Source organism: Carassius carassius, chromosome 11 (assembly GCF_963082965.1).
Source record: "Carassius carassius chromosome 11, fCarCar2.1, whole genome shotgun sequence".
In the NCBI taxonomy this organism is placed as follows: domain Eukaryota; kingdom Metazoa; phylum Chordata; class Actinopteri; order Cypriniformes; family Cyprinidae; genus Carassius; species Carassius carassius.
This window is the reverse complement of record NC_081765.1, coordinates 8,981,141-9,053,229: the sequence shown is the minus strand read 5'-3', so window position 1 is coordinate 9,053,229 and position 72,089 is coordinate 8,981,141. Positions and strand designations below refer to the sequence as shown.

The 72,089-nt window shown below is 39.8% G+C and overlaps 1 protein-coding gene across 1 annotated transcript; it reads right to left on the bottom strand.

The window, feature by feature from the left end:
• Positions 1-31,856: 31,856 nt before the first annotated feature.
• LOC132152389 (uncharacterized) lies at positions 31,857-33,404 on the bottom strand. Its single transcript, XM_059561162.1, has 5 exons — positions 33,301-33,404; positions 32,823-33,131; positions 32,586-32,697; positions 32,231-32,279; positions 31,857-32,124 (listed from the first exon to the last, which is right to left on the bottom strand). The coding sequence occupies exons 1-5, from the start codon at positions 33,368-33,370 to the stop codon at positions 32,041-32,043; spliced, it is 624 nt and encodes a 207-aa protein (XP_059417145.1). The 5' UTR covers positions 33,371-33,404; the 3' UTR covers positions 31,857-32,040.
• Positions 33,405-72,089: the final 38,685 nt, after the last annotated feature.

The window sequence follows — 72,089 nt, the reverse complement described above, 5'->3', positions numbered from 1 at the left end:
CATCATTTGCAACTGCTTTTTATCACTTAATTAGAAGCACCACAAATTAAATTGTCATCTTTATTAGGGACTATTGAAAAGACATTTAGAAGTTTATTTTAAAATGCAAAGTTGAAACTAACTTTGTCCTGTTAAGATCGACACACACTTGTTATCTTCATGCTCATTTAACATATTTGGACAGTACAACAGTTTAAGAAACAACAAATGCTTTGCAAATGATAACAGCAGGAATGTTTGATAAAAGGGACAAACTATCACAGACCAACCTGCCTCTGCAGCTTTCTGTCTTCTCCATTTCTGAAGGAATACCTCTCCACAAACACGACTGGGCTGACTGCTTCCTTTACATCTTTTCAGCTAAAAAATAAATAAAAGGGGAGAGAAAATAAAATAGAATTATATACAGAATGTTATCTATGAGCAAAATATAGCAAGATATAAATAATATGAATGAACTGCAAGATGGGAATTTTTTTTATTTTTTATTTACATTAAAAAGGTATTACAAGCATGGTACAGTAAATGTGATTACTGTGAAATATGTCATATAAAAGCACATTAAAACACTACCATTAAAATGGTACAACCACAGGTATTTTGGTGTTTATTGTGCTATTACTATACCAAAGTAAAACTACAGTTACTGTGGTAAAAAACATGGCAAATGTCCTGTTTACTGGGTTTTACCTATTATTGTACGTGTCATGGTTACCTTGATTTTACTACAATACAACTTCCATCTTTGAACCTGAAATGGATAGAAAACGGATCCCAAGTCTATGGCACGTCACGTGACAGATAGTTTAATCACCCCAGTTAGCAGCTCTGTTCATTAAGTTAAACGCAATGAAACTCAAAGACAGCCTCGGATGACCGATATAATACAGAGAGTAAACATTAATAAATAAAGACAGAATACATTTTATAACAGGCATTAAAAGAGCATATTTACTACTACTCACCCAATCTGTGGCTCTTGTAAACTGATGGCAAGTATCGCGATGTGTGCTGAATGAGACTTCTTGAACGTGATTTCATAGCGATAAACATCTCATGTCAGTGATGCTAGAGGCGCTTGACCACGCTTCAGTTTTTGACGCTTTGGGAGTGAGAAAGGGTTGACGCACAGCGCGTGATGCGCGTGGTGGGAGTGGCTGCGCTGTATATTAAGTATTATTATTATTTAGGTCTTTTTCGGTTATTATTTCGAAGCTGTGTTGATTTGCTGTTTATTGATATTTTTAAAACTATAACGCTACATCTATCAACATTTATTTAGATGTTATCATTGTATTCATTCATTTCTTTATTTTAATTATATTATTTCAGTCTTATTACCGGTGAAATCTTACAGTAAGCCAGAACACGGGCCGAGCGGGGCTCATTCTAAGCCCATTAGCCACAATCCAACGTGGACATTCATATCACAGAATCTGACAGCGATCAGCGGCTTATCAACGACAGTATAGGCTATCGCATTTTAAGCAGTCTTTACAATAACCTTAAAAAAAACTTTTAACTTTAGAGTCTAAAGTAAAAAAAAAAAAAAGTAGTTTTTTTATTTAAACTATATTGTTACTAAATGTGAAAATGTGTAAAAGTAATGTGTCAAGGACCTGATATTGAATTCTGTAATTTTAATATATATATAAATAATATATATAAATAATATATATATATAAATAAATATAAATAATCATTACACTAAAAAATACACTTTTACTATAATAAAACCATGGTCACTTTACGTCTGGGTAAAGCAAATTGTTTCAAGCTATTAGATTGAAATCTTGGTCTAATTATAACATACCTGTATTAGTCTAACACTAGTTTTTTAATTAAATGATTTTGTAAAAACAATGGTTCTGTCTTATAATGAAATATATATTTGTTTGTTTCAGTCAATCAAGTTATCGCTGAAATTTTCTAGGTAAGCGTGGCTATGATGAGCAGGACGATTACCTGGATTCAGTACCTATTTAGATGTCCAGGCAACAAATAAGCTCCTCCATGCCCCAGAGAATTACCGTTTGTTCAATCCAAACCTGCATGTCATCCTGGACTGTACAGAAATCTGCTGTGAAAGCCCTACATCACTGAAACTCCACTCTGAAGTTATAAGTGCACTACCACATTCAAAGGTCTGGTTGGGGTAGCTCTGTGTGGTGCAATGGAGATGTGGTAATGGCAGACAAGGGGTTCAGTATTGAATATATGCTCTCCAGTGTTGGTGTTAGACGGATCATTCCAACTTTCAAATGTGCCAAGCACTTCAGCAAACAGGACTGTGAAAAAACACAGGCCACTGCACGCCTCAAACTTCTGGTGGAAAGGGTGATTAGAAGGGTCAAGGAAATACACATCTGGGATTCTGTTGTGCTACTCACCTTGTCAGGAAGAATTAATCAGATCTGGCATAATTGATGTTTTATGGTTTATTATCAGGGACCAATGTTTCTTGAGCAGTGAATGTATATTAGTATATTAGATTTTTAAGAATGACTGTGATTATTACAATAGTAGTGTTACAGTGTTAACATTTGATAGTAGTTTTTTTTATTATTATTTTTTTTTTACCTTTTAAGTTAGTTGTAGTGCATACATTTAATACCTACCATCATTAAATGTGTTTTTACTTATTTTTTTATATTTTTTTTATTGTAATGTAAAAAAAATTATTTTGTATAATGAAATTATTTAAATAAAATGTCCCTGAAAATAATTTGACAGACACAATGAAATAGTTGACAATGAAAGTATTTTTATAATAACTCATGAAAAAATATTCTTTGTTATATCATACAATGTATCAAATGTAAATATACACAACTACTAAAAGAATATGCATATCATATACATTACAGAAGATTTAATACAAAAAGTATTCACCTTGGCATGTACATATTTCTAATTAATAGCAAGTACAATATATTTATTGTTATAATTTGTGATGAATCTAATATTTTACAAAAGATCTACTACAAAATATGCTACATTCTACTCAACTATATAAAGTATATATTTACTATGAATGTAAAAATAAATCTTAGGTTCATACTATAATATGAACAGAATCTGTCCATTCACACCAGTGAAAGATACACATCCAGGTAAACGTTATAATAGTACTTTCATTGATGCTATGAAGGCATCATCTCGCCAGATCATCTGTATTATGGAATCTGATTTTGTGTCAGTCACAAAGTCACACCAGTGTAGACCAGTGACTGCAGTCTGACCTTGTACCTGCCAGTAGTACTTATGGGTCTCTTTAAGTTAGGCTAGTCCTCTTTGAATTTTCATAAATGGAACCTGAGCAATGTTTTCAGCAGAGGTGCTTTTTACCTCCACTAGTCCAAACTGGAATGTTTCAGATGGATCATGCACTCGTCCGTCTGGACTATTTTAAAATTACAGCCAAACTGAAAACCAAGCACAGGTAGTGAGGGAAAATTAACATCAGGAACACCTGCAGCTATAGGGGGTTACATTGGTATGAAAGTGGACTGCCAAGAGGTACAACTCTACTTTTGACATGCCCTCAAGTATGTGTGCCAGCAAAGGCTTGGGATTAATCTGACTTAGTTTTGCACCAGAAGCCAAGACATCAGCATCTGGAAGGGGACCTAAAGAAATGAACACAAATTATGAGTCGTGAAGACATTAAGCTATAGCTGTGCACACACACACATAAACAGAGTTGTGAATTACTTGTGTAAGCCTTTTATGGGGTAGACTTGATTCCATTCTTCCCAATTGATTCTGGTTTCAGGACACAAAGTTCACTCACTGCCTATGGATGAACTTCCTTAATATAAAACGAATACAGTAATAGTTAAAGATCATTTACTGATCTTGGGTGGTTTTCATTTATATATGTGTTACTTAATCTGAACTCTTGTTCATTATTAGTCTATGATGTTTAAATGTTTACATATACTTTCTTTGAGTTAATAGTGTTCTTACCAATGCAGAAAAGAAAAATACATGCCTGTGCTCTTGGACGATGCCATCTCTGTGTTACGTTTGTGAACATTCTGTTTCCTTATTTGGTCTTCTTACTGTTCTAGTTTTGTTAATTGATTTATCCCCACCTTTCTCCAGTTCCCTCATTAACTCCTGTGTGTTTAAATACCCGGTCTGTTCAGTTCTTCCTCGTCTGTGATTGTAATGCTGTTACTGTTAACCTGATGTAGTATTGTGAAGTTATGATGTTAATGTGTTGTATATAGTCTGTAATCTACTTCGTTATCCAGTAAACTCCTCATTTGATCCAGATCCTCCTCAAGCTCTTTATTCTTTCGTTAGCATACACTCTACTTGTAACACTCTGTGGCTCACTTGATTTTATTCATCTTCTTAGATGCGTTTCACTGCAAGATAAAAGCATTAGATGCTGTTAACATTTTTTTTCATTTGTATAAGGATATTGTATAACATCAGTGAAGAAGTACATTATCGATTAAACTTAACGGTAACACTTCCTATGAAGCCTGTATTTAAAACAAATTATAAGAGTATTCTTATAGCATTATAATGAATGCATAATGTATTAGAAAAAAAACTTTGTAATATGTCAGAATCATCTCATGAGTAATCATAACAACAGTTTTAATGTGTTATAATGTTTACTTATTTGTGGTTATAGCATTTAAGATTATGATTTATAATACGCAATGAATATAATGCATCCACTTAACTTACAATAGAATGTTTCCCTTAGATATAATATAAGTCTCATATCTTGGCATTGTTGTTTTGTTACTTTACTCAAAGCAGGCAAATACAACTATAAATAACTACAACAATAATGAAAATAAAAATAAAATTTTTCCTTAAACAGCCATCATATCAAATATCTGATCAGATGAATGTGTAATATGGCACTTTTGATTTTAACTATATTTATTGTAATATCAATAAGATAGTAAGATCCACAAATAAGTAAGTTTTGTACGCATAATTGTTATGATTATTTATGAGATGAAACAACAAAGTTTTTCTATATATAATGCATTGTGGTTTTATTATAGTAAAAGTGTAGTAACACGTTTTTTTTCTATAATGATTAATTTACCATTTGTATAACCACAGTTGTACTACAAACACCATGGTTAAACTATGGTTAGTAGCAAAACCATGGTTAATCTGTGGATACCATGATTTAACTATATCGACCATTTGTTTTTGTTTTTTTGGGGGGAGGGGGGAGGGGTTGATAGTCAAACAATGGTTATTTTTCGCAAGGGTAATTTTACTGCTTGGCCAAAATAAAAGCTCGCTAGTTGCAATATGGCTAACTAACTTTTTAAACGTGCACACAAGGCTCTCGAAGAGCATGTTCTCTTCCCTATATAACTAAATTAGTGTAACATTTGAATAAAACTGTTAAAATATAAAATATCAGACGCTGCTTACCTCCTTTTTGCCATCAATCAACCATTATATACCACTTCCTGAGAACGGCGTGCGTGTGACGTCACATGGGGCGGGGCAACGCGATACTCCATCTGAGTCCGTTTCGTCTGATGACTTTTTGTCTGAGTCCGTTTCGTCTGATGACTTTTTGTCTGAGTCCATTTCGTCTGATGACTTTTTTTCCGAGTCCATTTCGTCTGATGCCTAACGTTAATTTTATGAGACCTGACACCTGACGTAGTTTTTCCTGAGACCTGAAGCTTTTCAGTCAGAGGCGCGATGCCGTTTTGTACGATGACTGAAGCCTTTTAGTCTGAGGCATGACGCCTTTTCATTTCATGACTGAGGTCTGAGGATGTCCTAAAATGTACACCGTACAAGAGTCATGGAAATGTGATCGCAAGGGCAGGTTTTTGTATAATATTCAGCAGCAAGTAAGAAATGGAAGAAATGTTTTTAGGAAAGTAGAAAAGAAGATACAATTATTTCACGCATCCGAATAGGGCATACTAGATTAAATCATTCTCTGTTTAAAATAGGAAACCATGAATCAGGTAAATGCATTATCATAATCAGCCAGAAACTATAGAACATGTATTAATAAAATGGAAAAAAAAGAAAGAAAAAGTAAGGTTAAATCTCATTAATGAAGTTAAAAACATGGGTGTTGAATCATTCGATTTTATAAGTGTCACGCTGTCTGCTCTCTGTTTCCCTGAGTCTCCACTAGTGGTCTCACTTCCCCATAGGCACCTCACCGTAGGCACTACAATTCCCACAAAGCCTTGTCCCTTCATCACAGTAATTGCACTCCTGTTAATTGCACTCAGGTGTCTTCACTTGATAGTCATTACCCTGCCTATATTAACCTGTCTTTTCTGTTTGTCTTTATGGAGTCCTTTCTTTCCATCACCCAGTTTCCTTGCCTTCTGAGTTCCTCGTCTTCTGAGTTCCTGTTCCTGTTCCCGTTCCCGTTCCTGTTCCTTTCCAGTTTGTTATTTGTTGGATTATGGTTTTGACCCCTGCTTGTTGATTTCTCTTTGGATTACCCATTAAAACCCATACTGCGATTGGATCTCTCGTCTCCTGCATTTCACTGCGTCTCCGTTAGTAACAGAAGGACTCCATCAATGTCAAGATCCAGCGGTGTGGGACGTCATACCCGTTCCCCAGCCAGTATGGTGGAACGAAGGGCACGCTACGTCAAATTGACCACCCTCCGCCAAGAGGGGATTGAGGTGGGTGCTATGGCACAAATGTTCTGGATCCTAGCTGAGGGTATGGGATATAATGATACGGCCCTAAAGGACACTTTCAACACCGGGCTGGATGACCCAGTTCCTCGAAATGAAATGGAGCAGTTGGATGCTTATAATTTCTGGGAGTTTGTATTCTATTTATGACATTGGTCTCCACTGCCTAAGATGGCCGCCGGCCCAGCGCCACTGCCCAAGATGGCCGCCGGTCCAGAGTCATGGCACAAGATGGCTGCTTGTCCAGTGCCTCTGCACAGGATGACAGCCACAGTTGACCCTCCAGAGTCGAGTCAGGCTCCCGTTGACCCTCAAGAGTCAAGTCAGGTTCCCGTTGACCCTCCAGAGTCGAGTCAGGTTCCCGTTGACCCTCCAGAGTCGAGTCAGGTTCCCATTGACCCTCCAGAGTTGAGTCAGGTCACCGTTGACCCTCCAGAGTTGACTCAGGTCACCGTTGACCCTCCAGAGTCAGGTCAGGTCACCGTTGACCCTCCAGAGTCAGGGCTAGTCACCGTTGACCCTCCAGAGTCAGGGCTAGTCACCGTCGACCCTCCAGAGTCAGGGCTAGTCACCGTTGACCTTCCAGAGTCAGAGCTAGTCACCGTTGACCTTCCAGAGTCAGGGCTAGTCTCCGTTGACACTCCAGAGTCAGGGCTAGTCACCGTTGACCCTCCAGAGTCAGGGCTAGTCACCGTTGACCCTCCAGAGTCAGGCCTAGTCACCGTTGACCTTCCAGAGTCAGGGCTAGTCACCGTTGACACTCCAGAGTCAGGGCTAGTCACCGTTGACACTTCAGAGTCAAGTCAAGTCACCTATGATCTTCATGAGCAGAGTCATGTCACCAATGATCTTCATGGGCAAAGGCAAGTCACCATTGATCTTCATGAACAAATGCAAGTCACCAATGATCTTAATGAGCAGAGTCAAGTCACCAATGATCTTCATGAGCAGAGTCAAGTCATCATTGATCTTCCTGAATCCAGTCTAAACACCACGGAATTATCAGAGTCTCTCCACGCCTCTGCGGAACTACCAGAGCCTCTCCACGTCTCTGCGGAACTACCAGAGCCTCTCCACGTCTCTGCGGAACTACCAGAGCCTCTCCATGCCTCTGCTGAACTACCAGAGCCTCTCCACGTCTCTGCTGAACTACTCGAGCCTCTCCACGTCTCGGCTGAACTACCAGAGCCTCTCCTCATCTCGGCTGAACTACCAGAGCCTCTCCTTATCTCGGCGGAACTTCCAGAGCCTCGTCACGTCTCAGCCGAACTCTCTGAGCGCTCGACTGATCCTGTCGTGGCCACGGAGGCCACACTTAACTTGTTCATGTTCTCTGTTTCAGACTTGCCTAACCAGACTTGCTCTCCGGTGTCATCGATCCCACTGTGGTGGTCTTCTGCGCCGCCCGGGTGGGCTTCTGTCCCGACCGCACGGATGTGGTGTTCTTTTGTGCCGCCCGGGTGGGCTTCTGTCCCGACCGCACGGATGTGGTGGTCTTCTGCGCCGCCCTGGTGGGCTTCTGTTTCGACCGCACGGATGTGGTTGTCTTCTGCGCTGCCCTGGTGGGCTTCTGTCTCGACCGCACGGAAGTGGCGGTCTCCTCTGCGCCGCCCTAGTGGGCTTCTGTCTTGACCGCACGGATGTGGTGGTCTTCTGCGCCGCCCTGGTGGGCTTCTGTCTCGACCGCACGGAAGTGGTGGTCTTATGCGCCTGCCTGGTGGGCTTCTGTCTTGACCGCACGGATATGGTGGTCTTCTGCGCCGCCCTGGTGGGCTTCTGTCTCAACCGCACGGATGCGGTGGTCTTCTGCGCCACCCTGGGGGGCTTCTCTCTCGACCTCATGGCTCCAATTCCACCTTGCTCCTCTCTGGATTCCTGCCCTGTCGGTTCAGCCCTGGGGACTGAACGTTATGTCCTTCCTGGACTTGTGTTTTGTTGTTGTTTTGTTTTTGTTTTTTGTTTTTGCTCCTCTTCTCTCTGTTTCCATCTATGGACTTGGCCCTCCGTCCCTCCCCCTGATCCTCTGCCGGTCCACCTCCCTCCTGGGCTCCTTGTTTTTCTTCTTCTCTCTGTTTCCCTCTATGGACCTGGCCCTCCGTCCCTCCCCCTGATCCTCCGCCGGTCCACCTCCCTCTTGGGCTCCTTGTTTTTGTTTTTTGCACTTCTTGTCTCTGTTTGCCCATTTTACCTCGCCCTCCATCCCTCCCCCTGGTCCTACGCCGCTCCACCTCCCTCCTGGTCTCTGTGTTCCTTGGTCTCTTCTTGGGTTCAGATGGAGCATCTGGTAGCTGCTCCGTGGAGGAGGGGGTAATGTCACGCTGTCTGGTCTCTGTTTCCCTGAGTCTCCACTAGTGGTCTCACTTCCCCATAGGCACCTCACCGTAGGCACTACAATTCCCACAAATCCTTGTCCCTTCATCACAATAATTGCACTCCTGTTAATGCACTCAGGTGTCTTCACTTGATAGTCATTACCCTGCCTATATTAACCAGTCTTTTCTGTTTGTCTGCATGGAGTCCTTTCTTTCCGTCACCCAGTTTCCTCGCCTTCCGAGTTCTTCGTCTTCCGAGTTCCTGTTCCCGTTCCTGTTCCTTTCCTGTTTGTTATTTGTTGGATGCATTTATGGTTTTGACCCCTGCTTGTTGATTTCTCTTTGGATTACCCATTAAAACCCATACTGCGATTGGATCTCTCGTCTCCTGAGTTTCGCTATATATATATATATATATATATATATATATATATATATATATATATATATATATATGTTTTTTTTTTTTTTTTTTTTATGCGTGTTCCATCTGCTTACTAGTGCTTCACACTCTAGTTCAGTTGGTGATGGTAAATGCACAAAAAGTTGGTTTGCCATCCGCCATAAAAAGTCAGAAGAAGAATCGCATCCACTCTCGAAATTCACTCCTGGGACTAGTGATGTGTCATTTCTTGAACGATTTCTTCATTTTGAACGAATCTTTAATGTGACTCGAGAAGATCGAGTCATCTTGGGGAGTGATTCGTTCAGTCGCGCATGCGCAATATTCTATAGCAGGGGTGCCAAACCCTGTTCCTGGCGATCGACTGTCCTGCAAAATTTGGCTCCAACCCTAATCAAACACGTCTGCCTTTAATTTTTAAGTGAGCCTGAAGACCTTAATTAGTTGCTTCAGGTGTGTTTAATTAGGATTGGAGCTTTGCAGGACAGTCGATCGCCAGGAGCAGGGTTGGGCACCCCTGTTCTATAGGTTCTGTTCTGCTAGTAGTAATTCACCTGTATCAGTCAATGCAGTCTGAGCCGGAAAGAGAATTGATTAGTTCATAGTTCGGCTATTGGGTTTTTTACTCATTCCTTAATCACATGACATACCCATACTTTAAACCAATGCGGTATGGAGCCGGAAAGAGAATTGATTAGTTCATCTTTCGGGTCTTCGGGTTGTTCATTCTTTTGTCACGTGACGTGACAACGTTGGCTAGAGTTATTAATTAATTTACAACCTTCCCAAAGACTTGTCAGACAAGAGATGAGGTGAGCTAATAACAGACTGAGGACCCTAAAGAATGGATTAATCTTTTCTATATCTTATAGCATTTTAGTTTTGTATTGTTTGTAGTGTGATCAACGTTTGCGTAAGTACTAGATGTGTTGGGGAAAGCATAAGTACTAGATGTGTTGGGGAAGTAACATGTAACATTTTAATTACGTTTTGCTAAAATGAACGAAATGACTCGAAAAATGATTCGTTCATTTTGCTGAACGAGACTCAAAAGTCAGAGTCGGTAAAATGATTCGAACTTCCCATCACTACCTGGGACTCGATCCGTCCCTCCACAAGTCAGCAAAACTTTTGACGCATCGTTGAGTCTATAATGAGGAGAGGTGAGCAATTCATGGTATTTCAAACATGAAACACATTTTACACAGTTATTCATGCAACAATATATGAGGCCGTTTCTGCCTTGTTTTCATCGAGTACAGCTCTGCTTTGTATGTTTGCTGAAATAAACATTTACAGTGGGGAAAATAAGTATTTAGTCAGTCACTAATTGTGCAAGTTCTCCCATTTAAAAAAATGAGAGAGGCCTGTAATTTTCATCATAGGTACACTTCAACTATGAGAGACAAAATATAAAAAAAAATCCAGAAAATCACATTGTAGGATTTTTAATGAATTTATTTGAAATTAGGTGGAAAATAAGTATTTGGTCAATAACAAAAGTTTATTTCAATACTTTGATATATACCCTTTGTTGGCGATGACAGAGGTCAAACATTTTCTGTAAGTCTTCACAAGGTTTTCACACACTGTTGCTGGTATTTTGGCCCATTCCTCCATGCAGATCTCCTCTAGAGCAGTGATGTTTTTGGGCAACACCGACTTTCAACTCCCTCCAAAGATTTTCTATGGGGTTGAGATCTGGAGACTGGCTAGGCCCCTCCAGGACCTTGAAATGCTTCTTACGAAGCCACTTCTTTGTTACCCAGGCGGTGTGTTTGGGATCATTGTCATGCTAAAAGACCCAGCCATGTTTCATCTTCATGGCCCTTGCTGATGGAAGGAGGTTTCCACTCAAAATCTCACGATACATGGCCCCATTCATTCTTTCCTTTACACGGATCAGTCGTCCAGGTCCCTTTGCAGAAAACAGCCCCAAAGCATGATGTTTCCACCCTCATGCTTCACAGTAGGTATGGTGTTCTTTGGATGCAACTCAGCATTCTTTCTCCTCCAAACACGACAAGTTGAGTTTTTACCAAAAAGTTTATTTTGGTTTCTTTTGACCATTTGACATTGTCCCAATCCTCTTTTGGATCATCCAAATGCTCTCTAGCAAACTTCAGACATGTACTGGCACAGCACGATTTGAATCCCTGGCGGCGTAGTGTGTTACTGATGGTAGCCTTTGTCACTTTGGTCCCAGCTCTCTGCCGGTCATTCACTAGGTCCCCCTGTGTGGTTCTGAGATTTTTGCTCACCGTTCTTGTGGTAATTTTGACCCCACGGGGTGAGATCTTGTGTGGAGCCCCAGATAGATGGAGATTATCATTGGTCTTGTATGTCTTCCATTTCCTAATAATTGCTCCCACAGTTGATTTCTTCACACCAAGCTGCTAACCTATTGCAGATTCAGTCGTCCCAGCCTGGTGCAGGTCTACAATTTTGTTTCTGGTGTCCATTGACAGCTCTTTGTTCTAGGCCATAGTGGAGTTTGGAGTGTGACTTTTTGAGGTTGTGGACAGGTGTCTTTTATGCTGATAACAAGTGGAGGACAGAGGAGCATCTTAAAGAACTTGTTACAGGTCTGTGAGAGCCAGAAATCTTGCTTGTTTGTAGGTGACCAAATACTTATTTTCCACCATAATTTGCAAATAAATTCATTAAAAATCCTACAATGTGATTTTGTCTCTCATAGTTGAAGTGTACCTATGATGAAAATTACAGGCCTCTCTCATCTTTTTAAATGGGAAAACTTGCACAATTGGTGGCTGACTAAATACCTATTTTCCCCACTGTATGTGACATCAGGAATGTGAGGAAAGACCTGATAGATTTTGTGTTTTAGTATTGTTCCTCTGAATGATTGTTGTTTGGAGGGATGCTGCTGTTACTGAATGTCTCGTAAGGGAAATTGGTTACAGAACGATATCAGTATTATTGCGGCTGATTTCCCCGCCGGCTGTATCATATCTGTATCTTAAGGGACCGTCTACAAATTCCAGCCATAGTGTAAAGAGCGTAAACTAAATCTAATCAAAGCATTCTTTGGATATAAACATGCAGATAATGCAGATTAGCGAATTAGCGAAAGTTTTGATCGAATGTATCATGTCATCATAAAATAACTGCATATTGTTAAAACTAATTGTGCTATTGATATCTTTGTAAAGCCGCTTTCACACTGCATGTCAAATTGCTGGAACTTTGCCGGGTCACCTTCTGTGTGAAAGCAAACACGTCCCTCGATTGATTCCGGGATTGGTTCCGGGTCGGGGACCTAGTAACCTTGCTGGGTTCAGTCCCGGAACAAGCGCTGTGTGAACAAGAGCCAGATCTAATGCCGTGTCGTAGTGATGACGCACGTTATCACGCGACTCTTTTACCAGGTGTTAAGAAGGAAGATCAACGTTTGCGATGAAAAAAATATGCAAACTGTAATGAGGCAGAGATCAGTTAGTTCTTCACTTTCCGCTGAGATTGTTCACCAGCTTCAGTAAAAGTGCCTAGAGTTTTTGACTCGTACATTACACGTCATTTCCTGATGTCACGTGTCGTTATGGGACCTTTACGGGTTGTGTGTGAAAGCATGCACATATTCCGGGTGATCACTGGCAGTGTGAAAGTGCAAAATCTCGTGACCCGGGAACAATTGCCGGGACACATTACCCGTGTATTTGTCATAATCGCAGTGTGAAAGGGGCTTAAGACTTAACTCTATTGATACAAGGGTAGAGGAAAAAAATATCTGATGAATATTGAACCTTAAACTTACTACGCTTTACATGGTTAAAATTAAGTTAGTAAAGATACTGCTTGGTATTTCACATTGTGTCATGTGGGACATTTTAAGTCTATGCATAGTAAGAGATTTCTAATAGCCTATAAACACAGGCAACATTAAAATTCAGTTTTGTGACAGACTACAGTAGGTTCACTGTTTCACTTTCTACACACTGTCTGCTAAAAGAAAAATAGAAATGTTGACAATAGAAAGACACACAACAGAAATGCATTGAATGTGTGAATATGTGAGTGCCATGTGACATGAGTGCCATGAATGAGCATTTTAAAATTATGTGCAAAGAGTCAACAATTTGTTTTTGTAAGGCTTTGATCTCTTCAAAGATAGAATTTGGAGGACATCTGCTTCCCTTACAAAAAATAACTTACATAACTGATGTATTGATTTTGGGAAATCTGCTTCTTCCACACAGACATGTTCAATTAAGCTTCTCTGACAACAATCACACATGTAGTAATTCAGCAACAAATGCAGGAATATCTCCATCAGTTCACAAGTGAAGAGGAGCATCAGATCATCAGGAAGAGCTGAAATCTGCAAAGACTGAGTTTATTAAAGAGGATAAGAGATCCAGAAACCTGCCGAATCAAACACACTGAAGATACTGTAGAACAAACAGGTTGGTGTTTCTTTTTCATTCATCAACAAAATTTATGTTAGATGATAGTGTAGCTGATCAAACGTATTTAAAAAATTTCCCTAAAGAAACATGGGATTTGTGTCTATAATGTTTTAAAAATGATCATTTGGAGATCAATTTACTTCCTTCATGGAACATTACATTGTTGTATTTTTTTAACTATACACCAAGGTCTAAATTTTTGTATATCAAATGTCTATTTTTTATTTTAATCATGGTTCATCAGGGTTACTGAGAGTTACTGAAAATAAACCATTTTTACTTTTATTTTAGAGTTGCACCGAATGTGGGAAGTGTTTCAATCATTCACTTTCTCTAGACAGTCATACAAAAAACAGTAAGCGTTCACAGTAAGCGGATCATCTTCAGATCCAGCACGTCTGATGCTGCGTCCTCAACAGATGAGACACAATATTGCATCAAGCAATAAAATAACATCTGGATAAATATGTCATTACCAGTGACATGACAAAGAAACATCCAAGGTTTTCACAGTGAATAAACTTCATCTTCATCTTTGATATCAGCTGATTCAACTGAGATTCAGATCAACTCAAAGATAGTGTTCCTTCCCAAAGAACAATGTCACAAAATTTTAATATTCTTTGTATTTTTGCTTATAAATTGTATAATTGTGCTTATGAGTTTTATATAATGTTCAGTTGTCATTACTGATCAACATACAGTCAATGAAAAACTTCACTCTCTGGTCTTGTAGGAATGACTTTAGTAGCTTTAATTTGCATTAAGGGTTATTTACATTTTTTTCTTTTGTAGGCTATTGTTTACCTGAATACTGTTAGACCGTTTTTTTTTTTTTTAATGGTAATTTGTTTAAACATGTCGTTTATTTGCTAAAGACTTTTATATTTCAGAATGTAAAGCCACAGAGTTTTTCAGTTAAACAAATACAAAGTACCAGATCAATAAATGGTATTGTAAGAGTAGTAACAGCATTAAATACATTGTAAATCAATAGGACAGAGGTCCATGCCATTAGTTTCCTTGTTTACTTGGCAAATATTTGTATTTGCTTTGAATAATTAATAAAATGATACCTTTTTATTAATACATTATCTTTATACTTTTTAGACTTATTGACAACATTTGTCTGTTAAAGTCCCCCTGTAGTGCAAAAAGTAGTTTTTTTATGTTGTTTATTTGTCTATGTAGTGTTTTTAATATGCTTTTCGACAAACCATGTGAATGAGGCGCAGCGTAGGATTTATATCAAACTGTGCTTATGAATACATAAATAAAACACGTGCATATACACCTATAAATATACATGCATACTATTGGATGTTCAAAAATACATATATGAAATACACGTTCACACTAATTTAAAATCGATACCGATACATATAATGTTAGCAATGAATGCATATACACTTGTGAACTTGCATATAAACTTGACGCATGCATACACCTACAGACACTAGCGTATATGTATAAGCTCGATCCATATTATACACCTACACACACTCGCATACATAAACTCGCTGGATACAGACACACCTGCAAATACTCGCATAAACTTGAACCGTGCATATACACCTATTAAACACTCGCACATAACTATAAACTCGATGCACACATACACATCCATAATTCACTTCTTTCAATGTAATATTAAATGACAGAAAATTGACTCTTCCAACAATGCACTTACAATCTATCGAGAGAAGAAAACCATCTCAATTGTTTCGGAGAACGATCAGTTATTTAGCCATTACTCTTCTTCTGGCGAATGACGTTCATCAAAATCCAGGACCTAATTTTAATAAAGACGAAGCAAGGCCTTTTGGAGTTGACCGAATACAAGGTACTTTCAAACTGCGTGCAAACAATGACAAAAATTATTTTCATCTGTTTAAAACAACAAACCACGAGAAACTTTTATGGGATTCGCTTTCAAAGCAATTTTTTTTTAAACATCAGAAGCGTTGCCTCAAAAACTGAACAACTGGAACAGCTACTTACAAATTCAAACTTTGATTTGCTTTGCTTGTCAGAAATGTGGCTAACAGAAACATCACCAAATACTGCATATCTGGCCCAGAGATATAAAGTCTTCGGAATTTGGAAAAGTTGGTTATGTAAGACTGCTTATGTAGGCTATGTGAAGGACTGCATCAAATGTAAGGAAATTGATTTCAATACTTTAGTGGATATAGAATATATATTGCTGTAACTATTGTTTCGAGGGAAGTCGTGGCCTAATGGTTAGAGAGTCGGACTCCCAATCGAAAGGTTGTGAGTTCGAGTCCCGGGCCGGCAGGAATTGTGGGTGGGGGGAGTGCATGTACAGTTCTCTCTCCACCTTCAATACCACGACTTAGGTGCCCTTGAGCAAGGCATTGAACCCCCAACTGCTCCCCGGGCGCCGCAGCATAAATGGCTGCCCACTGCTCCGGGTGTGTGCTCACAGTGTGTGTGTGTGTTCACTGCTCTGTGTGTGTGCATTTCGGATGGGTTAAATGCAGAGCACAAATTCTGAGTATGGGTCACCATACTTGGCTGAATGTCACTTTCACACTTGTTTTATCTCCATGTATGACATTTACTATAGTGGGCATATATAGACCTCATTCATCTAATAGTATCTTCTATGAGCATCTGAGAAATCTTTTGAAGGGGTTTGATCGAAATAAAGAGTTAATTCTTGTCAGAGACTTTAATATAAATTGGAATGAGAAGTTAAATAGGAAAAAGCTTCAGGAGTTAGTAATTCATTTTGACCTAGTACAGTTAATCAGGGGCCCTACACAGTAAAATCAGCAAGGTAATATTTGCAGTGTTAAAAGTTATTAATTCCCGAAGAGTTGAATTAACAATCTACAGTGTTAAACAGTACTCATGTTCAGTTTTGTTATATGGTGTAATTTAACTTTTACACTAAAAGTGCAAAATAAAAAACCCGCTGAATAGTCTGGACTCCGCCCCTCAGTGACTGCTGCCTCTTCGAGCGGCCGAGATGGTAAGTTGGATTGCTTTTATCGATGAAAGTGCACTCGAAAAATATTTTTGCTGATAATTTTACCAAAAATATGATTGCCGGTGAACACATTTAGAAATTAATAACTGTGAGTGTTTTTGTCAGGTTTAGTGTTAAATTAGTGTTCATGAGGTGCTGAGATGTAAGTTACAGAAGAAAATTCTGAACTGGGGCTGCAACTGCCAAGCCACGAGTCACTTGTATCCCTTACAATCTGCTAATGACTACCCTGTAAAGACTTATCAACTTTCAATAAAGTTATCACTTCTTATCACTTTCCAGGAAACATTGTTTCTGGCGTATTCTCCTGTCCTTATAAAATTTATTTTACTAAAAAATAACAAAAAAGCTTTGTAGCTAAGATCAAACATTTCATTGACTTCGTGATGTGAGCATTTTAGACAGAAGCAATCATGAATATATATTGGATTTTAATAATTGAACTAATAATACATCAAACTACGATTCACACAGAGTAAATATGTGTATAACAATACAAACAGTAAAAACAAATACAAGGCATAACGATACAAATGAGAGAGAGAGAGAGAGAGAGAGAGAGAGAGAGAGAGAAAGAAAGGATGAGCCAGAGAGAATGAGAGAGACATAGTCGAGATCACAGAATGATCTCCCAGTATGGCAAAATCACAGACAATAACCTTTTGAAAGACAACAAGGCATCAGATCACCTTGAAAAGTATGGAAGCAGATTAGTCTCAAATATAATTCACGCAAAAAACATGATTTACACATGCGTAGACAATTTTACATGCATGAAACCTAATTCACGTACACACAAAAAATATCCATGTGCGAGAAAAAAATATATATTCACAAAAAGCAATTCACATGCGCAAAATAAAATTATATACTCGTAAAATACATTTCACAAATGCAAAACACAATTCGTAGATATACGACTGTGCACAAAAACCTTTGAATGTTTAAAATGTATGAGTGTATCCTTGCATTTGAATGTGCAAATCGTCATTCACGTACGAATCGCCTTAGATATGTGTGTGTGTTTTTGAGACTTTCCTGGCAGCATAACACTCGTAACACAGAGCAGTCATACTCTTTAGCCAATCAGATTTAAGCTTATCAATCGACCAATCAGTATCACGTGAGGGCGGGCCTACCTGCATGTTACGTCATCAGCTTTCGACCAGAGTGCAGTTAATCGTTCATTTCTGTGTTAACTGAAGTTAAAGAGCTCGAGATCAGTTGAAGCAATAGTTTATGAACTATTAACTGATGTAAGCAAGTGTTGTTGTAATCAGATGTCCCATATCGTGTCAAAAATGAAGAAGAATGATGCTTGTTTTGTTGTATTTTAGCTGAAGGTACAGACAGCTCTCACAGCTACAATCACGCTAATGATTGCAAAACAATCATCTGTGGTCAATACCCATCGAGATTGTTCTTTAAATAGTGAATAGACCTATTTTAATGAGCAGCCAGTGTTTTTTGCCATTTGTGTATGATGTTAAATTATTATTATTAACACTTGTTTCCCTGCATTTTTCAGGATTACTCACCTTTGGTGTGACATCTGGATAGCAGTCACGAACATCTTAATTCATGTTGTTTCTTTATATTCTCTTTTATACTTTTTTTGTATTTATGTCTTAATTGGTAACACTTTATTAAAAAGTTTCATTAGTTAACATGAACTAACAATGAACTGCACGTGAACAGCCTTTATTATTTTTTGTTAATGTTAACATTTACTAATACTTCATTAAAATCTTGTTAACATTAGTAAATGCACTGTAAACCAACACTGAACAGCTGTATTTTTACCTAACGTTAACAAAGATTAACAAACACAGCAACAAATGTATTGCTCATGGTTATTTAATACATGAACTAATGTTAACTAGTTATTGTAGACTGTTACCAATATATTCAACATTAATTTCCTTATGCTGTATTGTAATGTCAAGGTTTTTAAATAAGGTTTTTATTGTCATCTTAAGGTCTCACAGGACAATATTGTGAAGCATTCATTTTACTTTGCCTAGTAAAATAGGCAAATCTGATTTTATGCTGATAAGACAAAGGTACTTATCATAGAGAGGCAATTAAGATTATGCGACTAAGATTACTCAGTAAACTCTATTCAAATACCATCACTTAATTTCCCACATCCTCTGTCTGCACCTCTTGCACTATAGGGTTTTAGTACTTTAAATATCAGGACACAATCTTATATGTCCTAACAGAGAGGTCTACTGATGACCGGACTGAACACAATTCATTTTTTAACTTTTCACTTGATGTATTGCAATTATATTTATATACTTTAAAAGCAAAGTACACTCTGAATGGATCTCACAACTCCTGAAGAGACGTATATTTCTCTGTACTGAATATTGTGCTTCACAGTTTAGACTGTCAGTTCATGATCATATGTAACAGGAACATTAATCATGATCAAGCCATTTTATATATTTTATTCCCAAATGATTCGGAAACTTTCAAATTAATAAAACGTGTACAAATTGAACTATGTCTGAATCTTTTAATTCTTACAAGAACATTTAATAATGCATGCATAGCAAGGCTTTATTCCTAAAGCGTGTACATATAGTCCGCAGGAGACAAATTAATACAGTAACAATGCATCACTTTCAACCACTTGTTGAAACAACTGTCAAAATGGATTGCTTGCAACATGTCTTTTTATAAAGAATTACAGTAGAAATGGTAAGATCACAGTACTGGTTGTCTGCATCTTCATATATCATCTGTCTTGGAAATCTGAAACAATAAAACTACATAATATATGCAGATCAAAACATGTCTCCTATATGCACGTCATTACATACATTATCATCAGTTGAATGTGTGGTGGACAGGACATGAAAATCCATCAGTACTAAAAATGTTTATATTCACATGTCGACTAAACAGCAGTTAATAAACTATTGCTTTTAACTGATCTCTATCTTCTAAACAGAAATGAACGATTAACTGCACTTACCTCTGCTCAGCCATGAACTGGTCGAAAGCTGATGACGTAACATGCAGGTAGGCCCGCCCTCGCGTGATACTGATTGGTCGATTGATAAGCTTAAATCTGATTGGCTAAAGAGTACGACTGCTCTGTGTTACGAGTGTTATGCTGCCAGGAAAGTCTCAAAAACACACACACACATATCTAAGGCGATTCGTACGTGAATGACGATTTGCACATTCAAATGCAAGGATACACTCATACATTTTAAACATTCAAAGGTTTTTGTGCACAGTTGTATATCTACGAATTGTGTTTTGCATTTGTGAAATGTATTTTATGAGTATATAATTTATTTTGCGCATGTGAATTGCTTTTTGTGAATATATTTTTTTTTCACGCACGTGGATATTTTTTTGTGTGTACGTGAATTAGGTTTCATGCATGTAAAATTGTCTACGCATGTGTGAATCATGTTTTTTGCGTGAATTATATTTGAGATTAATCTGCTTCCATAGAAAAGGGAATAGACAACCTTTAAGCAGCATTTAAATCTCTCTAGAAACTAATACTTGCATGGAGGTCTCTTTGTTTGGGAAGGACGAGTGTGCGTGTGTCGTTATTTTGGAGCTGGGCGTGTTCTCTTGTGTCTTCTGGGGCAAGCAGACTCAAAGTATCAAAGGTTCACCGAACGAAATGATTACCAAAGAAATGATTCAGAGTTCATCTCCCTCGTGGGGATAGGCGAATGTGAGAATAAAACTTAGTAAAGGAAAGTAAAGAAAGACGGAGATGAAAGCTCCCTAAGGAGCAATGAGAACAGGCGTTCTCTCAGACGCAGTGCTGAGACCAAGTACCCGACGAAGTGCAACGAGAACTTCCTGGGTCAGTTCTTATGGAGCAACTGGTTCACACTTCTGTTCGCGCGAACAACCAATGAACGTCCACGATCTGAAGCGGGAAAAAGTTCCTATGTCTCTGAGGAAACACCCACTCGCGTAACTTATGGTGTTGTCAGAATTCAGCAGTTATATTCTAGCAAGATGGTAATTCCAGAATAAATACGTTTTACATACCTTTTCTATGTATGAATGGTTCCGTCAAAACAATACGGTTAAACAGATACCAATAATGGTAGATAAAACATAAAGCTACAATCATTTGCAGAATTACACACATTTAAAGTTTGATTAACACAGTAAAATTGCAGAAACTCCAATTTGATATGGGAAACCATCTAAGAATTAAAAGGAGATACATTTAATACATATAGAGGTAGTTTTATCAAAAAGGTTCATGTGCAAGCCAGAAATGTTCATGTGTTGGTGTGTGTGTGTGTGTGTGTGTCTGTTTTGTGGAATATGTTGTCGTGCCGTGAGGGAAAAGGCAGGTGTTTCGTCTTTCCTTTAAGGCTCACGCGAGTATCTTTGGACTGTCTCGAAGGTGTAATAAATGTCACCCCGCCATAGGATGTTGCCGACATCGCAGCGCCCAAATGGTGAGTTATGTTGGAAGATGCTGTAAAACGAAGGTCCTTGGTTACTCAAGATCTGGTCTTTGAGTGCAGAGTGTGTTAGAGAGTCAGGATTCATTAATATGGAACAGATGGCTGAAATACCATCCACTCATTAGTGTTACAGTTATAACATTATATGCTTTACGCTTCTTTCAGTTACAGTTTGTTCATAGACATCCTCTCTCCTCTGTTCCTGCCTCGGCCTGGGTTTAACTGGAGTCTGATGCTGAAGACTGAAGCAGCTCAGTTACATTCGGTAGGTTTTCTGATCAAATTAGACAAGTGGCAAATGGATGGAACAAGAAAGCACTTCTGACGGTATACCGAAGAGGATTAAATCCCGCACTTCGATTGCAGCTCGCCATCTACGATGATAATCTGGGGTTGGAGAAATTCATGCAACAAGCCCTCCGAGTTCACTTGAGATCCCAGTCCTGTTATCGGGAAACTCACGCCCCACCACCTGTTTCTCATCAGAACCTACCTGAAAAAATCCCTGTTCTCCCCCAAAAAATCAGTTCTCCCCCAACCCTCTGTATCAGCTCCACTAACTATATGTGTGACTCTGAGGTTTCGAGATCTCAACGTTGCAGCCACCACCATTGTTGACTCCGGATCGGCCGACAACTTTGTTTCGGGAAAACTCGCCAAGGCACACAACTGAAGGACTCGAACCACGAAACCGTACTCCATCTATGCAGTGACTGGCGAGATGATCAACAAGGGGTAAGTGACATCACAAATAGCACCATTCACCCTCTGTGTAGAAAATACCCACCATGAATAATTTGCCCTATTTGTTCTCACAAATAGCCAAGCTGATTTAATTGTAGGCCGCCCTTGGCTAATCCAACATCAACCCATGACAGATTGGGCTACGGGGAAAATTCTGAACTGGGGCTGCAACTGCCAAGCCACGAGTCACTTGTATCCCTTACAATCTGCTAATGACTACCCTGTCTCCATGTCAGTTAACTCTACATCTATTGAGAGTCCCAAGGAAAACCTCGCTGTCAATGTCCCTTCATGCTATGCCTTGTTTGCAGACGTCTTCAACCCAATTGCAGCCTCCAAGCTACCACCACATTGACCCTGGGATTGCGCCATAGATCTAATTCCTGGAGAAACCATTCCCAAGGGTCGAATTTACTCCTTGTCCATCCCTGAAAAAGACGCCATGCAAGAGTATGTCGAAGAGGCTTTGAGACAGGGGTACATTAGACCTTCCACCTCACCGACTGCCGCCAGTTTCTTCTTCGTCCCCAAGAATGATGGAGGCTTACGACCCTGTATCGACTACAGAGCCCTTAACAAGATAACGGTGACGTTTAGTTAGCCACTTCCCTTGACCTCCCTAGAACAACTCCGTGACCCCCGTATTTTCACAAAATTAGATCTAAGAAGTGCATACAACTTGGTCAGAATTCGGAAGGGAGATGAGTGGAAAACGTCTTTCATCACCCCAGCAGGGCACTACGAATACCTTGTAATGCTATATGGTCTAGTAAACGCCCCATCAGTGTTCCAGAGTTTCATGGCGAGGTCCTCCGAGAGTTCCTGAACCATTTTGCCCTCGTCTACATTGATGACATACTAATTTTCTCTTGCAACTAAAGTGAAAACCAGCATCACGTTTCCCAAGTGCTCCATCGACTCCGAGAGTTCTCCCTGTTTGTAAAGGCTGAGAAATGCATCTTCCACCATACCTCTATAGAATTCCTGGGCTACCACATCAGCGCGAAAGGGGTTAAAATGGATCACTGAAAGACACAAGCTATCACATCTTGGCCTACTCCCAAGTCAATAAAAGTTTTCATCGTCAAACTTTTCATCGACCAATACAGCATGATAACCACACCACTTACATCTCTCCTCAAGGGGAAGCCGAAGACACTTCAATGGACCCCAGAAGCTGAGCAGGCCTTCCAGACATTAAAAACCGCCTTCACGAGAGCCCCCTTGCTTCAGCATCCAGACCCAGATAAGAAATTTTTTGTGGAAGTAGACGCCTCCACAACAGGTGTGGGAGCCATCCTGTCCCAGTACTCCGAAAGCGCGTCCAAACCCATGCCATGTGCCTTATTTTCTAGAAAATTATCCCCAGCCGACAGATATTATGATATTGGCAATCAAAAACTCCTTGCCGTAAAACTTGCTCTAGAAGAAAGGAGACACTGGTTGGAGGGAGCCAGGCAACCATTTATCGTGCTTACAGAGCATAAAAATCTCCAGTACCTAAAAGAAGCTAAGAGGCTCAATCCTCGCCAGGCCCGGTGGGCCCTGTTCTTTACCCAGTTTCACTTTCAAATATCATACCGTCCCAGATCCAAGAACATGAGGGCCGACACATTATCACGCCTCCACACCCTTGAGGAAACCCCGGAAGAGCCAGAGACCATTTCACCCACTCGGCTCTTTGTCAACCCCATCCAGTGGGATCTAGATGAACTGCTCCTCGAGCAATCACGACACCGGCCCGTTCCACCCATGTGTCCAGCTGGTAAGATCTATGTGCCCAAAGATCATCGTACGTCCCTCATCTCCTATGCTCACTCATCTGTGGGAACAGGTCATCCCGGAGTCAGACACTCACCACTCTTCAACGGAAATACTGGTGTCCAAGAATGCAAGATGATATCAAAGAGATTATCCAAGGGTGTGCCCTTTGCGCCATGACCAAGGTACCTCAACAACTACCTACCGGAAAACTACTCCCATTACCGATTCCCCATCGCCCTTGGTCCCACATTGGAGTGGATTTAGTCACCGATCTCTCAGTCTCGGACGGTAACACCTGCATTCTTGTAGCCATAGACAGATTTTCTAAAGCATGTAGGCTAACCCCCCTGAAAGCCCTACCCACAGCCTTTGAAACAGCCGAACTTCTGTTTGAACATGTGTTTCGTAACTTTGGCATTCCAGAGGATATCATGTCGGACAGAGGACCCCAGTTTATCTCCAGGGTATGGCGGTCATTCTTCGCCCTCCTCAATGTTACAGTAAGCCTCACTTCCGGTTACTACCCACAAACAAACGGTCAAACAGAACGTACGATCCAAGACATCAGTCGCTTTCTCAGAACATTTTGCCATCACAGTCAAAACCTCTGGAACTGTTGCTTAGTCTGGACAGAATATGCCCAAAACTCCCTTCGACAGACATCCACCAACCTGACCCCATTCTAATTCATCCTGGGCTATCAGCCTCCCCTGATCCGGTGAGCCGTCCGAAGCTCTTGCAGTGAATACCTGGTTCTGAAACAGCTAGAGGGTTTGGACAAGGACAAGGACAAGCATTAGTAATCCGTGATTGTGTGGCATTGATCTCTCATCTATGGATGTACTCACCTGCATTCCGCCTCTCATTGAGTGATCTGCACAGAATCCGCACCTGATATCACCTTCTACTCACCGTGCACTTATTATTGAGAAAAATAAACATTGTGTTGAATTCACTTACCTCTGCCTCCAGTCACTATACTGACACTCTGGAGTCGATATCCGCGTATACGCAGACTGAGGCATTTTTTCCTGATAACCCAGAAAAGAACTTAAATTACACTTTCAGTGGCAGCTGTCACAGATGAACAGTGCACTGTTTGATCGGTCTGAGTCATTCAGATGCAATCTTTCATTTAGTTAGTAATAATTTATTAATATTTTGACAATAAATGTTGTGTTACTTTCATTTTCAAAATAATCAGAGGTGGACTGTAAGGAAGTATATTCATCAAGTATACTTGTACAAATACAGTATAAAGTACAAAGGTTTTTTTTTTTTTTCTTCTTCTCACAGGACAGCAGCACTACAAAAATATGGTCTTTTACAACATGATGCAATGTTGTAGATTAAACTACCCAACAGTATATTTAGTAGGCAACTTTAAATTTAATAACCTTTAACATATTTAGAAGTAAAATGCAACATACACAGTAGTGCAGCAGTAATATTAATGTAAAGCATCTTGACAATTTTTTTTTTAACAGAATAATACTATACATACCTTTAATTTTACTCTCAACACATCAAATATATTAGAGTATGCAAGATAATACTTTTACTTAAAGGATAGTTCTGCCAAAAATGAAAATTATGTAATCTAATCACTTTTAAAGGTGCTCTAAGCGATGCCGGGAGTCGTAACTTCTTGTTGACGTTCAAATTGTTGTCAAACAAAACGGAGGCTAGCTAGACCCACCCTCCTCCTCATCGGTGCACTAACCCCCCAAACCCCACCCCCAAATCTTTCTTGTCGGTTATTGGCTGGAACAGTTTGTTATGTTTTGTGGTGCGGGTGAGCCCAGTTTGTTTTTCTTGTTGTTTGTGGAGCCTGTGGTGTCTAGAGAGACCCCATTTTTTAACAGTGTGTTCAGGGGACAAGCAGCTAGCGGATAGTGAGGAGATGTTTGCTGGATGTGACAAAAAATGTTTTGGCCTAGAAAATGTGTGACATCACTTAGAGCACCTTTAAGTTGTTACAGGTTTGGATTTTTCATTTTTGGGTGAACTATCCCTTTAGCTAAGGTTTTAACAATGACTAGTATTTTTTCCCCAATATGATGTTGGTAGTTACTTCAAATACTTTACTAAAGTACCTCAATATTTATTCTACTAATTACTTTGTCATAGCTCTAAACAGTTTCTCTTTTCCTTCTTTCCCTACATCAGACCAGACCCCTGTACTGCAGGATAAAGCTGAATGTGCTAGCGCTGGACAGATGGGAAAATTATGTCATTAATGGCCCACCCTCATGTCTTCCAAACTGTTTGGAACGACATGAGGGAGAGTCATTAATGACATAATTTTCGTTTTTGGGTGAACTAACCCTCTAAAAAAATAAACATAGAAGAATGTTTTGTGAAAAAAAATATAAGCTGCATTAAAAAATGAACAATGAACATAAGTACTTCTCTTTTATTTACACCTGAATATGCAAAACAAAAATACAAAATGTACAGAAAGTACTCAGGCTTATTTATGAATAAATTACACACAAAAAAATTATAATGTATACAACTTATGCATTTCATTTTTGACTTGCATCAGAAAAATAAATTACAGAATTAGGTTGTGTCATTGACAATATTACATTTAAAAAAAGATATTGAAAAACTGTAATGTACCCAACTTGCGTGCTCTCCTCCCTCTATCTCTCTATGGAGTTTGATGTCCTCTCTGAGCAGCTCCATCAGCTTCACTCACTCCCTCACCTGTCCCAGGACACTTAGCAAATAAATCTTGTTAACAACAACAGCACATGCTCACTTTCTCCAGAATAGTACTAAAATGAGAAAATGGAAACAGTTATGCAAAATATAAAGACAGGTTTGCAATCTTAACATTAGAAAATATGACACAGCATGACATGCATACAAAATACTGAAGTGCTTAAGTTTGGTTAAAACATTTGTAGACATTTCTTGCATGACAGCACTTCAAAAACACAACAGGGAAAGACCATTGTCTTATATAGTGGCTGTCTTATTGTTTGTGGGCTTTATGTTAAAAAACCCTGACTTTTAACACTTTCGCTAGGTATTCGAGTAAATGAAAACACAATACTTAAATTTCAATGTGAATTCCTCTACAGAGCTCTCACCAGCCATCGTCATATGCGCGTATAAACACTGACGTCATATGCATGCAAGTGATTCTGGTATATGGTAGGGTGTAAAGTGTCCATAAGATGTACACTTCATTCTCATGGGAAATGGAGGGTGCATTTGAAGTCGCCTTCGTCATGCCGCGGTGACGCATTCGCACTTCAAATGCGCACTCTGGAGTGCATGCACTTAACTTTTACTAATCCTTACAATTACAATTTTAGCTGCCCCTTTCAGAAATTGCTCTAGAGAAATTGTATGTTTATTACATACAATAAACAATAAACAATGTTTGATAGCAACAGCTTTTCTCTGCCCCAGTCATGCATAAAATCTAGCATATGCAACCAGTTAAAAGATCAAATATTTACATATCCCTGTGATCCCCAGATGAAGTTTAGTTTTAAAGTTCTTTAAAGGGGTCATATAATGCTATACATGCACTTTAACAAGTTGTTTGAACTGACATGTTTGTTGGCAGTGTGTGTACACAACCACCCTATAATGATAATAATTTTTTTTTGTAATATTGTTAAATGTTTTCCCCTTTCTCAAATCAAGCCGTCTGACTGAGACACGATTGTTTGATTAACAGCAGCGTTTCAGCACAGACTGGATTGTGTCTTACCTGAGCAGCAACCTCCCGCTCCCTCTCTTGAAACCAACACGGAAGTGACTAAACTGCAATTCATCGACTTGCCACTTGAGGCTGGCTGCAAAATGGAGTCAATCCCATAGATTTCCCATGTTAAAATGCCCAACTTTACAGCAGAAAAAAACCCTTCCAGACAACTGTGAGGGGGTGAATTTTTTTATTACTCCTCCGTTTAAATTATATTAAGCCTTAAAGTTCTGCATAATTAAGGGCGTGGCCACTAGAGTGACAGGTGGATTGCCGTTGCTGTCACTGCCGTCATGCTAGATGGGTGTTGCTTCAGCAACCAGCTCCCGCCTTTTTGCCTATTTTTGATAACCCCAGAGTGACACTCGGTGACGCGCTACCAAGATGGCGATGGCCTGGTCCGCCCACTTTTGGTTTCAAAAACTCCCTTCAGAAACCTATGGGTGACGTCACGGACACTACGTCCATGTTTTTTTACAGTCTATGGTCTTACCTCGGCCCGCCCTGAGTGAGCCGTCATCAGTCCGAGATGCAGACAAGCATGACTCCTAAGTGATTGTTGTGTTTTGTTGTTGGATGTAATAATGAACATAGCAGTAGTCATTTACTCCCGACATCTGAGTGACTGAAATCGCAGAGGAATAATTTACATTTGGATCTGAAGGGAATGCACCCTTGATCTACTTGCGTCTATGTTCGCGTGAATCATTCATGATCCAGCCTCACCTACAGAAGCAGTAAGATGCATTTAAATGAATCATTGCAAATCACCTTTCCTAATAATGTGCTAATTAGCAAGTTTCACTATGATGTGAATTAAAAGTAAATAAAGTAAACAGTCTCTCAGAGAGCAGATCAGAAGAAAGGGGTGGGGTCAGCTGAGCTCATTAGCATTAAAGGAGAATTCCACAAACCAGCGTGTTTTGAAAAGAGCTGTTTTTGACTGGGTAAAACATTTTTTATTTTACACTACCATTGAGAAATTTTAAACAATCTATGTTACAGACATTTTCAGTAAAACCCTAAAGAATCATATCAACTTGAGGAAAATGGGCATTATATGACCCCTTTAAAGTAGTTTACTTTGCATCAGCAACACTGACTCAGTGACAAACAAATAATTCATAAGAAGACAACTGATGACACCTGTAAACATAGCAAGCAGTTTCTAACTTGATTGAACTTGATCTAACTGATTGTTAATAGTAAATATAATAATATATTATGTATCAGGCAGTCATCCATGCAATGGAATGCAAAACCCTACTAAGCAGCTACTTCAATTAGGGTACAATATTCAGCAATCAAATTTTATTTATCAATCACTGGACACGAGTTACATCCAAAAAGTTTTTTAGATTACCAGTGATTACTTTTATTTTGATGTCATTTATTTAAGTAAACCGTTTTTGGGATTTCAACCAGTAGGCTACTGTGACTAATTTCCGTTAAACAAAAAAAACTGTTTGGAGCAGCTGTTCATTTAGCATCTCTTAGCGAGCTACATACATGCTCATCACGACACAAACATTCTCCTACAAGTCACACTTTGTAATGAGTTAACAGAACCTTATGAATCATGCATGAAATAAAAGTTTATAAAGTCAAACGATAGCTTTATGTGCTTTACAGATGAACTTAAAGTCTTTATTTATTCAATATGTTCAATAATAAATCATCTTTGGCTCGGTAATGCAAGTTCACGATCCGATTCATGAACAGATGATTCTTTTGAGTGAATCTTTTAAAATAATAATTTATTTTGTTTAACAAAACCAGTGTGGAGACCAATGGTTCACAAACTGGAAGATCTGGGAGATTTCATTTATTTTAGTTGTATGATTTTTTAATTTGATTTAGGATTTGTTTTAAAATTTCAAGTTAGTTTTATTATTTAACATTTCAATTTCAAAAAGAAATATGCAGCATTTTGTCTATTATCTAATAATAAAAGGACAAATTTTCATTTATAATTTGTCTTAAATCTAATTTTGTAAAAAATAAATGAGTATACAAATAAATTGTAAGAAAATTGTATGGGTGTATTGTGAATTTTGTTACATCGTAAGTTTATTGAATCGTTACATCCAGATATGCTACTAGTGTTTGCTGATCATGCTGATTTGTCCATAGTAAAGTTCAGCCGATTCATTTTAAAGCTTGGAATGCAGCATGAAACGGCATGGAATCCCATTCATTGTATTCAAATTGAATTTATATTGATTGGAAGATTTAAAGGACATAACATTTTTTGTTGTTCATAGAAATTCTGTGGATAATTGATGTTCTTAAAAATAAAATGCAAAGAAAACACAAATCTTATGACTGGTAGATGTCGGAAAGCATAAAAACAAGACGTCAAGTTAATATGTTCCTTTGTGTTACAAAGTTTAAGTATTTCAAAGTATTCTAAAGTATTTAGTTACTAAACCTGAGTAATCTAAAGAAAAACGTTACTGATTACTTTTTAAAGCTTGTATCTTGTAATCTGTAGTGAAATACATTTTAAAAGTAACCTTCCCAGCCCTGCTCACTTATAATAAGGTGCAACTCACCAAGCACACCACATTCTATTACTCATTCATCCATCATGCCTTTCCACTCCAACATTCCAATCATTACTGCCCACTAAAAGCTGCACAGATATATTTGCTTACTCTGACAGGCCTATCTATGTAAATGATTTAGAAAAAGTCCAGTCAATTCACACTTTATATCATCACTACGATATGTATTGTCATCTCACCCAGCCCTAACATGCAGTAATGCTTTAAACACATTTGACAAGCTAGTTGATAAAAACCAGCAACCATTTAAGGCAAATCTGAATGATGCACTATTTTAAGTTTAATCAACATGTACAATTGACCATGACATTCTCATTTTATCTTATTCTAGAAAAGTCCCTCACCCAATGCTGAATGGATTTGTACAGCTGCAGCTCATGAGATGAATAATGATGGGACTGGCGGAGAGGGTGTGTGGTCAGCTAAATCAGCATCCTGATAAAGAGGCTGACTGGCAAAAAATTATTTTATATATTTTGAAAACAAAATTCTTGTATTTAAATAAAAAATACTTTAGATTTTTGCAAAAGGCTTTAAAATTCAAAATAGTATTTTGTATTTCAAATACATATTTTAAATACATGTATCTGTTGTATTGCCCATCCCTGACTCTGGCCACTTTCTGTGTATTCAAAGTCCAGGGATCATATATGTTACTAAAATATTGGCTGTTTATTAGTAATTATAAGGGACATATTAATGCCTTATTCTGCATGACCATATTTAAGATTGTAGTTAACAGTTAATAGTGAGAACTGATTCCCAAACTAAAGTGTGACCAAAAACGGCCACTCCTGATCCCATTATTTTTTAAATCCATTTCAGTAGAACGCAGTTGACAGTTATCTTATACAGCAAAACTATTTTATCAGTTCACAGATCCCCTGCATTCCTACCTACTTCATAGTTTTATATCTAATGTTTGAGGACATTTTTGTAAAAGGTATAGGTCATCCAAAAAAATTTATTCTGCCATACTGTACATTACTTTATTTCTTCTTCAGAATACAAAAAAGAATATTGTGGTCACACTTTAATTTGGGGATCGATTCTTACTATTAACTATTAACTCAATAAAATCCTAATTTGCTTAGGTAGTAAGGTAGTTGTTAAGTTTAGGTATGAGATAGGGTTAAGGGATTGAATATATTGTCATACAGAATAAGGCCCTGATCAGACAGAAAACTCGACAGCCACCACAAGTTTCTCCTTCATCACTGCAGTCTACAGATGTTCCAAGCAACAATGGACTTCCGTCACCATAATGGAAGGTCCGCCTCTCCATTCATTTGATTGGTCAATGAAAAAAAAATGCAAATGACATTGATTTTTTTTTTTTTTTTTTTTCAACTTCAGGCGTTCAAAGCACTCCTACAAATAAGCAAGGCACAGCAGGTGGCTAAAACACGAGGTGCCCGGGGGACATGAACAGCATGCCAAAAGCTCACTGCCAATAGAAAACAATTTAAAAAATCTCACTCTCACTGCAAAAACACGTTCTGTCTGATCAGGGTTAAGACATTAATATGTAAGTACTATAAACAGCCAATACCGTAGTAATATACATTCTGATAAGCAACTAGTTAATAGTAAGAATTGGTCCCTATAATAAAGTGCTACTGATATGTTGTTAAACGTTGGTAACCAGAAATTTATCGGTGACCATTGACCAAAAAAAAAAAAAAACACTGACAATGTTTCTCTTTAATGTTCTGCAGTGGAAAGAAAATCATTTTTGAATTACATGAGGGTGAATAAATGATTCTTCAGAATTTTCAGTTTTGCATTAACTATACCTTTGGAATGTACACATAAATAAACAAACATAAAATACAAATAAGTACATTATAGAGCTTTTCCATTCACTTTTTTATATTAATCACATTCAACAGTTACTAAACATTTTCTGTGGAAAAAACAAATGAACAAAAATAATAATTTCATAATTGTCCATACACAGAGTTATATCTTTCAAAGTACTGACTGTTTTGAGTCTGTATCCTTCCTCCCACCGGTGCCTGTGACTAAAGTGAAAAAGAGAAATTAATTACTTATTGATATAAGGAAATTTTGTTAGAATGAAAATAATTTATAATTATGTAAACTATTCACACAAAGGGAAAAACTTACAAAGTCCTGTCCCATTTCTCTGCTATTCTGTATTCTGTTTTTACATTTCCTTTAAACATAGCATACCATGTTATAATTATTATTGTTACTGTATTTGAAAATAGCGTGTTGTTCTCACATTTCCATGTTTTAATTAAACAAATATTCATTAGATGTTCTCAGCTTTCCATCTCTCTACTCATCACTTTCATCTTTGATGTGTTTTAAATTAGCAGAGATGACTCAATAAAACTGGAGAATGAAATATCTCCATACTCATGAAAATATGATATGTGTTTAATAGCACATGAATAGTTAATGAAACCTGCAATAAATAAACAATCTCATTACTTCATCGTGTGTTAAAGTCTCTCACCTTTGAATGCACATGCTGATTGTGATAATTAGACCGATCATAATGACTCCAGAACATGAAATGATGATGTACAGCGGCATTTGTTTGAGTGATTCTGGTCTGTTCTGGTTTTCTGACAGACACAAAAGAGTCAAACACACAGGATACCAACCAGGACTCTAATAGTTACTAGTTACTAGTTAAATCCACACTTATAGTTTTATATTTAAGAATCCGTAGGTAAAATCAAGAAATAACCTGTTATTGTTAATGTCCATCTTATTGCTGCTGGGTAACAGCTGTAGTTTCCTGCATCAGACGCTTGTATTTGATGTATTGATAACTCTCTTGGAGATGCTGGGTCAATGTGAATCCTGTTTGAGCTGAAGTTTCTCATTGTTCTGTTTTTTTCAGGGTCCTGCCTAAAAATAACGAAGCTGTTCATTTTCCATGTGAAATCATCATCATATTGGGTTTTGTTGCAGTGAAGTGTAAATGTTTCCCCCGCAAACACTGTTTTGTTGATGTGCTGCTTAATCATTGGCTCTTGACTGGATTTTGAATAATCTGATAAAAAAAAATAACAAACACAATCACAAAGACACACATGTGAAAACACATGCAAAAGCTAATGAGACACAACTGCTGCTCATGTCCTTAGTTAACTGTCACAAGGACATCACACAACACAAAACCAAACAATGACACACAAAAAAAACACCTGCATACAACATACCTGCATTGGTCAGTAAAGTAAGGATGACACTCAAATGCAGATGCAGGATCCTGTTTTGAATAATCTTCATGACAGCAGCAGGTAGAAATGAACTTCTCACTCTCCCTTCAACATTTCAAGCACTTCTGATCAAACTGACTGAGTCTGCAGACAGGAACAAGAGGAAGTGGTTACATGAGAGTGGGACACAACTGAGAACCACTGCGCTCAATAGAACAACGTGATGATCAGAGTGTGAAACTGTTTAAGATAAAGATTATTACAGCTGCTCTTTGAACAGGACAGGTTTTAGCAGCATTTGGTTCAGTTATATTGTTTATATTATCACTTTCACACTACATACACACACACACACACACACACACACATATATATATGTGTGTGTGTGTGTGTGTGTGTGTGTGTGTTTGTGTGTGTGTGTGTTTGTGTGTGCGCGTGTGTGCGCGTGTGTGTGTATGTAGTGTGAAAGTGTGTGATAGTATGATGTGAAATACAGCCAAGTATGGTATGGTGACCCATACTCAGAATTCGTGCTCTGCTTTTTTAACCCATCCAATGTGCACACACACAGCAGTGAACACACACACACTGTGAACACACACCCGGAGCAGCTGGAAGCCATTTATGCTGCGGTGCCCGGGGAGCAGTTGGGGGTTCGATGCCTTGCTCAAGGACACTTCAGTCGTGGTATTGCCGGCCCGAGACTCAAACCCACAACCTAAGGGTTAGGAGTCAAACTCTCTAATCACTAGGCCACGGCTTCCTAGTATATACAGTACAGACCAAAAGTTTGGACACACCTTCTCAATCAAAGAGTTTTCTTTATTTTCATGACTATGAAAATTGTACATTCACACTGAAGGCATCAAAACTATAAATTAACACATGTGGAATTATATATGGAATTATATACATAACAAAAAAGTGTGAAACAACTGAAAATATGTCATATTCTAGGTTCTTCAAAGTAGCCACCTTTTGCTTTGATTACTGCTTTGCACACTCTTGGCATTCTCTTGATGAGCTTCAAGAGGTAGTCACCTGAAATGGTCTTCCACCAGTCTTGAAGGAGTTCCCAGAGATGCTTAGCACTTGTTGGCCCTTTTGCCTTCAGTCTGCGGTCCAGCTCACCCCTAAACCATCTCGATTGGGTTCAGGTCCGGTGACTGTGGAGGCCAGGTCATCTGGCGCAGCACCCCATCACTCTCCTTCTTGGTCAAATAGCCCTTGATGCCTTCAGTGTGACTCTACAATTTTCATGGTCATGAAAATAAAGAAAACTCTTTGAATGAGAAGGTGTGTCCAAACTTTTGGTCTGTACTGCATATATATATATATATATATATATATATATATATATATATATGTATAAGGAACTAGTTTTGTTTGAAATAGTTTTACATACGAGTACAGCATATGTATTCATAAAATGTCAATTGTCTTGTAACTGTTTATTGCTATATATTGCTATCGTTTTATATTATTGCTATATATCTAAGTTCTAATTTGGAATGTGTTTTTTTTTTTTACAGTATGTCTGAGTGGCACAATGTAGCACAACGTAGCACAGAACAAGTATATGGAATGCCTTGAGTAAATCCACCATACAATCATGTGCATATAAGAATTTGGTGTCAATACTATTATTTTCTTTAAATTCAACCCCTAAACTTAGTAGTGCACACAGCTTCTTTGATGAGTTGTGAGACAAGCCTCATAACCCACACACTTCCTGTATTCTAGGACCTCCGTAGAAAACATTTGTGTACCAATGCACAAGCAGCTGTCTTTTTTATGCTTCTTTCACAAAACCACTTAATTCTTACTTTAAACTATTAAAGTAATTTTGAATCACTTATAACGAGGACCATGTTCTGCATTTTGACTGGACTTCTTCAGTGTGGCTGAAAATGAAAAAGGGATGTAAGAGATCAACTGTAGTTTAAAACTAATTATAAAATGGATGGTTCCAGTTCTGGGTGCTGATGCTCTGATGCAAAACACCTCTACGCCATAGTACTGTGCAGCTTCCATGTAGTTATGTTTTCTGTGTGAAAACATTGTGTCATAGGCTGTGTTGTCCAGTGGAAGAGAGTAATTTGAATTTGCATAGCAGTTAAATGAAAATGAAAAAAAAGTGGAAAAAGTGCAATAAAGTTATGCACTTATGTTTAACAACAACCTTTTAGCTGTGACCCTATAGAGAACATAACACTTGTCATTCTTTATTAAAATAATATTTTGTGTGAGAATGGAAAGATCTGTAGAATGATGAGGTTTGTAGGTAAATGATGCAATGTGGTGAATAAATTCCACTGTTCAAAGTTGTGAAAGAAAACATGCAAAGACCGTACGATTTTCCACCTGGCTTAGTGTCATAGAAGAAGCAGACATGAAGCAAACAGAACAACAACAACAACAACAAAAAACACTACAAAGTGAGGTGTAGATCTGGGCTTGTTACTGAAAGGTTGGTTCAATTCATGAGCTGTTAAACACAATAGACATCTTGCTATTTTTTCACCTGACTTCAACTATTGACTTGTTTTAGTGCAAGTCTATTTTAAAGGGGTCATATGATGCGATTTCAAGTTTTCCTTTCTCTTTGGAGTGTTACAAGCTCTTGGTGCATACAGAAGATCTGAAACGTTTTAAAGACTAAAGTCTCAAACCCAAAGAGATATTCTTTATCAAAGTTAAGAGTCAACTACACCCCCCTAAAACGGCTCATTCTAACACTCCCCCCCATCTCTATGTCGTGATGTGGGACAATTTGCATAACACCGACCAAATGTTCACACAAAGAAAAAAGGCAGAACTTTGATTCTTGCTGTTGCTGTGTGTTTCATTGAGAAAGCGAAAATACTTTGTTTGGCCTTCCAAAAGAGGACACGACTAGAAATCAGTGGTTGTATTTACTGTATTTACAACACTGTTCCATAACAATTCAAACCAAATATTCAGATGTGTGCAGCACATTTTATGGATGACTGTTTCCTGATCCTGGGAGAGAAGACTTCAATGCCGGATGTTCTGACTCACAGTCTGTAAGTACGTTTACATATGTAAAGGATTTGCCACTGATGATTCAAACATGAGTTTTGAGCAGTGTAGAGCAGCGTTTCTCAATTCCAGTCCTCATGCCCTCTGCTATGGAAATTTTGTACGTTTCTCCTATCCTTTCAGACGTTTATTCTATTCTAAAGTAAGTGCCCTGCAAATTGGACATTACAGGATATTCTGTCATGATTCCAGTTCGAAGCGAACGGATATGTTCCATTCAAAGTGTATTGAAATATGCGAGGCATTAATTTAAATTGTATTTATTTAAAGAGGTACATGATGTCACACATGATGTCCGTGAATGAATGTTCCGAAGTAAGGTAAATTTAAACAGATTTCCCCTGCTCAGGGAGTAGGGAGTAATGAACACTGTGTATGGACCATGTTAAACACAGTTCATGAACGGATCTCACATCTAATGATCTGATTATCTGAATCAGGTGTGTTAACAAAGGGAGAAATGCCAAATATACATTTACATTACATTTACATTTATTCATTTAGCAGACGCTTTTATCCAAAGCGACTTACAGATGAGGACAGTGGAAGCAATCAAAAACAACAAAAAGAGCAATGATATATAAGTGCTATAACAAGTCTCAGTTAGGTTAACACAGTACACCTAGATTGGGATTATAATATAATATAAAGAAAACAGATAGAATAAAAAAAAGAATAGAGCAAGCTAGTGTTAGAGGTCTTTACACATACAGACACACACATACAATTGCATAATTAATGAAAAGAAAATAGAATATAAAAAGATTAGAAAGGTAGTTAGATTTTTTTTAAAGAATAGAATTAGAATAGAGAGTGTTAAAGTTAGAGGGTCAAATAAAGATGGAAGAGATGTGTTTTAAGCCGATTCTTGAAGATGTCTAAGGACTCAGCTATCCGGATAGAGTTGGGGATGTCATTCCACCAGGTGGGAACATTTAATTTAAAAGTGCGTAAAAGTGACTTTGTGCTTCTTTGGGATGGCACAATCAAGCAACGTTCTCTTGCAGAACGCAAGCTTCTAGAGGGCACATAAGTCTGAAGTAACAAATTTAGGTAAATGGGTGCAGAACCAGTGGTAGTTTTGTAGGCAAACAACAATGCCTTGAATTTTATACGAGCAGCTATTGGAAGCCAGTGCAAATTGATAAACAGAGGTGTGACGTGTATTCTTTTTGGCTCATTAAAAATTAATCTTGCTGCCGCGTTCTGAATTAATTGTAACGGTTTGATAGAATTGGCTGGAAGACCTGCCAAGAGGGCATTGCAATAGTCCAGCCTGGACAGAACAAGAGCTTGAACAAGGAGTTGTGCAGCATGTTCCGAAAGAAAGGGCTTGATCTTCTTGATGTTGAATAAAGTAAATCTGCAGGATCGGACAGTTTTAGCAATGTGGTCTGAGAAAGTCAGCTGATCATCAATCATAACTCCAAGGCTTCTAGCTGTTTTTGAAGAAGTTATGGTTGATGTGCCTAACTTGATGGTGAAATTGTGATGAAACGATGGGTTTGCTGGAATCACAAGCAGTTCTGTCTTGGCAAGGTTGAGTTGAAGGTGATGGTCCATCATCCAGGAAGAAATGTCTGTTAGACAAGCTGAGATGCGAATAGTTACCGTCGGATCATCAGGATGGAATGAGAGGTAGAGTATACAAATATACAGAGCTAGGAGGCGCAAGGACTGTAATTTAGAACCGCTGGTGTAGAGTAGAACTTGTTGTTTAGCTGTTTCTCAGATCACAAATGCAGATATGGTTTTATGTTTACGCAGCGCGATGCAACGCAATGCAACGCATAAAAACAAAGTATAAATCATTATAATCCATAATTATGTCCCCACTGGATGCAACAAATTGGTCATGTTTTGCAATGGGTTTTAGTCTTGTTCTAACCAGGACACAGCATTAGTATGACAAGGGGGTAATATTTCCGTCAAACGCTTGAGGCATTCGGCCAATCACAATGCACGGGATAGCTGGCCAATCAGAGCACAACTCGCTTTTCAGACTGATGAGCTTTGTAAAAAAAGACATGTTTCAGAAGGCTGAAACAGAAGACATGTTTCAGAAGGCGTTCTTTTTAGCAACACCATATACCCCTTTAAAAAAAGTATGTGTCATCATCAGTACAGTAATAAGATGACTCAACAGATCTTTGAACAACAGATCATTTTAAATGTTTCAATTAAAACTTTTAGACACTATTTAAGGAACAATAAAAAAAAAGTTTGTATGAAGAACAAAGTTTGTATGAATGCATGTATTTCAGTAAAAAAAAAAAAAAAAAAAAAAAAAAAAAAAATATATATATATATATATATATATATATATATATATATATATATATATATATATATATATATATATATACTTTGTTTTTTTTTATGAAATACATGCATTCATACAAACTTTGTTCTTCATACAAACTTTGTAACATTTAAAATGTTTATATATAATGCAGTATGATAATGAAAAAGTAGCTAAAAGCTCTATATAACTCTTTTTAAATAATAGTACAGAGTAAAGAAGCCAGATCTTTTGAACCTTAGCATGCAGTGTGTGCCACAGTGCAGCTTTTTCTGGTGAAGATCCACCCACCTACACAGGAAGTGTCTGATAAATATATAAAGTGACCAATCAGTTTGTTTTGTTTTAAAAGACAGTTTAGGGGTATTTCACAATATCACAAATATTTAATGTCACAATAAAAGAATGCCATGTACCAGCAATTGCACAGCAGCATTTTTCACAGTTTGTTGCACAGAAAACAGCAAATAAATTAATTTTGTGATAAAAGTAATCAGGAGTATTTCATAAACAGAAGTAAAGCAGAATACACTGTCGGTTATTTGCGTACTTGCTTAGTGTCTCTAGCAAAACTGTGAATGTATTTTTAAAAAAGTTCAGACGCTAAAGTGCCCTTGTGGTCCGGTTTGCCCCCAGTTCGCGATTTCTGCCGAGGGTAGGATATTATACGAATATAGTTGTATTGTGCTGCAGCGCACATTCTATCAGCTGCAGTTCTGGCACTGCTGAATCAAAATACTATGACATACATTAACATTAGTGTTAACTCAGCTGTAGAGTAACTCTCAGGGACACTGCACTTTCACAAAAGAAAATGTTTTTACATCTGGTTTAAAGCCTTACTTGTTATTTAAACGTTTCATTCGTGTGCTGTTCTGACGTGTGGTTTGAGCACAATCAAAGCACGGCACGAAAACGAAAAAGCCCGTCAAACTGTACCTGATTACTGAACTAAGGTATGTTTTGTGCTAATACTGTCAAACACACAAGGTTTATGTATATACTCAGTTGGATATGTCTAAAATTAAAGTAGGTGAGTGAGGGGCACAAAGTAAGGCGGGGTTAGTTGTAACACACGTAGTTTGACTATTTCCACACATGCTATCATAACAAAATTTGCAGTATTTATTAGATACTATATCAACATTATATAGAAAAAGAAATGTTCATCAAAATTTAAAAAAAATCTTTTGAAGATATCACTGAACATTTTTTTAACCATAATTAAAAAATATAATAATCTGGATTAAGTAAATTTTTTGTCTCCATTTTTTTATGATTATTATTTAAAATTAGCCAAATCTGCTATTATTTTATTCTCCAATCTGTTATTTATCAGTTCAGTTTTTTAATGCTTTTGATAACTGGCAGAAGACACTAACCAGTTTTAAATTCCAGTTGCGCAGATGGGGCACGTTGTAACACTGCATTGCATTATGCTTTCTATGACATTAGTGATGTAATTTACACTTTTTTTACTTTAATGAATTTTAATGAGAAACAACAAAAATGGCATTATTTTATTATTTATTTATATATATTTTTTTTAATTAACACAATATTTTAATTTGTCATGTATATTTTTTATTCGATCAGATAACATTTAACCTATATATATATATATATATATTTATATATACCTATACATATATATATATATATATATATATATATATATATATATATATATATATATATATATAAAGGATGGTTTTATTTTATTTTTTTATCATATTGCCCACCCCAGCTGAGGGGAAATAGGCTCCAAACCCCCGCCCCTGGTGTGCAATTGTGCTCTCGTAATCCCAGTCCTCCCCTGCACCTTTGGGAGGTCTGTGCATGCCACTGCATGGGCATATGGTCTGAGACTGAAGGTAGACTTTGCGAGACCTTATGTTCATGAAGTTAAGAGTGGCAGAGCTGTCAAAAAATAAATCATCCAAGAATCACAAAGCTGTTGACCTAAAACCACAGAGAGAAACAGGAAGTGCAAAGAAGTACTGGAACTCGGGTGGGCTGGTGGCGCAGGGACTAGATGGTCAGCGTGCTGGTGAAGACAGGTGACGGTGAATCCAGTGACGGTGAACATCCAGGCGAAACGAACACCACGAAGACACCGAACAGGAAACTAGGATCTGGAACAGGACTGGAGATGGCACACGATGACACACACTGAGGACACCGAAACAACGATCTAACAAAGAGAGGAGAGTGCGATGAGTTTTTATAGGTGTGTGAATAGGCAGCAGCTGGTGCGGTGAATGAGATCAGCTGGCGTGCTGATCAGCAGTAACGAGCGGTCACGCCCACTCACACACAGAACAACAAATACACGGGACATGAAGAAAACAGTGAATTCATGAACCTTGACAGTACCCCCTCTCCTAAGAACGCCTCCTGGCGTCCCTTACCTGTCGATTGTAATCATCAATAAGGGAGTGATCCAGGATGTCTCTAGCAGGGACGCAACTTCTCTCCTCCGGACCGTAACCTTCCCAGTCCACCAAGTACTGGAATCCGCGTCCCCTCCGCCTTGAGTCCAGAATACAGTTAACCAAATATGTAGGTTCCCCTTCTACGAGTCGCGGCGGGAAAGGAACCGGGACAGGAGGATTAATATGAGAATGAAATACGGGTTTTATTCTGGAAACATGGAAGGCAGAATGAATTCTCCTGTACACTGGAGGGAGTTGGAGGTAGACTGCAACCGGGCTAATGATCTTGGTGACAGTGAACGGGCCAATAAATTTGGGAGCAAGTTTATTAGAGACGGAACGGAGAGGAATTTTCTTGGTAGAAAGACACACTTTTTGACCAAGGACGTATACGGGAGGCCTAGACCAGTGGCGATCGGCTTTGGCCTTGGTGCATACTCCCGCTTGGATTAGAGTCTCGTGGGCTCTAATCCAAGTGAGATGACACCTCTGGACGAAGGCGTGAGCGGAGGGAACCGCGACTTCAGATTCCAGACTAGGAAAAATAGGTGGCTGGTAACCTAGACTACACTCAAACGGAGATAGGCCCGTAGATGATACTGGTAGCGAATTGTGGGCATACTCCACCATTGACAGTTGTTGGCTCCATGAGGAAGGATTCTTGGAGACCAGACATCGCAACGTTCTCTCTAAATCCTGGTTGGCTCTCTCAGTTTGGCCATTGCTCTGGGGATGAAACCCTGAGGATAGACTAATAGTCGCACCCAGTAATCTACAAAACTCTTCCCAAAATTTGGACACAAATTGGGGTCCTCTGTCGAAAACCACGTCCGTCGGGAGGCCATGTAACTGAAAGACGTGGTTAACAACTGTTAACGCTGTCTCCTTGGCTGAGGGTAATTTGGGCAAGGGAATGAAATGGACCGCCTTCGAAAATCGGTCCACCATGGTCAAAACTACCATGTTACCCTGAGAGGGTGGGAGGGCGGCGACAAAATCTAGAGCGATATGGGACCAGGGTCTCGAAGGGATCGGCAGCTGTCGAAGGAGCCCATCTGGGGGTCGATTGGAAGTCTTACCAGTGGCACAAACTGAGCAAGCCAAAACAAAATTGTGAACGTCGCGAGCCATACGTGGCCACCAAAATTGTTGCTTGACTAAAGATGTAGTGCGACTGACTCCTGGATGGCAAGCCACATTGGAACAATGCCCCCACTGAATAACGTTGGACCATAATCCCTCTGGCACAAATAAACGGTTGGGTGGACAGCCGACCGGAGGCGTTACCCCTTGTAAGGCCGTCTTGACCTTCGATTCGACCTCCCATGAGAGTGTGGAGACAATTAGGGTCTCCGGAAAAATGCACTCGGGAGTAGACGGGCGATCGGATTGGTCAAAAATGCATGATAAAGAATCAGGCTTGATGTTCTTGGAGCCCGGGTGGTACGAGAGAGTAAAGTCAAAATTTTCTGAAAAAAAGTGCCCACCGAGCCTGCCTGGAGTTCAATCTTTTAGCGGTTCTAATGTATTCCAGATTCTTATGATCGGTCCAAATGATAAAAGGTACCCCCGACCCTTTTAACCAGTGACGCCATTCTTCCAATGCTAACTTGACTGCCAACAACTCTCTGTTACCAATATCATAATTACGTTCGGCAGGGGACAAACGGTGAGAAAAAAACGCGCATGGATGCATTCTGTCATCTGCAGAAGAACGTTGGGATAGCACTGCACCTACCCCCACCTCTGACACATCGACCTCCACCACGAACTGATGTGATGGATCAGGGGTAACTAGGATGGGGGCTGAAACAAAGTGGCCTTTCAGTTTGGCAAACGCAGCCTCAGCTGCGTCAGACCACCTGCACGTAGTTCTGGGGGAGGTCAAGGCGGTCAGAGGCGAGGCTAGTTGGCTGAAATTGCGAATGAACCGCCGGTAGAAATTGGTGAACCCCAGAAACCTCTGTAGGGCCTTATGGGAATCTGGACTTGGCCAATCCACCACAGCCTTAACCTTCTCAGGATCCATACGCATTCCCTCAGATGACACAATGTACCCTAAGAAAGGAACAGACTGTGCATGAAAAGCGCATTTCTCCGTCTTGACAAAAAGCCCATTCTCTAGCAGCCTCTGAAGCACTCGTTGAACGTGCTGCACGTGCTCCTGGAGAGAAGAAGAAAAAATCTGTTTGTCATCCAGGTAGACATATATGAACTGATCGACCATATCTCGCAGCACGTCGTTGACGAGTGCCTGGAAGACTGCTGGGGAGTTGGACAAGCCGAAGGGCATGACCAAGTATTCAAAGTGCCCCCTGGGGATGTTAAAAGCAGTCTTCCATTCATCCCCCTTCCTGATGCGGACCAAATGATAAGCATTACGTAAGTCCAATTTAGTGAAGATCGACGCTCCCTGCAACCTCTCGAATGCTGAAGTCATCAGCGGTAAAAGATAAGTATTCCTTACCGTGATGCTGTTCAACCCCCAGTAGTCAATACAAGGTCGCAGGGATCCATCCTTCTTCCCCACAAAAAAGAACCCCGCCCCCGCTGGAGAAGAGGAAGGACGGATGAACCCCGCTGCTAGAGAATCAGAAATATATTTCTCCATAGCCTCTTTTTCTGGAACAGAAAGTGAATATAACTTGCCCTTAGGCGGAGACATACCTGGCAGTAACTCTATGGCACAGTCATAGGGACGATGTGGAGGGAGAGAAGCAGCTCGAGACTTACTGAACACCTTCTTCAGGTCCTGATACTCCGTGGGCACTGCTTCCTCCTGAAACACAGAAACAGAAACAGACGAACAGGCAGATACAAGACAGGACTCATGACATTTACTGCTCCATTCCACCAGTGATCCTTGCTGCCAGTCAACCTTGGGGTTGTGTTTAATGAGCCAGGGGTGTCCTAAAACAATGGCTGCGAGGGGGGAGTCCAGAATGTAGAAGGAAGTAGTTTCCGTGTGGTTGCCAGATACAATGAGTGTAATGGGTCCAGTGGTGAATTAAATGGTAGGAAGAGCTTGGCCGTTAAGAGCGTGAACTGCAATGGAGCGGGTGAGAGGTAACAGGGGAACTTGAGTCTTGCGTGCAAATGTGTAGTCCATGAAGTTACTTTCTGTAAGCAAAGTGTCCCGCAGTCCCACAGTAAAGGCAAAGGCCCTGGGACCTCCGCCTCTCCTTCTCCTCCCGGGAAAGCCGAGCTTGCCCGACCTGCATGGGCTCGTGATCGTAGACAGGGCTGACCGCGTCCCCGCCGCTGGATCGCGTGGTCTCAGCCGCTCCAGAGACCCGAGCGGGACACCTCAAACGTTCGCATAGATTTCTCTCTGGACGCGGTCAGCCAGCCCATGCAGGAACATATCCCACTGCGCCTCCTCGTTCCACTGACACTCTGCCGCCAAAGTCCGGAACTCGATAGCGTAATCAGATACAGATCTTCGCCGCTTCTCTTCCTGCGACCGCGCGGTCGAAACCCTCCTCATCTCTGCGGCGAGTGTCTGGAACGAGGCACAGCATGGATCTTGGTTCTCCCACACCGCCGTCCCCTCCCAGTCAGTAGCGTGAGCACAAATGCCACCTTGCTCTGTTCGGTGGCAAAGGTCCTGGGCAGCAGAGAAAAATGCATAGAACAGCGTGTTAGGAATGCTCTGCAATAGTTGGGCTCACCGTTGTATAACTCGGGAACCGGTAGGCGGGGCTCTGACTGGGAGACGCTCTGTGGTGGTACGGGGGGAAGCGGCCGGTGTGGGTGGCGCAGTGGGAGCTCGTAGATGTTGTAATTGTTGAGTGAGCTCAGACACCTGTGCCACAAGAGCTTGAATGGCCCGACCCGAATCCGTCATGTTCCTCTCTTGGGCATCCATTCGTGAAATACTGGACTTGATGAATTCCTCCAGAGGTGAAGAGGATCCGCTTACTGCTTCCATCGCTTGGTCAGATCGTTCTGTCATGATATAAGAAGTGGAAGCAATGATGCAAGTGATAATTATTTATTGAAAGTCAAGAGATGCAAAGAAGTACTGGAACTCGGGTGGGCTGGTGGCGCAGGGACTAGATGGTCAGCGTGCTGGTGAAGACAGGTGACGGTGAATCCAGTGACGGTGAACATCCAGACGAAACGAACACCACGAAGACACCGAATAGGAAACTAGGATCAGGAACAGGACTGGAGACGGCACACGATGACACCAAAACAACGATCTGACAAAGAGAGGAGAGAGCAATGAGTTTTTATAGGTGAGTGAATAGGCAGCAGCTGGTGCGGTGAATGAGATCAGCTGGCGTGCTGGTCAGCAGTAACGAGCGGTCACGCCCACTCACACACAGAACAACAAATACACGGGACACAAAGATAACAGTGAATTCATGAACCGTGACACGGACAGGATGGATTGCAAACCTTCGCCACGGACTGTATTTTCTTCTCCTACAGGTGACGTTCCGGGCTGCGTGTACTTTCCCGATACTTGCATAAACGTAACGTTAATTGTCTTAAGAAAAACTTGATGATAGCGCGTTTGTGTCTTGAAGCAGATATGAAGTGACAGACATGATATTCAGTGCTGAGAACAAGCAACGCAAGACATTGGCGAATATAAGTTTTTAAACGTGCTCTAGTCTCAGGGTTTTGCTTTGGATAACGTCAGTCAAATGACTGGTAAATGTTCCGCGTTATGGCAGCTCTGTCTGCAGAAAGACTGCACATCTGCAGCAGCGAGACAGACACTTCAACACGGTGTTATGAGACAGAAAAACTAATTTGTTATTAGCGCGTAATGAAATGCCGCACTCAATGCTTTCAAAAACAAATACATTTAACATTTGATTAATTCTCTCATTTGAATAGAAAACCTACCGAATGTAAAGTTAGCTGCTTCAGTCTTCGGCGCCAGACTCCAGTAAACCCAGGCCTCGGCGGGAACAGAGGAGAGAGGGTGTGTCGACCAACAAAAATGAAAGAAGCGTAAACCATAAATGACTTACATTGTAAGCACATTCCAAAAAGTTATTTTACACGTAAAGTTAATCACCTTTTTTAAGGAAACCGAATGATGAGAAACTTTAACGCTTATGTAACTTACATCTCTGCACCTCATGATCATCATTAAACCTGACAAAAACACTCGCAGTTAGTTATTTCTAAATGTATTCACCACCAATCATATTTTGAGTAAAATTATCAGCAAAAATGTTTTTCCAGTGTACTTTTATCAAGGGAAAAGCAATCCAACTTACCGTCTCGGTTGCTCGAGGAAAGAATGTCGTCGTCGCCTTGCGAGGCAGCCGTTACTGAGGGGCGGAGTCCAGACAATTCTGTTTTTTTTTTTATTGCGCACTTTCAGTGTAAAAGTGAAATTACCACTGATCTATAATATAGAATCTATCAATATTAAATATCTAAATTATTCATATATATAGATCAGTGGAAATTACACCATATAACAACACTGAACCTGATTACTATTTAACACTGTAGATTTTTAATTAAACTCTTTGGCAATTAATGACTTTTAACACTGCAAATATTACACTGCTGATTTTACTGAAAGCCCTGTAAGAACCATGCTATGTCTCTGCCAAAAGAAAGGACATTCTTTTCAAATGAAAATCAAGCAGCCAATCAGGGCTGGCTCTTGATATTGTACCTTAACCTTTCAAAGAAATGGTACATATATGTACCCTTTTGACCCTCAAAAAGGGTACATATATGAACCTTGAGGTCCAATAATAAGCTTATGGGGTACGTTAGTGTAGATTGTACCTTGGGGGACAGAAATGGACCCCTACTGTACCCCTATTTCTGACAGTGTATGTTAAATTCAAACTGCATTCCAGCAAAAATTCCAGTCAGCATTATCAAAGCTTTATTTGCATGTCAACCATTTACAGTAGGCTATGGTTTACAAAAGTATTCAAAACATTAAGTAAAGAGATTGAAATGAAGGGGAAAAATGAATATAAACAAATATAAAAATATTTCCAATAATAATATACAAATATTACAGGGAAAAGATGATCATTTAATGGACTTGAAAGACTGTAGGATGGATAACTTTTTCTTGAAGGCCTATTTTATATTATGCACTTAATGTAACATTTATTCATGATAAACTTCATTTGAATGCTGACTATCAGACGTATTACAGTCCAGTAACCAAGGCCTATGGTTAATATAATAATTTAATAATGTAATAATTTCTATAATAAATAATATAATTTCTTAATTAAAAATAAAATATTAATGAATCCATCTCTGATAATCACAAGTTGCTATGGTCAAGCAGGTTTGTTTACCCATTAAACTCGTGGCCAGGATAAATATATGCCTTTCCCTCAACATAACATCTCGAGATCACAACATAATATCACGTTTCCATGAGTTATGTCGTGGCCACAACAAAACTAAGTGAACCGACTATATCACCTCAGTGGCACCGTACTAAAGAGCAAAGAGAGAAGATATTCTGAAATAAGTTTGACTGTTTCACATGGTCATGTCCCCCTGAAATGGCTTTGCTGAAACTAAACAATAGTAGTCTAATTATATTAATACTATTATGTAAGTATAACATTTTGTCATGTGACAATAAAAGATAAAGAAGGAAGTGTAATTAGACAATATTTACTTTAACACTAGACTAGAGAAGCACTGCTCACCAAACCACTCACAGTCCTTTTTCTGATCAACTTATGCATATTGCACACAGCACTGAAAATAAGTCTCTCAATCTAAACTATTTTCTGAGTTTAAGTAAAGTTAACATTGATTATTTTTGAAAATTCCTGGAAATAACAACAATGTCCCTTGATATTAAAAGATTACTGTTGTTCTAACTCTGAATATTGGCCAGGTGCGGAGTTGGGGCTAAACGACTCGTTTTTTGTGTTTATGTGATTGCAAGTAGATAAAATATAACATCATATATTCACTGAGTTGCTTGTGAACAACAAAAATTCAAATAATTGTACGGAACAAAAGCACAACAGCAGTGGCCTAGATATACTATGATAGTACAAGATGTTAACTGGAAACTATTTTCACCTCAACCACAGAGCAGAAGTGTCATGTGCCTCTGCAGTGCAAAGTTTAGTTCCCCTTGAGGTTAAAAGACTTACAAAAAAAACACCACTACAGTTTACATAATGTAATATTAACAGTACAGTATATAATATCAAAATAATAATATGAATGCATATCATGCATACTATAACAATTACACAAATACAGAATTTGTACTCACTAAGAAAAGCACACTATAGGGCTTTTCACACTGCACACTATCGTCATTCCAAACATCGTATTTAAAACCAGGTGAGGAAACATTTCACACATATAATTTGAAAGCGGTGTTAGCACTGCTTTTTACCCAGGTTTATTAAACCCTGCTCTAGTTTGTGGTGTTAACCACGCATTGCGGTGCTAAGTTAGTTCAGTTTGAAACGGAGCGGTGTTTACTTATCGTTGCTGGAGGTTTGGCAACGGACAGCCTATAAGAAATTGAGCATCAGGGCTCATGTCACATCACATGGGCTCCTTCCTTCCTCCAGCTCCATCTTGGTCCTCTGTCACTCCAGTTGCACCGAGGCCTTCTGGATCCCTGCCAATGCCTCAGTATCATGTGTGTCACCATGATGGGGTTTAGTGTTTGCATGAATGACACTGTGCACCTTCTATATATAAATATTGCCTCACTGTGCACCTTCTATATATAAATATTGCCCTCCTCAGCTTGTAGAAAAGTTTGTGATTAGTGTTGATTCATCATGTTACTTTCTTATCACCACCAGCTTTTGGTAGTCATCAGTGCATTACAATGGTTCACAACATATATTAGTATTTTGATATGTTGGTTTATTAACATTACATCAGTTAATGAAATATGGTATTTTATTGAGAATTTAAGTTAAGTCAGTAAAACCACAGCTTCCGGTATTTTACAATAAATGTCACAGATTTTGTTTTACAGTTTGGGCTGTATTCATGGCTCAGATCTGGGTCTCTCCTGGATTCTCCCTACATTGCCGCCCTGGTTATATGCCTGCCTCTATGTCTGCCCTTGCCACCACCTCCTCCTCCTCCTTAGTTCATCCTTACATATCTATGGTTTCACCCCCCTCTCACATTCTCATTTGTGAATTTAAATGCCGGGAGTTTTTACGACCATCAGCTGGGCCGGATTGTGGCACCTTAAGATATTCATTGATTAGAATAGCGAATGGCATCAAGTTGACCGTTGCAAGATTGTCTATCTGCTTGGAGCTGTCAAATGAGGCATCTAATCTAAACATGCTCAAAAACACTCACATGTTATAATGCTACTGAACTATTATATATGTCAGTAATCGTGTGTTAATAATTATTTTTGAAAACTTAAGGGTGACTTTTCCCTTGCCATGACTGTTCTTCTGGTGATTCAATTAATTATGTTTCATGACTCAAAATACGCAGCTTAGCACTCCCAGACTTGATAGGTGGTTGAACAGTTTATTTGTCAGTTTATGATGTTTGATGATGTCCTAATATTAATACAAATTAAGTTTATTATGCCCAGCATAAGTGTATGTAATACAGTGAGCTTGAAATTTATATTTCCCTTACCACATTCAAATAATGTGCATAAACGTGACTCAGAAAATTCTGAGAGTCATGCACAGGTCTTGCCAATTTTGCTTCCACATTTGTAGAATCACACTCCATCTAACATCTCCATCTGACATTTTAGTCAGTCAACTGCATATTTTATGATTTTTTTAAATTTGACATTACTAACCTGAAATATTAAGAATCTTAATAGTGTCACAAGTCGGTCAGGTTCACCACTCAGCCAATCACAACGCACCACCTCACCTTCCATTGAAGTCTCCTCATCACACCATACCCCTTAACACCACCACCATTGAAAACCCTCCTCAGAAGCGTTCCGTCAACATTCCCTCCTGCTACAAGGAATTCCATGATGTCCTCTGTCCTCACAAAGCCTCATAACCAGTGTTGGGAAGGTTACTTTGGAAATGTAATAGGTTACAGATTACAAGTTACCCTATTTAAAATGTAATAGTAGTGTAACTTTTTTAATTACTTTAATAAAGTAATGTAACTAATTACTTTTGAGTACATTTTGATTACTTTTATAAATTTCTAATGAATGTTAATTTGCAACTGTTAATCATCTTCAACCATTTTACACCATGCAGGTTTAACCTTACAGTAGTGCTCAATACTATCAGACTTTCACCATCCTTCATCACCTGAATTAAGATGATCACATTTGAACACATCCACCACAAAATCAGACTTTAGTACTGCCTTTTACTTTGAGATTGATCTGAAGTTCAAAGCAGATTTAAAATCAAAAGAAATAGTTTATAGATACTGTTTTTAAACCAAATCTTTGCATAACTACAGGCATCTAACTGCATCTAACAATGGTTTGGGGAAAAATAGTTAATAAAAAAATAAAAGCATATACATCAACTCAAATACGGTTATCTAATAAGCATGTGTCCTATTTTGTGTACTAAACTCCTGAAACATTGGTGTCTTTTTGAAACACTGCTGTCTCTTTGTATATGATATGATGATAGTTTCTCAAAATAAGTAAAAAATGCTCATGAAGTGACTGTTCTAGAGATTAATTTCCATGAGGGGCGGACTGGGAAAAAAATAGGCTGGGAAATCTCCCACTCATACACCCACAACCCATTCTGAAACATGGACAACCCTATTATTATTTTTTTGGACCTGACATGAAAAAATGTGAATCCTTAGGTTAGGGGACTTGCAACGTAATTAAGAGTTCTCTCCTGAACAGCACCTTCACTTCCATTATCCATCCATCTCTCTCATGACTTTAATTCTGAAGATTTTTATTTGACTTTACTATGTTTTGTAAGTGCAATTTTGTTTTTTTGGCAAATGAATTACCACTTGTATTTATTTTTACTACAAATTCCATAGTTAAACCACGGTTAGTGCCATACCATAGGCTACATTAATTTTCCTAAGGGTTGTGTTTTTGTATGCACTAGCTCCCCCTAAACAAAATATGATGATTTGTCTGCTAACTTACTACTGTAACATTACAAAAGATAATGACGTCGTTTATACAGTATTTTGAGTGATTGCGAGCAATGTGCTGCTGCTGCTTGACTAAGTAAACAAAGACAAAACTACATTAGCATATTTACAGATGAAACTGACCTGCACCTGAAACCCTGAACAGAAGTGTCGCTTCTCTGCTCCAGCTGTGCGCTTACACAGTTCACTCCGGTCTCTCTCTCTCGCATTGATTACTCTGAGTCTGATCCAAACCGTTCGGCGGAGGCGCGGAGAGCGCGCGAGCCCAACCATTGCCAGTCACGACTAACCGATTCATGATTTATTAGAGATTTAATTATCGAATGGCGGATTTGGAAATAATCGCTTTAGTATATTCGGCCTGCAATTATACAATAACAATATTAAAGTAGAGGGCCAAATCGTCTGCCAGGCCACCGGGAATAGTCCCGGTTCTCCCGATGTCCAGTCAGCGCCTGATTTCCACAGACACGCAGAACGTGCAGGATTCATATTCAGTCTTTTTGCGGATTAATATTCACAGACATCAGTCCATATCGGGTTTTGATTCAAGTGTACTGACCTACTTTTGATTTATTCGTCCAAAATGTGGCATATTGCGTCCGCGTTATAGGCTGAATTCCATTTTTATGACTGGATTCTACGAATGTGTTTTCCGCGTCTCGGAGATTATGGGTCATATGTCTTAGTGCAATTTGGGAAAGAAATAAGCTGTATGTGGATGTGTGTAAATATTCAAATGTAATCCTCTTTGTAATCGTTACAATTTTCATAAGTAACTGTAATTAAATTACTCATTTTTTCTTAGTAACTGTAACTGATTACTGTTACATTTATTTTGTAATTAAATTACGTAACGCCGTTACATGTAACTAGTTACTCCCCAACACTGCTCATAACTGCCTCCTCACCGCCACTGGGACTGTGTGATTGATCTGATTCCAGCTGAGCCAGTGCCTCATGAGAAGATCTATTCCTTCTTTTTACCAGAACAGAAGGCCATGGAGGAGTATGTAGAGGAAGCTCTCAGACAAGGCTACATTGTCCCATCCAACTCCCCTGTAGCTTCGCATTTATTTTTTCGTGGTGAAGAAGGACGGAGGCTTGCGGTCTTATGTAGACTATCGTGCACTTAACCAGATTACTGTCAAGTTCCGGTATCCTCTTCCCCTCATTCCAACTGCACTTGAACAACTTCGAGGAGCCCCCATATTCTCCAAACTAGACTTATGCAGTGCATATAATCTCATCCACATACGCAAGGGAGATGAATGGAAGATGGCATTCATGACCCCTACGGGCCACTATGAATACCAGGTCATGCCATATGGCCTAGTTAATGCCCCCTGCATCTTCCAGGACTTCATGCATGCTTTGCTCCCGGGGTATCTCAACCACTTTGTCATTGTGTATATTGACGACATCCTCATTTACTCCGGATCCTTGAAGAACATTGTCTGCATGTAAGGACCATCCTATCCAAATTCTGACAGTTCCAACTCTTCCTAAAGGCTGAAAAATGCTCCTTTCACCATTCCTCAGTGCACTTCCTGGGTTATGTAATCGGTGAGATGGGAATCCACATGGATGAAAGGAAGATAGAAGCAATCACCTCCTGGCCACAACCATCCACAATCAAAGAACGCCAATGCTTCCTAGGTTTTGCCAATTTTTACCGACGATTCATAAAGAACTACAGTACCATCACGAGCCAAGGCAAGGCAAGGCAAGTTTATTTATATAGCACATTTTGTACACAATGGTAAGTCAAAGTGCTTTACATAAAATAAAGTAAAATAATCATGAAGTAAAAAAACTTAACAAAAATAAAACAAGCAATTTTAAAACTTTTAAAATGATTAAAACATTTACTTAAAATGAATTTAAAAACAGTTAGAAAATGATTTTACATAAAAAAAAACAATGAAAATATAGTGCAATCAGTTCGGACATCGCACAGTGCTCATTCAATAAATGCACAGCTAAACAGATGGGTTTTGAGTCTAGATTTAATTGTTACTAGTGTTTTAGCACATCTGATCTCATCTGGAAACTGATTCCAACTGTAGGCAGCATAGTAACTAAAGGCGGACTCCCCTTGTTTTGTGTGAACCCTGAAAAGTATTTCTAACTGACTCGATCCTAGTGATTTGAGTGCTCTGTTAGGTTTATATTCAGTGAGCATATCTGCAATGTATTTCGGTCCTAGGTCATTTAGTGACTTATATACGAGTAAAAGTACTTTAAAATCAATCCTAAATGTAACTGGAAGCCAGTGTAAGGACCTGAGGACTGGTGTGATGTGCTCAGATTTTCTCGTTCAGAATCCTGGCAGCAGTGTTCTGGATGAGCTGCAGCTGTCTAATGGTCTTTTTGGGAAGGAGGCCATTACAATAGTCCACCCTGCTGGTGATAAAGGCATGAACTAGTTTCTCCAAGTCTTGACTGGAAACAAAACATCTAATTCTTGCAATGTTTTTTAAATGATAGTATGCTGATTTACTTACTGCTTTGACATGACTACTGAAACTTAGGTCAGTCTCTAGAATCACACAAAGATTTTTAGTTGTTTGGCCCCTAGAGTATGCATTCACCTTGAAAACTTCATCTTTGTTTCCAAATGCAATGACTTCAGTTTTTTCCTTATTTAACTGAAGAAAGTTCTGGCACATCCAACTATTAATTTCATCAATGCATTGGCAGAGGGAGTCAATGGGGCTGTAGTCATTTGGAGATAGGGCTAGGTAGATCTGGGTATCATCAGCATAGCTGTGATAGGCAATTTGGTTTTTTCCCATTATTTGACTTAGTGGAAGCATATACAGGCTAAACAAGAGTGGTGCAAGAATTGGGCCTTGTGGGACTCCACATTTCATGGACGTCCACTTAGACTTATGATGATGATGATGATGATGATGCATTTTATTTATAATGCGCTTTTCTCCAACCCAAAGCGCTACACAGTATAGTAAACATAATATAAGTTAATTAAACAATACATTAAAAACAGGAAAATCAGACAAAAAAAAATCTAAATAAGATACACTTCAAAGACAATAAGCATTTTTAAAAGGTGGGTCTTTAGAGACCTCTTAAAGCAGTCCAGAGTTGTAGAATTTTTTATCGCAAATGGAAGTTTATTCCACAACTGCGGAGAGGCAACAGTAAAGGAGCGACCACCCATCGACTTTAATTTGAATGTGGGCTGCTGTAGAGCATAAGAGTCAGATGAGCGGAGAGAACGATTTGGAATGTAAGGAACAACTATATCACAAAGGTATTCCAGTGCTATCCCATGAATGGCTTTATATGTTAAAATCAAGATTTTAAAATCGATACGTGCCGTTACTGGAAGCCAATGGAGTTCATAAAGAACAGGGGAAATATGCTGCTGAACAGTTGTGTGTGTTAGTACACGTGCGGCCGAGTTTTGGATATACTGTAATTTCTTAATATGTTTATCAGGGAGACCAGAGTATAGTGCATTGCAGTAATCTAGTCTCGACGTGATAAATGCATGAATGAGCTTTTCTGCATCTGGCAGGGATATAAAAGGTCGAATTCTTGCAATATTTTTTAGATGAAAAAAAGCTGATTTTGAAACCAATTTGATATGGGCATCAAAAGACAAATGTGAATCAAAAATAACACCTAAATTTCGCACCTGTGATGCTGGGGCCAGTAAATCAGAATCAGTGATCAGATTTTGACAGTTAAACTTGTGCAAGGCTGCCGCCATACCAACAAGTAGAAATTCTGTTTTTGATTCATTAAGTTTAAGATAATTGGCATGCATCCATAACTTAATTTCTTCCATACATGCGCTCAGAGCTGTGATTGCAAGATTAGGATCAGGGAGAGTGTTAACATAGATCTGCGTGTCATCAGCATAATAATGAAACCTCAGACCGTATTTTCTGATAATGTCACCAAGTGGGAGCATATAAATGCTGAACAAAGTCGGCCCAAGCACTGACCCCTGCGGGACACCCTGCTGAACTAATGTGGTCTCAGATTTATGTTTCCCCATGCAAACATACTGAAAATGGTCTGCTAAATAGGACTCAAACCATTTGAACACAACACCAGAGATGCCTAACAACACACGCAACCTGTTAAGAAGGATAATATGACATATAGTGTCAAAAGTTGCACTAATATCTAGCAGGACTAGAATGCTGCAAGCACCAGTGTCAGCAGAAGTAGGTCGTTGGTGACCCTTACAAGTGCAGTCTCAGTGCTGTGTCCAGATCTGAAACCAGACTGAAATGGTTCCAATAAGTTGTTATTGGACAGATATTGCCGTAACTGACCAACAACAACTCGTTCAAGAACCTTTGCCACAAAGGGCAGATTCGCAATAGGCCTGTAGTTAGCTAAATTTTGAACATCACACCCCTTTTTTTTTAGAACAGGTGTGATAGCGGCCACCTTAAGGGCCGGAGGAACCTGGCCAGTGGCTAAGGAGTTGTTAATAATTACAGTGATGGAAGGGCAGACATGTGATAAACACTTTTTTAGAACCTCAGTAGGCAAGGGGTCAAGAAGGCACGTGGTTGAACTCATAGTCATGATCAATTTAAAAACATTGTCTACATTGACAGTAGTAAAGTTCGAAAGGGCAGTAGAAGGTAGTTTTTTTGAGTAAGACTCACTAGTCAGCAAAGGAGAGTCAAAAGAGATGGAGCTATAAATACTCTAAACTTTCTCTGTAAAATATTTGTTAAAATTATTACACATCTCATCAGAAGGGCAGACACTTTTCTTTTGAGATTTTAGGAGGCTATCAATTGTCTTAAATAACGTCCTAGGATTAGCAGCACCTTTATTGATAACATGAGAGTAATATGCCTCTCTGCTAGTCTTCAAAGCAAGATGATACTGCAGCTGGTGTTGTTCAAACATTAATTTGTGAACGGTGAGGCCTGATTTTTTATACAACCGCTCAATCTTCCTTCCTTCAGCTTTAAGTGCACGCAGATCATTTGTGTACCAGGGAGACGACTTGGAAAAAGATACAATCAGAATCAGAATCAGAATCAGAAAGAGCTTTATTGCCAAGTATGCTTGTGCATACAAGGAATTTTTTTTAGTGACATAAGCTTCCAGTAAACAGAGACAACAACACACAGACAAAAAAAAAAAAAAAAAATGTGGATGTGAGGGATCCAGAGTGATTTTCTGAGTCCTTTTCCTCACTCTGGGTGGGCAGGGGAGCACCAATAATCCTTTCAGCAGTCCGAACAGTTCTCTGTAGTCTTCTGATATCTGATTTTGTAGCTGAACCAAACCAGACAGTAATTGAAGTACACAGGACTAACTCAATGACGGCTGAGTAGAACTGTTTCAGCAGCTCCTGTGGCAGGTTAAACTTCCTCAGCTGGCGAAGGAAGTACAACCTTTGTTGGGCTTTTTTCACAATGGAGCCAATGTGATTGTCCCACTTCAGGTCCTGAGAGATGGTGGTTCCCAGGAATCTGAATGACTCCACTGCAGTCACAGTGCTGTTCATGATGGTGAGTGGGGAAAGTGCAGGGGGGTTTCTCCTAAAGTCCACAGTCATCTCCACTGTTTTGAGCGTGTTCAGCTCCAGGTTGTTAAGACTGCACCAGACAGCCAGCTGCTCAACCTCCTGTCTGTAAGCAGACTCGTCACCGTCCTGGATGAGGCCGATGACTGTAGTGTCGTCTGCAAACTTCAGGAGCTTGACAGAGGGGTCTTTAGAGGTGCAGTCGTTGGTGTACAGGGAGAAGAGCAGAGGGGAGAGAACACATCCCTGAGGGGCACCAGTGTTGGTGGAGCAGCTGTTTGACATGAATTTCTTCAGTCTCACTAACTGTTGCCTATCTGTCAGAAAGCTGGTGATCCACTGACAGATAGAGCTAGGAACAGAGAGCTGGGTCAGTTTGGTCTGGAGGGTTGTTGGGATGATGGTGTTGAAAGCCGAACTAAAGTCCACAAACAGGATCCTCACATAAGTCCCTGTTTTGTCCAGATGTTGCAGGATGAAGTGCAATGCCATGTTGATTGCATCATCCACGGACCTGTTTGCTCGGTATGCAAACTGCAGGGGGTCTAGTAAGGGTCCAGTGATGTCCTTCAGATAAGCCAGAACCAGTTTTTCAAACGACTTCATGACGACAGACGTTAGAGCCACAGGTCTGTAGTCGTTAAGTCCTGTTATCTTGGGTTTCTTTGGAATGGGGATTATGGTTGAGCGTTTGATGCAGGAAGGCACTTCACACAACTCCAGAGATCTGTTGAAGATCTGTGAAAAGATGGGGGCCAGCTGGTCAGCACAGGTTTTCAGACAGGCTGGTGTAACGCCATCTGGGCCTGGTGCTTTTCTTCTTTTGTTTTTCTTGAAGACCTGGCGCACATCATCTTCACAGATTTGAAGAGCAGGAGGTATGGAGAGGGGGATTGCAGGAGGTGTTAATGGTTGTGTAGGGAGATGGTCAGAGTGGGTGTTGGGGGTTTCAAATCTACTATAAAACTCATTCAGGTCGTTAGCAAGTCGTTGATTAGCCTCAGTGCAAGGGGATGGTGTCTTGTAGTTTGTGATGGCTCTCAGTCCTCTTCAAACTGAAGTAGAGTCGTTGGAAGTAAACTGGTCTTCCAACTTTTTAGCGTAGGTCTTTTTAGCCGCTCTAATCTCTTTGTTCAGTGTGTTCCTGGCCTGATTGTACAAGACCCTGTCCCCATTTCTGTAGGCATCCTCTTTGGCCTGACGAAGGTGTCTGAGTTTTACTGTAAACCATGGCTTATCATTGTTGAATGTTAAATAAGTCCTGGTAGGAATGCATATATCCTCACAGAAACTAATATAGGATGTTACGGTCTCTGTGAGTTCGTCCAGATCGGTGGTAGCAGCTTCAAAAAACGCTCCAGTCTGTGATGTCAAAACAAGATTGTAAATCCTGCTCTGTTTCGCTGGTCCATCTCTTCACAGTCTTTACTACAGGTTTAGCAGATTTAAGTTTCTGCTTGTAGGTCGGTATAAGATGAACCAGACAGTGATCAGAACGTCCCAAAGCTGCTCGTGGAACAGAGTGATATGCATCCTTTATTGTGGTGTAACAGTGATCCAGTATATTTCTGTCTCTGGTGGGACAGGTAACATGCTGTCTGTATTTTGGCAGTTCACGGGAGAGATTGGCTTTATTAAAGTCCCCAAGAATGATTAAAACAGAGTCCGGGTGTTGTTGTTCTGTGTCTGTGATCTGATCAGCGAGTTTCTGTAAAGCCAGACTTACTTGCGCTTGAGGAGGGATGTAAACACTAACCAGAATGAACGAGTGAAACTCCCGCAGCGAATAGAACGGCTTGCAGTTGATAAACTGCGTTTCTAGATCAGGACAGCACATCTTCTTTAATACAGTTACATCTGTACACCACCGTTCATTGATGTAAAAGCATGTCCCGCCGCCGCGCGATTTCCCCGTTGATTCTGCTTCGCGGTCCGCTCTGAACAGCTGAAAGCCCGGCAGATGGAGTGCGCTGGCCGGTATGGCGTCATTCAGCCAGGTTTCCGTGAAACACAGAGCAGCAGAGTGAGAGAAATCCTTATTTGTCCGAGAGAGCAGAAGGAGTTCGTCCGTTTTGTTGGGTAGAGAGCGGAGATTTGCGAGATGGATGCTAGGCAACGGCGTTCGAAATCCGCCCTTCCTGAGTCTGACGAGCGCTCCCGCTCGCTTTCCCCGTCTGCGCGTCTTGAAGCGCTTGATCAGCGCCGCTGCTCCTCCGATAACAATGTTCAGTAAAACGTCTGTATAATAGAAATCCGGAAAAATATCATGTGGTGTGTTCTGCCGAATGTTCAGCAGTTCATCCCTGGTGAAACTGATCGTGTTTGTTAAACAAAAAACAGGAAAAACGAACAAAAACAGTACAAACACTGGAGAGCCAAGCACTGAAGCAGCCATGTGCGGCGCCATCTTGGATCTTGGATCGTTCTTTCACTGGTGCAACAACATTAAGAATTGAGGAAAGTGCAGAGTTGTAACAGTCAATAGAGCCAATCACAGGAAGCTCCGCAACAAGGTTGGAAATCCTTTCAGGGTCAATATTCTTAATATTTCTAAAGGATATGACACGCTGTTTAGAAGACTGCAGGGAGGCAGAGATGGTAAATTCACTTGTCAGTAATTTATGATCACTAAAGTTAACTTCATCCTTTGAAAGCTGATCTATACCAACACCCACAGAACATAATAGGTCCAATGTATGTCCCGATTTATGAGTTGAAAAGTCAACATGTTGAATGAAGTTAAAACACTCTAACACATGCAGGAAGGCCGCTGCAGAGGAACAGTTTGGATTGTCAACATGAATATTCATGTCCCCTATTAGCATGTCTGGACAAATAGGACTTAGCAGAGTCAATAATTCTGCAAGTTCAGAAAAGAACCTCGCATCAGCCTTAGGTGGGCGATAGATTAAAACAACTAGTACTGGTGAAGTGCAGTTAACTTTGATAGTCAAACATTCAAAAGATGACACAGCAGGTATTGTTACTTCTGCAATAGACAAATCAGATCTGTATAGAATAGCAAGACCACCACCTTTACCAGTGAGTCTAGGTCTGTCAATGTAGGTGAATCCAGGTGGTTTGGCTAAATTAAGATTGTAAAAATCATTTGGTTGCTGCCATGTCTCACAGAGACAGAGAAAATCAAGTTTTCTGTCCAATATTATATCGTGAAGCAGTGCGGCTTTCTTGTTCATTGAACGCACATTTAATTGAGCGAGTCTAATTTTAGACCTTGCGTTCTTTACGCGATTCTGCAACGTTTTCTGAGGAAAATGTAAGTTAGATGAACAGATGCCACGAGAGTTCAGAAGACTTGAACGCCTAAATGAGGAGTGAAGTACATTTATTCCAGCAGTTGAAGGATAGAGACATCGGCGGGAGCCACGATGCAAATATCTTGGCCGATGCAAAAGTTTGAATGATCGCAAAGTTTTAATAATACAGGCGCTGGGAGGCAGATGATGATCCAATGAAAAAAGCTCAGAATGTGAGTACCTTAACATGTTGGAGCTCCACAATCCTGACTCCAGTGCTCCACAGGATCCAGTCACAGCACAGACCATCAGTGAAAAGAATGCAGCAAAAGGAAACAGCATGCCCACATCCAATGGAATCCTGATAAAATTGTGAAGATCGCAACACTCGCAGGAGCTGCCCGGCAACCAGAACGCAGAGGCTGCAGGAGCAACAGACCGCCGGCGAATCCACACACGCAGACTCACACCGACCCCAGACCAGAGACGACACAGCCTCCAGCCCCGTCCAGGCGCCGCACCCGGCACCCGCCACCCGAAACAAGAAGAATGCCGAGGAACCACCCCAGAAGCGACCAGCAATCCAAGCCCAACAGGAAACCCACACCCAAATGCCGAGACGAGAGGTAGGCCTAATAGGCTATTAAATAATTTAAAAAGTTGGTAGCAAAATAAAATAAAACAAATTTTAAAGTAACAAATAACTAAAACACATGGGTTGAGAAGCGGCATCCAGCTGAGCCAGCGTCCTCTCACACCCCGGAAGTCAGATGATTATGCTCTCCATGACTCACATAATAGCCTCTCCCTTCTAAGTATGACCTGAACCATTTGGGTACCATCCCAGAAAGCCAGACCCAGTTTTCCAGTCTCTCTAGTAGTATGTTATGATCGACAGTGTCAAACGCAGCACTGAGATCTAGCAATACCAGCACCGATATTTTGCCAGAGTCACAATTTAAGCGAATATCATTTATTATCTTAATGAGTGCTGTCTCTGTGCTGTGATGCGGTGAAAAATCAGATTGAAAATTGTCCAGGAATCCATTTGAGTTTAAGTATTTGTTCAGCTGATTAAAAACTACCTTTTCTATAATTTTGCCTATAAAAGGAAGATTAGATATTGGTCTAAAATTGCTCAAAATGGTGTAATCAAGATTGCTCTTTTTCAGAAGGGGATTAACAACTGCAGTTTTTAGGGAGTTTGGAAATGTCCCAGAAAGAAGTGAGGCATTCACCACTTCTAAAAGATCTGCTTCTAAGCAGTTAAGCACAACATTGAAAAAATATTTGGGAAGTGTGTCAAGACAGCAGGTTGACGATTTTAGTTGCTGGTCTATGTCTTCCAGAATTTTGCTATCAATTGTTTCAAAAATAGACATAGTATCTTTTTGATATTGTGGCCAAATCTGTCCGACCTCTGCATTACTTGAGGATGTGCTCATCGCCTTCCTGATATTGATGATCTTCTCAGAAAAGAAGGAAGCAAACTCATTGCATTTGCTGTCTGATAGCATTTCACTGGGAATCTGACTTGGTGGGTTTGTCAGTCTCTCAACAGTGGCAAAAAGAGTACGAGTGTTATTTAAGTTAATGTTTTTAAGGTTTGAGAAGAAATTCTGTCTAGCTGTGGCTAGTTTCACATTAGAAGCATGAAGGCTGTCTTTATAGATGCTATAGTGAATTTCAAGTTTCGTCTTCCACCACATCCGCTCTGCTTTTCTGCATTGTCTTTTCATAGTCTGAACTGCTGTTGATCTTCTCCAAACTGATTTTTGTCTGTTTGTTTTCTTACTGACTATTATTGGAGCAATATCATCAATAACATTCTTAACTTTTGAGTTGAAGGAATCAAGGAGAATAACAACAGAGTCTGCAGAAATGGTTGGTGTTAAAGATATAGCCTCCATAAATAGTACACTTGTGTTCTCGTGTAAGCATCGCCTTCTGACAGAGACAGATCTAGATTCAGTGGTAGCAGAGATCAATATATCAAAGAAAATACAGAAGTGATCAGATCGTGCTATGTCCTTAGTAACAATGGATGAAATGTTTAGACCCCTACTGATGATTAGATCCAGAGTGTGTCCACCTTTGTGTGTGGGTCCATGCACATGCTGAATTAGGTCAAAAGTGTTTACAACCATTATCATTTCTTTTGTAGTTTTGTTTTCTGCATTATCTATGTGAATATTAAAATCCCCTGCAATTGCAAAACAGTCAAACTCTGAGGAAATCATTGATAATATTTCTGTGACCTCTTCAACAAAGGCTGGAGAGTATTTTGGAGGCCTGTTAATAATAATAAACAGTCCCATCTAGTCCCATCCCCAACCTCCTACGTAATAAGCCCAAGGGGAAGAACTATGACATTGGGAACCGAGAACTGCCGGCCATCAAATTAGCATTGGAAGAGTGGCAACACTGGCTAGAGGGCGCATCTCATCCATTCACCGTACTTACAGATCATAAAAACCTACAATACCTTAGGGAAACAAAACACCTTAATCCCCGCCAAGCTAGATGGGCACTCTTCTTCACAAGATTAAAACTTCATGATCTCTTATAGACCCGGTCCTTGTAACATCAAGGCCGATGCACTGTCCTGGCTCCATGTGTCCAAAGATGGTACGGATGAGCCTGAAAACATAATCCCTACTCAACTAATTTCTAGCCCCATTCAGTGGACCTCACTGCCAGTCGCTGTTTTTTGACCACCCATACCCATACCTCCTTAGGCAATGGCCACCCTGGGGCTGATGCAACTCTCTCGCTGCTAAAGGACCACTTCTGCTGGCCCAACTTAGCAGGAGACGTCAGAAGATTCGTCAGGAATGTACCGAGTATGCCACTTCCAAGAGTCCCCATCATCTTCCAGCCGGCAAAGTGCATCCACTACCCATTCCCAACCGTCCCAAGTCAAACTTAGGAGTGGATTTCATTACTGATCTGCCTCCCCCTGACGATAACACCTGTATCCTGGTAATAGTCGATAGGTTCTCTAAAATCTGCCGTCTCATCCCCCTACAGGGTCTACCCACAGCCTTGGAGACAGTAGAACTCCTCTTTAATTGGGTGTTTCGCCAGTTCGGCCTCCTCGAGGACATTGTGTCGGACCATGGACCCCAGTTCATTTCCCGGGTATGGAAGGCCTTTTTCTCCCTCGTAACCCTCTCCTCTGGGTACCACCCTAAATCCAATGGCCAAATGGAGCGAAAGATACAAGAGGTAGGATGATTACTCAGGACCTTCTGCCATGGCAACCAGAACTTCTGGAACCAGTTCCTGGGCTGGGCCAAGTACGCCCAGAACTCACTTCATCAACATCCATGGGTCTTACACCATTTCAATGTGTACTTGGGTACCAGCCCTCTTCCCCTGGTCAGGAGACCCCAGTGGATTACTGGTTCCAGGAGAGTGAGAGAGTCTGGGACAATGCTCACCATCATCTCCAACGGGCAGTAAGCAGACAGTAGATGGCAGCCGACCTTTGCAGAGCACCCACATCTACTCACCAACCTGGACATAAGGTATGGCTGTCCACTCGGGACATCAGACTGTGCCTGCCCTGCCGGAAACTCAGTCCCAGACTCGTCTGCCCCTTCACCATTCTGGAACAGATCAATCCCGTCACTTACAAACTCCAACATCCTCCACAATACAGAATTCATCCCACGAGCGGACAGAGGAACCATTGTTTCTGGAGGAAGGATCCATCTACAAGTTCAAGATGATTCTGGAATCCCGGCGGCATGGTGTCAGACTGGAGCATCTAGTGGACTGGGAAGGATATGGCCCAGAAGAGCGCTCCTGATTTCCTAGAGATGATATTCTTGATCCCACACTCCTAGAGGAATTCCACACAGCACATCCAGATCGTCCAGCTCCTCGGGGCTGAAGGAGACCACCACGTCGCCGGGGTGTTTGGCCCTTAGGAGTGGGCCCTGGAGAAGGGGGTACTGTCACAAGTCGGTCAGGCTCACCACTCAGCCAATCACAATGCACCACCTAAATACTAATAAGCAGCACCTAATCATGAATATCTAATCAGCTCACCACCACATATAAGCACACACCTCAATCACGTTTATTTGTCCGATCTCGTAGCTACTATACAGAACCCCTCCAGTCTCTAGCTACTTGCATTGACTCTCAAACTAACTCCTGTGTTCCTCCATCGTGCCTCCAGCGATCCCTCTTGCAAGATCTCCTCTCCAGTCTTACCACAGTGGTGTGTGCAACGGATCCTCCATTCCGGGCACCCCACCGGCCTTACCGAGTAAGCCCATATCCAATCCAGTCATCCAAACCCTGCTCAACGGTTCCTCTGGACTCTCTCACCTGCCTCTCACCATATTTACAAATATACCTGCTTTTATAATAAACCTGTTGAAATATGACTTTCTGTCCCTTTGTCCGTGTGTTACAAATAGTAACTAGTAATAGCACCCACGAGACTGCACTCTACCGCTCCCCCCCTCCCTCCGGGGGGACCGCTCACAGTGACCTGTGGGAACCTGGGGGTAGGACAGACGAGGCGAGAGAGAAGGAGATGGAAGGATGAGGAGTGACAGAGACGAGAGAGGGGAGAGAGGAGAAAAAAATATTTGTTCTGGTTCCCAGACGCACTGCCGCTCGGCCTTCCACCAGCTGAGTGAACTCCTACGCAGTGCCTGGCGTTGGCACTGGATGGCCCTCGTGGATGGCACGACACTCCCCCGCTGCCCGGTGGACGGCGACAGCTCAGTTTTGGGCAGCTGGCAGGATTCCCCCATTTCCTGCTCCTCCCCATTCTTGGTGGATGGCAGCAGGCTCCGGCCCCCTGGCGAACAGCGCTGACTCCTCCGCTCCCTCATGGACAGTAGCCACCCCTCCAACATCGTGGGCGGCCAGCAGTGAGTTCGTCCATCCCCAGAACCTCACTCCAGCTCAACGCCTCAAGCGTCCATGGCGGCACACTCCCTCGCCCTGCTCGATGGCACACAGATTCACCCCAGTGGCAAGGGATCTTCGGCAGCACATCCCTCCTTCCTCAGGGGTTTTGGCACCAGTGTAACAGCTATAAAACTTCATGATCTCGGGAAGAAGGAGGAGGGAACCGGCGGACATTCAAATAAAGCTTTAATAATAAAATACACACCAAAACAGTATGACAGCCGCTCGTGGATGAATAAAAACCAAACACAAAATAAAGCCCAGGCCTGGTCCTCTCTCGTCCTTCACTGTCGTCGCTCCTCTTTTGTATCCTTCCGATCTCCTCCATGGGATGCGAGACCGGTTAGTGGAGCAGATGCCGCTCAATTCCCAATCACTCCACCGGCCTCGCTCTGTCCCGACGGCTCTCGGGCCCGCCCCACTCGTCACATTTACCAACAATGGCGAAAAAATTATGTTTACAATCTTAATGTTTACAGTCTTAAGTGGCTGAGTGCCAATAAACTTTTGTGAATGGCACGACAGGCAGCACTTTTCACTCTGCTTATTGTATTATAAGTGGAGGTAATAAGGGAAGTCTGTCACAACCATGTACTGTACTGTCCATTTTTATGATAGCAACCTGTTGTGGAAGGTACAAGAATTAATTTTAATTTGTAATTTCTGTATTATTATATTTACTGTTAATCCAAGATAAGCAGATCCAAACAAAGATGTGTGTTCATGAGGAAGGTGAAATATGTTGAATGCTTCTTGCTTCCTTTCTGTTTTGTGACAACACAATTTTCAGTAGGACTCTCCTGTAATGCTGCATTACTTCAGCTAAGTGTTTGTTATGGCACCAGCCTGTGTTTTCCTTAGTAAGAAGTCTGTTCTTACTATAATCACAAAAGCAATATGTCAAATATAATAGTCTGAAATTTGGTAATTAGTTCTTTGTAATAAATCACCTTGCAGACACTCTCTACCCTGTCAGATCTTTTCTGTATTCTTGTTATTAGGCACTATTAAAGTTTAAAAGTTTTGTTCTTCTGTCTGAAAATGAAAGCAGTACAATGTGCCTGGCCCATTTATTTGTTTAACATTTAAAATCAAACAATCAAACAAAATTTTTGGGGACAAATACACATCAACTAATACAGTACAAACAGATCCTCTGAGACATCAAAGTTACAACATCTTCCTGTATTGAGATGCTCATCTGATGAATGTCAGACACCCTGCTGCCTTGAAAAGGAAAGATCATGTTCATGGAACTGTGTGAAGGCTGTAGACCTGATTAAAACAAAGATAAAACAATGAAACACTAACAAAAGGCATTTCAACTCTGTTCAAATACCTGCTGTGCTGTGCAGTGCATAAGTGATCATATAATTGATTAATAAAAATACCACCATTATTTAGATGTAAATAAGTGATTTTACAACTTTGTGTGATATTTGTTGTGTTTTGCAGTGACAGCTGCTGTTGGAGGCCAGTGAACAGTCATAATGTGGTAAATGTGATGGAGCTGTGTAGGTGTGGGGGTGACAAGTTGAGCAACTGACTTTCACAGGCTGTCATTGTGAGATCATCTTCATCTGTACAGATCATACACAAGTAGTAAGACAAAGAAAACTTGTGAAAATGCACTGCAAGATTTGAACTTCTCACTCAGAGAATTTAAGAATAGATGTCATATGTGCTGAATAATAACATGTTGTTTAGTAAATATACTTGCCCATTCCTGGTCTGTTTCTCAGAGATCAGAGTTAATCTTTATCTGCTTTAGTTTCCTGTGAAGTGAGGAAGATTTTGACATCACAGAATGCAGCTCAGCTCATTGTGATAATATGAATGTACATCTAAACAATAACAGCAAAACCACACTTAACCATCTCTTAAAAACACTCTTTTCACACTCTGACTTATCCACCCACAATGTTCAACACATAGATGCAACACACACAGAAACTTCTGTCAAGATAATTTTAACCAAAATTTCTCCTCATCTCCAATAGTGTAAAGTGCCACTCGCCAATAATCTCAGTGCAATGCACATAGTTTGTGCTGCAGTTAAAGCCTGACTCTGATGAGTCAAACATGTAATATGTGCTTCAAACAAATTAATGATGTAAGATGTACATCTAATTAATAACAGCAAAACCACACTTAACCACCTCTTAAAAACACTCTTTTCACACTCTTATCCACCTACAATGTTCAACACACAGATGCAACACACATAAACTTCTGTCAAGATAATTTTAACCAGTGTCATTTCCATCACATTAGGACTAATTTCATTGCTATCTTTTAATGTATCTTCAATACACAATATGAAAAACATTTTTTTACATATAATTTTGCATAATTTAACTAAATTACAGCTCAACTTTAAATTGCACACAGTGAAAAAACTGTCAATTTTAACAATTATAAGTTGGCTGGAGTTGCCAGAAGAAGCATTGTATGAATATTATAAAAATGTAGTGATGTTTGGATGCTTGGAATTTTTTGAAGCATATTCATAAACACCACCAAAATACAATAAAATACTCTCTTCACCTGTGAATGCAGATGCTGATGATCAGACTGATCATAATGACTCTAGAACATGAGATGATGATGATGATGATGACGTACAATGGCATTTGTTTGAGTGATTCTGGACTGATCTGGTTTTCTGACTGACACAAAAGAGTCAAACACTCATGATATCAATCAACCAGCACTACAAACATACTCATACTGTAATGTTGCACTGCTTAAATAGACACAAACAAGTCAAGTAATAACCTGCTATTGTTAATGTCTATACCATTGTTGCTGGGAAACATTGTTGTTGTTTCCTGCATCAGACACTTGTATTTGATGTATTGTTAATTGTCTTGGAGCTGCTGGGTCGATGTGAATCCTGTTTGAGCTGAAGTTTCTCAGTGTTCTGTTACTGTAGGAATCATGACTAAAAATAATGATGTTGTTCAATCTCAATGTGATAGTTTGATCTCCCACAGTTTTGTTGCAGTGAAGTGTAAACGTTTCCCCCACAAACACTGTCTTGTTGATAGCAAAGTCAGAGAGTCCTCTATGTGTGTATGAGATCAGATGGGTGACGGGTGCAAGTGCGCAGTACTCAGGTGATAGGGATGGGTGGTGGTGGAGCCTGCTCTATCTGTCACAGTACCCCCTCTTCCACAGCCCGCTCCTGAGGGCCGAATACCCCAACGTCGTAGTGGTCTACCTCTGCCCCGATGTGCCGGAAGATCGGGATGGACAGCATGGAACTCAGACATTAAGGCGGGGTCTTATATATCGGCCCTACATACTTATGAGCATTCCTTGGGTCCACATCCTTCCCAGTCTACGAGGTATTCCAGCTGAACACCATGGCACCCGGGACTGCAGAATCTCCTTCACCTTGTAGACTGAGCCCTCATCTAGGATCGAGGGAAGAGGGGGTTTCTCCGTCTGGCCAGGCTCTGTAGGGAGAGAGACAGGGTAATGGTGATGTTTTAGCAGAGAAACGTGAAACGTGGGATGAATTCTGTACTGTGAGGGGAGTTGGAGTTTGTAGGTGACTGGATTTACTTGGGAAATAACTTGTATAACTTCACACCATCATCCATGTGCTTGACATACTCTAACAGGAATACCAGAGTTGGCAAAAATTCAGTGATGTACATAAAACACACACTCAGAATAAAGTATTTGAATAAAATATTCAAAAGTATGAAATTTTATAACTTAGAAAACAGAACTCAAAACTTTTTTAACAATAGCTTGGTAAATGGCAAAGCAACATTATTTGTGTTTTCATTCATTGAGCGAATTTATCCAAAGTTTTGAATAAACAAATCTGATTTAAATTGAAAAAATTATTTACCATGACTTTTTGGAGTGTATTCATGTGATAAGCAGAAGATCAAAATACTATAAAGAGTACTCATGATGCTAAACACATGTTGTACAGTGAGTACAACATGGAATTCATGGCAGCTTTCATTGGCCAAGGTCGTTTGACCGACATGTCAAACAACCAATCACATTTCTTTTCATTCAGCATCACATTTCAGGGCGTGGAAATGTCGGCACAATAACAGACCAGTTTGTAAAACTCTCTGACATATTTTAAAGATTCTATGATGCAAACTTTAAATATTTCAAATATCGTTTAGTTGATCCTAATAAGCCATTATCGTCACAGTTGTAAACACAGCGGCTTTCTTCTTTCATGAGTGGGTTTGGTGCCATGCCATCTTTGTTTCCAGGTGGAATGCTAAAGAACACAACACACACATCTCACGGAAATCCTGTAGAATTCAACCAATCAGATGATGACTTCGACACTCCTAAAGTGTTTCCACTTCTTGTGCCATATGCATCAGACGTTCAGCCAACGGTCTGTGGGTGTTACATCTGAGGTTGAGACTATATAGTTAGCGACAGGAAAAGACAAGCAGGAAGCAAGTAGCTACAGAGAGCTAATAATAGAGAAACAACATGATTCACCCTATTCATCAGGCTACTGTCAATCATATAAAACACATGAAGCACATTTACAAAATACATGATACAAATACAACTCTGCCACTTGAATCCCTTGATATGGGTGCCAAAAAACTGAAACGTTAAACATGATAAATTAATTTAATGAGATCATGCAATCTTACATTATTGGAAATACAAGAGCATTGCATGAGCAGCCATTTCAGTTACCAACTTGATAACTGAACACCATTTTGCACATTAACCATACATGGGACATATTGTATTTCTGTAAGAGAGTAATAATTTCCCATCCTCAACTCTCTGATTATTTTATTGTCAATTACATGTGCACCCTAAAACTCCAGCCTAAAAAATATTTGACATTAATCAATGATTTGAGACTAAATAGAAGCATAAAATAAATAAAACCTGTTTTCATACATAATGATTGTTTCAGGAGACTTATAACTATATCAATTGCATCACAAATTTAAATCCTCACCCTCTTAAAAATAGATCTATTACATCAGGTAGAGGCAAAGGAAATCAGACCAAAATAAAATTATTTAAACAATGAATGTTGTCTGACATAAAAAAATCATAAATCACAAATAATGAATAAAAAAACTTTTATTTGATTTGCAGTTGTTGATTCCTAAGCTGCATATCGAGGGGTGACAACGAGGAGCGTAAGTGACATTTTGGGTTGAATGGAGATAATAATTTGGAGTTATTCCTTAGAAACTAAAAGACTTAATTTGAACTTACTAAGCCTGTTTTGTTTTGGCCCTCCTGTAAAGTTGGTGAAATGTCACTTACGCCCTTCTAGTTCTGCCCCCTCGATATGCACCTCAAATGATAGTAAACATATTTTACCATCTGCTTCATCAGATAGATACCAATTTATGCCTGTATTGTTTTAGTCCAAGACAAGCAGATTCTTCGCATCCTCAGATTCCAGATTTTCAAATAGTTTTATCTCAGCCAGATATTGTCCTATCCAAACAAAACATAAATCAATGGAAAGCTTATTATATATTCAGATGATGTACAATCATTTATTTTTACCCTTATGGTTTTGTTGTCCATTGTCACATATATAAAATGCTACCTCATTCTTTTTCGCTTTGTTCCACCATCTCTGCTAAAACAACAACAACAACAACAACAACAACTCTCATTCATCTTTCCTGTTGGTAGTGTTGCCTGCAACTCAGTGTTTGTTAGCAAGCAGTGTTGGCCCAGATTTGGCCAACACTGCTTGCTAACCCCGCATGGATTTCACACGTGCCACACGTGGGCCGGATCTGGGCCAACACTATGTTGCTGTCTGGGACACTACCTTGTGTTTTCCGGCATCATTTTACCCTGATGGATCTTTTCTGTATTATTTTCACCACAACCCCCTGATTATTTATATTGATAATAATCAATAATCTAGTATCTAGTTAGGCATATCTGTCACAATATGCCTACTGTGAAGTAGCGTGGAGCAAGAAGATGCGGAGATGTAGGAGAATCTACGCGGAGTCTTTAATGAACTAAAACAGGGTAACACACATGTAGGCAGTGTTGGGAAAGTTCACTTTCTACATGAACTAGTTCAAAGTTCAATTCACAAATTTTAAAATGAACTAGTTCAGTTCATAGTTCAAACTACAAAATTTTGAACTAAAGTTCACAGTTCCAAAAATGAACTAGTTCATAGTTCTTTTTTCCATACGTTGCTGCGAGCTATTATTTTTCAAAATTATTGCCACAGCCCATATAGAATCACAGACAGCAATTATTTTATCAGTTTTAACAATGAAGCTATGCGTCAGATTTCATCTTCATATCCAATTTTGAATCCTTATCCAACCAGGGTTTACATTAGCATTGAGGGGACAGCATTTCCCCATTGTTGCTTTAATGCTTTGTCTCCCATTCTCACCGACATTGTCGTAAACATCATAAAATTATTTTAAATGATCATACGCTTCTTGCTACATGCTGCTGTCGTTTGATGTTTTTTTTTTGATGACGCGTCACGCATGCGGCGGACGGCGGTGAGACACTGGTGGCTGGTGTTGCCAGATTTGGGTGTTTTTCCGCTACATATTAAGACCCGTTTACGGTGTGTTTTAGCCGGATTTTCGCCTGGAGGGCTCTATAGAAATCTGGCAGGGCTCTATAGAAATCTCCCTATTGAACGAAGTTAACCTGAGAGAGCGTGCCGTTCACAGACACCAGAATGAACGAGTTCACATTAACGTTCATCAGGCATTAATACAGCACGTTCAGTTCACGTTCGCCCAAAATATGAACGAGTTCATGAACTATCGTTCAATGAACGCGTTCAGGCACAACACTGCATGTAGGACATGCGGTTGACTTATAACACAGGAAAACACAGGACTTAAGTAAAAGGAACTCAACTCAATGAGGTAATTACTAAGACACACATGAGCCAAATGGACACAATCAAACATGGGAGAAATTTGGTCACAGGGAGAACACGGGGAGCAAAACACAAGACACAGGAACACAGGGCTGACAATATCAAAGGTTAAAACTCATTTTCTTCTGTATGAAAATTACATTTATTTTCTAGATATTTTGTATCAAATAAGCAAATAGGTTTTTGGGGGCAAATACATATTCACGTACAGATCCTCTAAGACTGAACTTATACTTATTGTGACGGTCCCATTCTCTAGCATGAAAATAGTCTC

Coding starts and splice junctions, on each gene's coding strand:
- LOC132152389 (XM_059561162.1), bottom strand. CDS start 33,370: ATGAAGATTATTCAAAACAGGATCCTGCATCTGCATTTGAGTGTCATC. Junction 32,698..32,822: donor ATGGACATTAACAATAACAG/GTTATTTCTTGA, acceptor TGTGTCTGTCAG/AAAACCAGAACAGACCAGAA. Junction 32,125..32,230: donor GAGAAATGGGACAGGACTTT/GTAAGTTTTTCC, acceptor TTTTCACTTTAG/TCACAGGCACCGGTGGGAGG.